Raw genomic sequence first — 71829 nt, forward strand, 5'->3', positions numbered from 1 at the left:
CGAAACGTTGCAGGAAACAAACCAGCGCCAGATAGGAAGTGGTTTCAGCACCAACTAAACAATCCCCTGCGAGAATCCCTGCTCAATGCAACAAGTGGCTTTAATAGCAACGTCCCTTCCTTCCCTGCTCAGGTTTTAAAAATATCACCAGTGGGACATCCTTGCCGAGCTGCCACGCGTGCTGCCCCGCGTCTCCCACATTTGAACAAAATGCAGGCAATTATTTGCAGATATCACTTCCACATTTTCATTCAGCAAGGTGTCAGCTGCAGCTCTGTGCAAAGCACTCGCTCCAACACAGCACTGCGTGACAAGGTCGTAAGTTCAAGTTGCTGAGGGAGTGCCGCGCTGTCGGAGGGGCAGTCCTGAGGGAGTGCCGCACTGTTGGAGGGGCGGTGCTGAGGGAGTGCCGCACTGTCGGAGGGGCAGTACTGAGGGAGTGTCGCACTGTCGGAGGGGGAGTACTGAGGGAGTGCCGCGCTGTCGGAGGGGCAGTACTGAGGGAGTGCCGCGCTGTCAGAGGGACAGTACTGAGGGAGCGCCGTACTGTTGGAGGGGCGGTACTGAGGGAGCGCCGCACTGCGCTGTCGGAGGGGCAGTACTGAGGGAGCGTCACACTGTCGAAGGGGCAATACTGAGGGAGCGCCGCACTGTCGGAGGAGCAGTACTGAGGGAGTGCTGCACTGTCGGAGGGGCGGTACTGAGGGAGTGCCGCACTGTCGGAGGGGCAGTACTGAGGGAGCGCCGCGCTGTCGGAGGGGCAGTACTGAGGGAGTGCCGCACTGTTGGAGGGGCAGTACTGAGGGAGCGCCGCACTGTCGGAGGGGCAGTACTGAGGGAGTGCCGCACTGCGCTGTCGGAGGGACAGTACTGAGGGAGTGCCGCACTGTCGGAGGGGCAGTACTGAGGGAGCGTCGCACTGTCGGAGGGGCAGTACTGAGGGAGCGCCGCACTGCGCTGTCGGAGGGGCAGTACTGAGGGAGCGTCACACTGTCGAAGGGGCAATACTGAGGGAGCGCCGCACTGTCGGAGGAGCAGTACTGAGGGAGTGCTGCACTGTCGGAGGGGCGGTACTGAGGGAGTGCCGCACTGTCGGAGGGGCAGTACTGAGGGAGCGCCGCGCTGTCGGAGGGGCAGTACTGAGGGAGTGCCGCACTGTTGGAGGGGCAGTACTGAGGGAGCGCCGCACTGTCGGAGGGGCAGTACTGAGGGAGTGCCGCACTGCGCTGTCGGAGGGACAGTACTGAGGGAGTGCCGCACTGTCGGAGGGGCAGTACTGAGGGAGCGCCGCACTGTCGGAGGGGCAGTACTGAGGGAGCGCCGCACTGCGCTGTCGGAGGGGCAGTACTGAGGGAGCGCCGCACTGTCGGAGGGGCAGTACTGAGGGAGCGCCGCACTGTCGGAGGGGCAGTACTGAGGGAGCGCCGCACTGTCGGAGGGGCAGTACTGAGGGAGCGCCGCACTGTCGGAGGGGCAGTACTGAGGGAGCGCCGCACTGTCGGAGGGGCAGTACTGAGGGAGCGCCGCACTGTCGGAGGGGCAGTACTGAGGGAGCGCCGCACTGTCGGAGGGGCAGTACTGAGGGAGCTCCGCACTGTCGGAGGGGCAGTACTGAGGGAGCGCTGCACTGTCGGAGGAGCAGTACTGAGAGAGTGCCTCACTGTCGGAGGTGCCGTCTTTCAGATTAAACGTAAAACCGAGACCCCGTCTGCCCTCTCAGGTGGGGCATAAAAGTACCCACGGCCATTATTGTAAGAAGAACAGGAGGGGTTCTGCCCCGGTGTCTTGGGACCAATTATCCTTCAACTGACTTTCCTAATGCAGATTATCTGGTCATGATCTCATTGTTGTTTGTGGGATCTTGCCATGCACAATGGGCTGCCGTGTTTCCTGCAGTCCAACGGGGCTTTGTGATGTCCTGAGGTGGGTAAATGTGCTGTATTAACGCAAGTATTTCACTGGGCAGTGCTGCCTGAATGTCGAGATGGGAAACAACTCGACTCCAAAACTGACCCGTCCTGCAGTTCCTGTTAGCGCCTCTGGAGGGCGCCACCGGCTGCCGTGAAATTGCACAGGGATTGGCGGAGGAGCAAAGACTGCGGACTCCGCCCCTCGCGGCCCTGGTGGCCCAGTGCAGGCAATTAAAGGGCCTGTAGAGTGCGCAGCCGCCAGATCCCCATGGACATGAATGTGCTCAAATTGTTGGGCCCTTTTATAAAGCTTCTGGGCAGATATCAAAAACAGGATTTCAGCTCCTTAATTGTGCAAGTGAGGGGCTTGGTGAAACAGCCCATCAAGAGAGAAACTGTTCCCCATTGGTGGAAGAGTGGAGAACCAGAGGGACACAGATTGAAGGCGATTGGCAGAAAGGCGACACGAGGATAAACCTTTTTACGCAGCGAGTGGTTAGGATCGGGGACGCGCTGCCCGAGAGGGCAATGGAGGCAGACTCAATCGTGGCTTTCAAAAGGGGAGTTGGGTAAGTCCCTGAAGGAGAGAGATTTGCCGGGCTCCGGGGAAAGGGCGGGGGGAGTGGGACTGGCTGAGGTGCTCCTGCCCCACCTTCACCATCCTGGGGGTCGGCATTGACTAGAAACTTAACTGGATATTCTGGGTATTCTGAGGCGAGTGTCCCACCTCCCGACTCCCCAAAGCCTTCCCACCATCGACAAGGCACAAGTCAGGAGTGTGAGGGAACACTCCCCACTTGCCTGGACAAGCTGCAGCTCCAACAAACACTCGAGAAGCTCGACACCATCCAGGACAAAGCCGGCCGCTCGATGGGCCCGCTCCCCACCACCTCCAACACTCACTCCCTCCACCACCTCCAACACTCACTCCTTCCACCACCTCCAACACTCACTCCCTCCACCACCTCCAACACTCACTCCCTCCACCACCTCCAACACTCACTCCCTCCACCACCTCCAACACTCACTCCCTCCACCACCTCCAACACTCACTCCCTCCACCACCTCCAACACTCACTCCCTCCACCACCTCCGACACTCACTCCCTCCACCACCTCCAACACTCACTCCCTCCACCACCTCCAACACTCACTCTCTCCACCACCTCCAACACTCACTCCCTCCACCACCTCCAACACTCACTCCCTCCACCACCTCCAACACTCACTCCCTCCACCACCTCCAACACTCACTCCCTCCACCACCTCCAACACTCACTCCCTCCACCACCTCCAACACTCACTCCCTCCACCACCTCCAACACTCACTCCCTCCACCGCCTCCAACACTCACTCCCTCCACCACCTCCAACACTCACTCCCTCCACCACCTCCAACACTCACTCCCTCCACCACCTCCAACACTCACTCCCTCCACCACCTCCAACACTCACTCCCTCCACCACCGGCGCACCGTGGCTGCGGTGTGCACCGTCCACAAGATGCACCACGGCAACTCGCCAAGGCTTCTTCGGCAGCACCTCCCAAACCCGCGACCTCTAACCCCTAGAAGGACAAGGGCAGCAGGGGCCTGGGTACACCACCCCCTCCACGTTCCCCTCCCAGTCACACACACACCATCCCTCGACTTGGGAATATATCGGCCGTTCCTTCACCGTCGCTGGGTCACAATCCTGGAACTCCCTCCCTAACAGCACTGTGGGAGCACCTTCACCACACGGACTGCAGCGGTTCAAGAAGGCGGCTCACCACCACCTTCACAAGTGGCGACGAGGGAATGGGCAATAAATGCCGGCCTTGCCAGCGACGCCCACATCCCAGGAACAAATACATGAAAAATATTCGAACTTTATTAATTACTTTGTTAAAAGCCACAACACAAAAACATTATGCAGTACCGCCCCTTGGTAGCAAAATACTAAATTATATGGGCAATATGTTTTTTTGTATTATACATTCGGAATGTGACACTGGCTGCTGCAAATGTTAATATAGGATTACACTGCTAGCATTGCTTTTAAATCCGCAAATTAAAACTGGCTTGTTTAAATAAAACAATGCCATTTCACCAACTGTCAGAACTGAAACAATCACAAAATGTTCTGTTTTCAATATGACAAAAGATACTAGCCCAGAAATGTGGTATCGCCCCTCCGACAGTGCGGTACTCCCTCAGTACCGCCCCTCCGACAGTGCGGCACTCCCTCAGTACTGCCCCTCCGACAGTGCGGCACTCCCTCAGTACTGCCCCTCCGACAGTGCGGCACTCCCTCAGTACTGCCCCTCCGACAGTGCGGTACTCCCTCAGTACTGCTCCTCCGACAGTGCGGCGCTCCCTCAGTACTGCCCCTCCGACAGTGCAGCACTCCCTCAGTATTGCCCCTCCGACAGTGCGGTACTCCCTCTGTACTGCCTCTCCAACAGTGCGGCGCACGCTCAGCACCGCCCCTCCGACAGTGCGGCACTCCCTCAGTATTGCCCCTCCCACAGTGCAGCACTCCCTCTGTACTGCCTCTCCAACAGTGCGGCGCACGCTCAGCACCGCCCCTCCGACAGTGCGGTGCTCCCTCAGTACTGCCCCTCCGACAGTGCGGCGCTCCCTCAGCACTGCACTGGAGTGGCAGCCTAGATTGTTGTGCTCAAATCGCTGGAGTGGGACGTGAACCCACACCCTCCTGACTGGGAGGCGAGAGTGCTGCCCACTGAGCCACGGCTGAAAGTCCTCGAGCAAGTGTGGGCTCCTTTATGCTCGCCTGATTTTCCTGTATTTTCCAGGCGGCTCATTAACAATGAGACAAGGCCCATGTGAGCTACAACAGTGTTGACAATTTGTTGATCTTCTCTTTCCGTATGGTAGCAGCAAAGCAAATCAAACGTCAATATCTAAGCCAGATATCCGGGCAAAGCTCTCGGTGTAACAGCGTGGGTATCTTGCAGGCTGCCTGTGAATTCCCTCTGTGGGCAGTGCCCAGTGATGTGCTCCAGGGTCTGATTAGGAGCTCCACAGTCGGATGAAGCGGATGCTTTAATTTTCCACCCATGGAGAAGGTGGCAGCATCGACCGTGACCGGTTCTGAGGCGGTCGATGGTTGTCCACTGTTTGCGAGGAAGGTTGGATCCTTCAGGTTGTACTGTGGGGTCCTCTATGAGGAATCCATTCCGTATGTTTGCAGTTCTTGCAAACATTTCACCGTCGGTCATCGAGGCTGAGGGGAGATCGCTGAAAGGTTTCAGTGACGGTCCAACATGGCCGTCTAGATTTGAGACTGGTTGGTGGTAGGTTATTCAAGTCGGCCTGGATTGGCATGTCTTTGCTGGGGTAGCGGTTTATAGTCATCGGGTTCCGGTTCAGTAGATACAGAACGACTCCACAAAATGCATACTTCAAATAGATGTAACAGGGGCTGGGATAATATTTCACTGCAGCAGGCAAACATAAATCAAGCAAGTGATCAGGAAGGCAAATGGAATGTTGGCCTTTATTGCAAAGGGGATGGAGTATAAAAGCAGGGAAGTCCTGCTACAGTTATACAGGGTATTGGTGAGGCCACACCTGGAGTACTGCGTGCAGTTTTGGTCTCCTTATTTAAGGGGGGATTCACTTGCATTGGAGGCAGTTCAGAGAAGGTTCACTCGGTTGATTCCTGGGATGAAAGGGTTGTCCCATGAGCGAAGGTTGAGCAGGTTGGGCCTGTACCCATTGGAGTTTAGAAGAATGAGAGGTGATCTTATTGAAATGTATAAGATTCTGAGGGGGCTGGACACGGTGGATGCAGAGAGGATGTTTCCCCCTCGTGGGGGAATCTAGAACTAGGGGGCACAGTCTCAGAATAAGGAGCTGCCCATTTAAAACTGAGATGAGGAGGAATTTCTTCTCTCAGAGGGTTGTAAATCTGTGGAATTCACTGCCCCAGAGAGCTGTGGAGGCTGGGTTTTTGAATATGCTCAAGGCTGAGATAGACAGATTCTTGAGCGACAGGGTTACGGGGAGCGGGCAGGAAAGTGGAGCTGAGCCCAAGATCAGATCAGCCATGATCGTATTGAATGGCGGAGCAGGCTCGAGAGGCCATACGGGCTACTCCTGCTCCTATTTCCTATGTTCTTATGAGTTGATTTCAGATTAGTAGCACGTTAACAATTCACATGTCAACAGGCGACAGCGTTGGAACTTACTGCACAGATGCTGTACAACTTTTTCAAGTATAACCCCATGTGGGCAAGTTCAACAAGTTAACTGGTTGTCTTTGACACCTGCGTACACAGTCATCTCCTCGTCATGAAAATGTCTCCGGTTTGCAGATGCCAGTACATTAAGATCGAGCGATGCATAGACGGTCCTCTGCTCGTCCTGTCGAGAAAAGGGATAGTTTCAAAATTCCATTTTGCACTCGTAAGGACATAGTCACAACACAACAACATCACAAATTGGCAGAAGTCCACAGGACATCTATCACGCTCATAATAAAGGATGAAACTGAGTACTGTATGTGATGAGTAAGTGTGACCTTAGCTCCTTCAATTGAACTCCAGAGTGTTGGTACAGCGTGGGAGGCCTGCTTATATACAGTGCTCCCAAGGGATGCTGGGGTCCCTTGGGACTCCAACAGGTAAACAGGTAGGCCCTCTGGTGGTGGTGTGATACAGGGTGCCAAGGGTTACATACATAACACCATGTGACAGAGACTGTGGCTCTCGTATTGGACTGTTCAGCCACCTAAGAACTCATGCTAAGAGTGGAAGCAAGTCTTCCTCGATTCCGAGGGACTGCCTATGATGATGACATAACAACATCAATCAAGCATTTGAAGGAACAGGAGGAGGCCATTCAGCCCCTCGAGCCTGCTCCGCCATTCAATGAGATCATGGCAGGTCTGTATCCTAACTCCATATACCCGCTATAATCCCTTCATACCTTTGGTTAACAGAAAGTTATCAATCGCCGATTTCAAATTAAGAATTGAGCTAGCGTCAATTGCCGTTAGTGAAAGAGAATTCCAAACCTCTCCCACCCTTTGTGTGTAGAAGTGTTTCCTAATTTCACTCCTGAACGGTCTAGCTCTAATTTTCAGACTATGCACCCCAGTCCTAGACTCCCCAACCAGCGGAGATAGTTTCTCTCTGTCTGTTGCCCCCTTAATATCTTGAAAACTTCAATCTGATCCCCCCTTAACCTTCTAAATTCCAGGGAATACAACCCTATTTTGTGTAATCTCTCTCATATCTCAGCCCTTGAAGCCCGGGCATCATTCTGGTAAATAAACGCTGTGCTCCCTCCAAGGCCAGTATATCCTTCCACTGGTGTTCTGTGCACCACACCGTAGCAAGGGTATATTGGCCTCGGATGTCAAAAGAGAGGGGTGACTGGCTGGAAATACATCTTAGGTCTGGCACAAAATGGTGGAATTGCACATTAAATGATCAGACACTGAGAAGTGTAGAGGAACAGAGGAACCTTGGAGAGCAGGTCCACAGATCCCTGAAGGTAGCAGGCCAAGTGGATAAGGTGGTTAAGAAGGCATACGGGATACTTATCTTTATTGGCCGAGGCTTGGAATACAAGAGCAGGGAGGTTATGCTTGAACTGTATAAAATACTAGTTAGGCCACAGCTGGAGTACTGCGTGCAGGTCTGGTCACCACATTACAGGAAAGATGTGACTGCACTGGAGAGGGTACAGAGGAGATTTACCAGGATGTTGCCGGGACTGGAGAATTTTAGCTACGAGGAAAGATTGGATAGGCTGGGGTTGTTTTCTTTGGAACAGAGGAGGCTGAGGGGAGACCTGATTGAGGTGTGTAAAATGATGAGGGGCCTGGATAGAGTGGATAGGGAGGACCTGTTTCCCTGGGCAGAGGGGTCAACAACCAGGGGGCATAGATTTAAAGTAATTGGGGGGAGGTTTAGAGGGGATTTGAGGGAAATGTCTTCACCCAGAGGGTGGTGGGGGTCTGGAACTCACGGCCTGAAAGGGTGGTAGAGGCAGAAACCCTCACCACGTTTAAACAGTACCTGGATGTACACTTGAAGTGTCGTAACCTGCAGGGCTACGGACCCAGAGCGGGAAAGTGGGATTAGGCTGGGTAGCTCTTGGTCGGCCGGCACGGACACGATGGGCCGAATGGCCTCCTCCCGTGCTGTAAATTTCATTGATTCTGTGATTCTATGCATGGGGCAACTGCAGCATAGTTTCTACCCCCTGGCTTATATTATGGGCTGGCTTTTCTGAACGTTGGGTGGTTTATGGGAGAATTGTCCCTCTCAGCCACTTCCCCCTTCGTTGACATAAATGGACTTAATTTTCTAATAAGCCTCTCGCTCCATAAACTCCGACCAAACTTGGTTTGCTTTCAGCGATCAAGGTGCAGAAACCTGGAAACACGCAAAGAGGCACAAGAGAAACAGGAGCAAATATTAATTTTCTTATCAGAATCAGTCCATTGACCTTCTCCCTTTAGTGCAAGCGACAGTTAACATGGGAAAACATTTCGCTCTTCATTCAAAATACGTAGGATTACATAGAATTCCATCGTATATTCAGCACAGAAACTGGCCGTTCGGCCCAACCAGTCCAGGCCGGAGTTTATGCCCCACTCGAGCCCCCTCCCGTCTTTCCTCATCTAAATCTATCACCATAACCCTCTATTCCCTTCTCCCCCATATGTTTGTCCAGCCTCCCCTTAAATGCTTCGATATTATTCGCCTCAACCCCTCCCTGTGGCAGCGAGTTCCACATTCTCACCCCTCTCTGGGTAAAGAAGTTTCTCCTGAATTCCCCATTGAGTTTCTTGCTGACGGTCTTATATTGATGGCCTCTAGTTATGCTCTTCCCCACAAGTGGGAACATTCTCTCTGTATCCACTCGATCAAAACCTTTCAGCATTTTAAAGACCTCTATTAGGTCACCCCTCAGCCTTCTGTTTTCAAGAGAAAAGAGACCCAGCCTGTTCATCCTTTCCTGATATGTATACCCTCGCATTTCTGGTATATCCTTGTAAATCTTCTCTGCACCCTCTCCAGTGCCTCCATATCCTTTTTATAACATGGCGACCAGAACTGTGCACAGTGCTCCAAGTATGGTCTAACCCAGGTATATGGAGACCAGAACTGTGCACAGTGCTCCAAGTGTGGTCTAACCCAGGTATATGGAAACCAGAACTGTACACAGTGCTCCAAGTGTGGTCTAACCCAGGTATATGGAAACCAGAACTGTGCACAGTGCTCCAAGTGTGGTCTAACCCAGGTATATGGAGACCAGAACTGTGCACGGTGCTCCAAGTGTGGTCTAACCCAGGTATATGGAGACCAGAACTGTACACAGTGCTCCAAGTGTGGTCTAACCGAGGTTCGATACAGGTTTAGCATAATTTCCCTACTTTTCAATTCTATCCCTCTGGAAATAAACCCGAGTGCTTGGTTTGCTTTTTTTATGACCTTGTTAACCTGTGTCACAACTTATAGTGATTTATGTATGTGTACTCCGAGATCCCTTTGTTCTTCGAGATTCAACACCGCCTCCAGTGTGCCAGTGCAGCCTTCGGCCGCCTGAGGAAAAGAGTGTTCGAAGACCAGTCCCTCAAAACTGTCACCAAGCTCATGGTCTACAGGGCTGTAGTAATACCCGCCCTCCTGTATGGCTCAGAGACATGGACCATGTACAGTAGGTATCTCACCCCCAGCTCATGGTCTACAGGGCTGTAGTGATACCCGCCCTCCTGTATGGCTCAGAGACATGGACCATGTACAGTAGACACCTCAAATTGCTGGAGAAATACCACCAACGATGTCTCCGCAAGATCCTACAAATCCCCTGGGAGGACACGCGCACCAGCATTAGCGTCCTCGACCAGGCCAACATCCCCAGCATCGAAGCACTGACCACACTCGACCAGCTCCGCTGGGCAGGCCACATCGTCCGCATGCCAGACACGAGACTCCCATTAAAAGCGCTCTACTCGGAACTCCTTCACGGCAAGCGAGCCAAAGGTGGGCAGCAAAATGCTACAAGGACACCCTCAAAGCATCCCTGATAAAGTGTCACATCCCCACTGACACCTGGGAATCCCTGGCCAAAGATCGCCCTAAGTGGAGGAAGTGCATCTGGGAGGGCCATGAGCACCTCGAGTCTCATCGCCGAGAGCATGCAGAAATCAAGCGCAGGCAGCGGAAGGAGCGTGCGGCAAACTAGTCCCACCCACCCCTTACCCTCAACGACTATCTGTCCCACTTGTGACAGGGACTGTGGTTCTCGTATTGGACTGTTCAGCCACCTAAGGACTCAAAATCAGTTTTCCTCGATTCCAAGGGACTGATGTACCCTATTGCATGGGAAAACAAGGAACGAGAACAGAATTTTGCAACTTCCTCGTGCATCGGATGTAGCGAATTCAGAGATGTCAGAGATGTTATCACATAAGGGGCGGCAAGTCATCTTGTGGGCTGATTCAACACGGGCCTTACTGTGTCGGCAGCCTGTTCTGGACCTCGTTTGATACTCTACTCCACTGCAATCATTGGAATTGTATACCAACAACCGCAACAACTACCTCTTGCATTTAAATAGCGCCTTTAACGTGGTGAAACGTCCCAAGGTGCCTCACAGCAGTGTTATGAGACAAAAAATTGACACCGAGCCGTATAAGAAGAAATTATGGCAGGTGACCAAAAGCTTGGTCAAAGAGGTCAGTTTTAAGGAGCATCTTAAAGGAGGAAAGCGAGGAGGAGAGGTTTAGGGAGGGAGTTCCAGAGCTTGGGGCCCAGGCAACAGAAGGCACGGCCACTGATGGTGGTGCATGAACAGAGAGACCTGGGGGTATGTGGACAAATCATTGAAGGTGGCAGGGCAGGTTGGGAAAGTGGTTAAAAAGGCTTCCAGGATCCTGGGCTTCATAAATAGAGGCACAGAGTGCAAAAACAAGGAAGTTATGGTGAACTTTTAGAAAACATTGGCTCGGCCTCAACTGGAGCATTGTGTCCAATTCTGGGCCCCGCACACTTTAGGAAGGATGTGAAGGCCTTGGAGAGGATACGGAGGGAGATTGACCAGAATGGTCCCGGGGGATGTGGGACTTCAGTGACGGGGAGAGACTGGAGAAGCTGGGGTTGTTCTCCTTGGAGCAGAGAAGTTTGAGAGGAGATTTGATCGAGGTGTTCAGAATCATGAGGGGTGTGGACAGAGCGGACAGAGAGAAACTGTTCCCATTGGTGGAAGGGTGGAGAACCAGAGGGACACAGATTGAAGGTGATTGGCAGAAAGGCGACACGAGGTGTAAAGTCCTGACCCTGCAGTACAGACTTACACGAGGCACATGCTGAAGTAAAGGTCACTCTGGACCTGCACCTTTATTTCACAGCTCTCGAGTCCCACACTTGCCTGAGACCTGCCTTTATATACCTGTGTGGACCAGGTATGCAGTGTCTCCTGCAAGTGCACCCCTAGTGGTAAAGTATGCTTGTGGTTACAGGTAATATCTAGTTACAGTCATGTATAGCATGGTAAGATACAGTTATATACAGTAGTGTGAGATACATGACATCACCCTCCCCCAAGGTCTTATTGTCTTTATAGATTCAATCTCTCAGGTGGTCTACGCTCTCGCGTGGAGCGTCTTAGTTGTGGTTCAGTTGTTTGCCTTGGTGCCTGTTTTTCTTTCGGTGTGATTGCTGGTATCTCGCCTGGGCTGTCTGTTTCGTTCAGTTTGATTGCTGGTCTCTCGCCTGGGCTGTCTGTTGAGACTGCCCTTTCCTCAGGTTGTTCCCTCTGTCTGTCCACCAGGTGTGGTGTGAGTTCCACATTGTAGTCTGCCTCTGGTTCTGCAGTGTTGTTGGTAAATCTACTTTTGACTTGGTCTACATGCCTCCGGCAGGTTTGGCTATTGTCCATTTGTACCACCAGTAGCCTGTTTCCTTCCTTGCCTGTTACTGTCCCTGCAAGCCATTTGGGACCCCTGCCATAGTTTAGCACAAACACTTTGTCCCCTATCTCATTCCACCTTCCCCTCGAATTTCGGTCATGGTACTCGGTTAGCTTTTGACGCTTTGCCTCAACGATCTCATGCATGTCTGGGAGGATTAACGAGAGCCTTGTCTTGAAGGTCCATTTCATCAATAGTTGCGCGGGGGGGAACTCCATTCAGTGAATGTGGACGAGATCTGTATGCCAGCAGCAGTCGCGACAGGCGGCTCTGCAGCGTGGGACCTTGGATTTTTAGCATGCCTTGTTTAATGATCTGCACTGCTCGCTTCAACTCGCCATTGGAGGCCGGCCTGAACGGTGCCGTCTTAACGTGATTTATGCTGTGGTCAACTATAAAATCTTGAAATCCTGCGCTGGTGAATCACGGACCATTATCACTGACCAATATGTCAGGGATTCCGTGCGTTGCAAACATGGTTCTAAGGCTCTCCACAGTGGTGGAGGTGGTGCTCGAGTTTAAAACGGTGCACTCGATCCACTTTGAAAATGCATCGACGACTACGAGGAACATTTTGCCCATGAATGGGCCCGCATAGTCTACATGCACCCGCGACCACGGTTTGGTGGGCCAGAGCCAGGGGCTTAGGGGGGCCTCCCTGGGGGCATTACTGAGTTGGGCACAAATGCTGCACCGTCGGACACAGAGCTTCAAGTCCGCGTCAATGCCAGGCCACCAGACATGGGATCTGGCTATGGCCTTCATAAGGACGATCCCCGGGTGCTCGCGGTGGAGTTCCCGGACAAACGCCTCTCTGCCTCGCAAGGGCATGACTACTCGGCTGCCCCACATCAGGCAGTCTGCCTGTAGTGATAGTTCATGCATGCGCCTATGGAAAGGTTTGATCTCCTCGGGGCAGGCATCGCGAGCCTCTGCCCAGTCACCAGTTAAGACACATCTTTTGACTAAGGATAACGTGGGGTCGCTGGTCGTCCAGGCTCTGATTTGGCGAGCTGTCACGGGCGAACCTGTGGACTCAAAGGCATTGATTGCCATGACCATCTCACATTCCTGTTCGTCAGACCCTTCCGTGGTCGCCAGGGGTAGCCTGCTGAGCGCGTCGGCACAGTTGTCTGTGCCTGGTCTGTGCCTTATTGTGTAGTCGTAGGACGCCAGCATGAGTGCCCACCGCTGAATGCGCGCCGAGGCGTTGGCGTTTATTGCCTTGTACTCGGATAGCAAGGACATGAGGGGCTTGTGGTCAGTTTCTAATGCGAACTTGGCTCCGAAAAGGTATTGGTGCATCTTTTTGACACCGTACACACACGCGAGCGCCTCCTTCTCAACCATACCGTACCCGCGCTCCGCCCACGAAAGTGACCTGGAGGCATAAGCAATGGGTTGTAATTTACCCGCATCATTGACATGTTGTAAAACGCATCCGACCCCGTACGCTGACGCATCACACGTAAGGACTAACTTTTTACTTGGGTTAAAAAAGGCTAAAACACTGTTGGAACACAGAAGGTTGCGTGCCTTATTGAAGGCGCGTTCTTGGGCATCCCCCCAAAACCAATCACACCCCTTCCTGAGTAGCATGTGGAGAGGCTCCAGCAGTGTGCTCAAGTTCTGCATAAAGTTCCCAAAGTAATTGAGTAGCCCGAGAAAGGCGCGCAGTTCTGAGACATTCCGGGGCCTGGGTGCCAGGCGAATTGCTTCGGTTTTGGACTCTGTTGGGCAGATTCCATCAGCGGCAATCCTTCCGCCCAAAAATTCAACCTCGGGTGCGAGAAACAGACACTTGGATTTCTTAACTCTTTGGCCTACCCGATCCAATCGACTTAGTACTTCCTCCAAATTGCGGAGATGGGAGTCGGTGTCCCTGCCTGTGATAAGTATGTCATCATGAAATACAACCGTCCCCGGATGGACTTGAGCAGACTCTCCATGTTGCGCTGGAATATAGCAGCTGCCGACCTGATGCCGAATGGGCATCGATTGTACATGAAAAGGTCTTGATGTGTGTTGATGGTGGTGAGTAGCTTAGACTCTTCGGTCAGTTCTTGCATCATGTGCGCAGATGTGAGATCTAGTTTCGAGAAAAGTTTTCCTCCAGCCAATGTGGCAAATAGGTCCTCCGCTCTGGGCAACGGGTATTGGTCCTGTAGGGAGACTCTGATTATGGTAGGCTTGTAATCCCCACAGATGCGTATGAATCCATCAGGCTTCATGACGGGGACGATGGGACTTGCCCAGTCACTAAATTCCACGGGTGAGATAATGCCTTCCCACAGAAGCCGGTCCAGTTCATGTTCAATCTTTTCCCTCATCACATAAGGCACAGCTCTCGCCTTGTGATGGACCGGTCTGGCATCCTGTGTGATGTAGATTTTAACTTTAGCCCCTTTGAAGGTGCCCACACCTGGCTGAAAGAGATGTTCAAAACGACTTAGAACTGTTGAGCAGGAGGTCCGTTCCTCTGACGACATGGCGTGAACATCATCCCATTTCCAATTTAGTTTTGCCAGCCAGCTTCTCCCCAACAGTGCTGGGAGATCTCCGGTGACAATCCACAGGGGAAGTCGGTTCACCGTCCCTTTGTGTGTGACTGAGAGCATGGCGCTGCCAAGGACTGGGATGATTTCTTTGGTATAGGTCCTTAGTTTGGTGTCGATCCTTGTGAGTTTTGGTCTGTTGCTTTTGTGCGGCCACAGCTGTTCAAATTGTTGGACGCTCATGAGAGATTGACTCGCTCCCGTATCCAGTTCCATGTTGACGGGTATCCCGTTGAGTAGGACCCTCATCATTATTGGAGGCGTCTTGTTGTAGGAGCAGTGGACATTGATCGTGTTGACCCGCAGTACATCGGTGTCCCGGGCACTGTCCCCACCGTCTTCTGGTACGCTTTCCGACTCTTCCGATTCGTATACCAGCCGAGCTGCTGTTTTTCTGCACATGTGGGCCAGATGCCCTGTATAGTCGCAGTTTCTGCAAACAGCATGCTGAAATTGACACTCCCTTGATGAGTGCCTTCCCCCACATCTCCAGCACAGACCGCTTCCATTGTTTCCGAAGGATGAGCTGCGTCTGGCTGATCTCTCTTGAGCTTCTCTCAGTTTGTAGTTGATTGCTCGCATTGTGGGTTGATGAGGTGTGAACGGCCGTTCATGTGGCCCTTGATGGCTTCTGGTGCCACTGCCTGCTGTTGAAGGCCTGCTCTCCTGCCTTTGTCTGTGTGTGGGGGTAGCGGCTTGTTTCATGCTGTGAACCCCTTGTTCCGATGTTTTGTTAGTTCTCGTACCCACAGTGTAGATCAACCTCGTTTCTTCTTCTCCTGCCAAGAATGTCTGTGCGACCAGTGCTACTGCCTCTAGGGTCAAGTTCTTGGTCTCTATAAACTTTCGGAATATGCCTGCGTGGCCTATTCCTTCAATAAAAAAGTCTCTCAGTACTTCTCTCCTTAGTTCATCGGGGAACTCACATAAACTAGCCAGCCTCCGAAGTTCTGCCACGAAGTCGGGTATGCTCTGGCCCACACAGCGTCTGTAGTTGTAGAACCTGTGTCTGGCCATGTGTAGGCTGCTCGCTGGCTTCAGGTGGTCTCTTACTAGTGTGCTCAATTCTTCAAACGACTTGCTGGCTGGTTTCTCTGGTGCCAGCAGGTTCTTCATTAAAACGTATGTTTTCGAGCCACAGCTGGTCAAGAGATGGGCTCTTCTCTTGTCTGCCTTATCGTCGCCCAACCAGTCTTTGGTCACAAAGCTTTGCTGGAACCTTTCTATAAAGTCCTCCCAATTGTCTCCAGCATTGTATTTTTCATCTGAGCCGTTGGTAGCCATTCTGTGGATTTTGTGAACCCGTAACTCGTCGCCACTGTAAAGTCCTGACCCTGCAGTACAGACTTACACGAGGCACATGTTGAAGTCAAGGTCACTCTGGACCTGCACCTTTATTTCACAGCTCTCGAGTTGCCTGAGACCTGCCTTTATATACCTGTGTGGAACAGGTATGCAGTGTCTCCTGCAAGTGTACCCCTGGTGGTAAAGTATGCTTGTGGTTGCAGGTCATCTCTGGTTACAGTCATGTATAGCATGGTAAGATACAGTTATATATAATAATGTCAGACATGACATAGATGGATAAACCTTTTTACGCAGTGAGTGGTTAGGATCGGGGACGCGCTGCCCGAGAGGGCGATGGAGGCAGACTCAATCGTGGCTTTCAAAAGGGAGTTGGGTAAGTCCCTGAAGGAGAGAGATTTGCAGGGCTCTGGGGAAAGGGCGGGGGGGAGTGGGACTGGCTGAGGTGCTCCTGCAGAGAGCCGGCACGGGCTGGAGGGGCCGAACGGCCACCGTCTGTGTTGTGACCGTTCTATGATGCTATGATTCTAATTTCATCTTTTACCCTCAAGTATTAAGCATCGCCTTTTTGGAGACAAAGAGGGAAATCTGGTTGGGTGGATGGTCGGTCTATAACACAGCCTTCCAATTTCCCTTCCCTCAATGGGCACAAATTTCCCCTGGAGTTGCTCCGTTTTTTTTGGAGCAACTTGATTTTTCTGGAGTATCTGAAAAATTCCCATCCTGCACATTTAATTTGCGCCAGTGTAAGTGAGTTAGTTAGGGTTTTTTTTAGTTATTTTTTTCAAAAGGTGGCGTTACCAGCCACCTACGCCTGTTTTGGCCATTTAAGCCACTTTGGACAGCTAAGAGTTGCTCCAAACTAACTTAGGCCAGCCTATGTGGCCACTTGTGGCCGCACAGAAAACCCTTGCGGAGAGTTAAGAAATTAGCGCAGGTAGCCAGAGATCGGGGCGGGAAGAGAAGCGGGGAGGACCTTGCAAAGCACTAAAGGCACTAAACACCTCCACAACAACATTAAAGAAGCATAAAAACCATCAATAATGCATAAAAACGAAATAAATAAACATTAAAACGTAAGTCACCTGGTGTATGCAACTGTGCACACTCTGCGAAGCGATTCGCTACGGCTGCTGGTGCTTCTAAACAACAGGATTCAATGAACTCCGTGAAAACCTGTCTGACAGACATGCCACTCCTGGAGACTTTTGGCTCTTTGCTTTTTACAGGCACCCCCTGCCCAATCGCCAATTATTCCCGTGTAAGTGAGTATCGGCAGGATGTTCAGCCGCGGTGCGGCATCACAGCTGTGCCTGATCCCATCCTCGCTTGATGGTCACACGTATGCGATTCCAACAGGTGTCACTGGGTTGTGATCGGGGGCAGGAACACAGTGACTCTGAGGCCACGGACACACACCCTTACCGCAGCCGTGCTGAGATCCCTTCGGCCAGGGATAGGGGCGACGACGCACTGGGAGGGTGAGGAGCTACTTGCGCATGCGCGCAGACTCCACTGCGCATGCGCGGAGCTGCCGGCGCTGTTTTCGGCGCAGGGCCGTAGCTCCACCCCCCCGCCCCCCCCCACTCCACGAGAAACGCCACCCCAGGACACGGGACACAGAGCAGAGCAGATAGTATTCTTGGCAAGCTTCTCGACAAAGTCGGCGCATCTCGGGAGACTGCGCCGGAAAAAGGGGTTGGGGAAATTTGGGCCCAAAGGAGCTGAAGCTCACAGCGGAAAGTTTGTGTGTAACTTGCCTGAGTTTCACAGCTGTTGGTATCCTGCTCAGCACCTGTTTCAGAGATTGGAAAAAAAACATAATATGCATTGATTAATTTAAGATTTACCGTGATTTATAGTCAAAATATTCAGCGATTCTGCTTTGTGTACGATCCCTCTTTTACCCATTTCCCCTTTAAAGAAAGAATGAAAGACTTTCATTTATATAGCTCCTTTCACGACCACCGGACGTCCCAAAGCGCTTTACAGTCAATGAAGTACTTTTGGAGTGCGGTCACTGTTGTAATGTGGGAAACGCGGCAGCCAATTTGTGCACAGCAAGCTCCCACACACAGCTCCCACACACAGCAATGTGATAATGACATTGTCTGATCAACAGATAATCTGTTTAAGTGATGTTGATTGAAGGATAGATATTAGCGAGGATACCGGGTATAACTCCCCCTGCTCGTCTTTGAAATAGTGCCATGGGATCTTTTACATCCACCCGAGAGTGCAGACGGGACCTGCGTTTAACGTATCATCGGAAAAACGGCACCTCCGACAGTGCGGCGCTCCCTCAGTACTGCCCCTCCGACAGTGCGGTGCTCCCTCAGTACTGCCCCCTCTGACAGTGCGGCGCTCCCTCAGTACTGCCCCTCCGACAGTGCGGTGCTCCCTCAGTACTGCCCCCTCTGACAGTGCGGCGCTCCCTCAGTACTGCCCCTCCGACAGTGCGGCGCTCCCTCAGTACTGCCCCTCCGACAGTGCGGTGCTCCCTCAGTACTGCCCCCTCTGACAGTGCGGCGCTCCCTCAGTACTGCCCCTCCGACAGTGCAGCGCTCTCTCAGTACTGCCCCTCCGACAGTGCAGTGCTCCCTCAGTACTGCCCCTCCGACAGTGCGGTGCTCCCTCAGTACTGCCCCCTCTGACAGTGCGGCGCTCCCTCAGTACTGCCCCTCCGACAGTGCAGCGCTCTCTCAGTACTGCCCCTCCAACAGTGCAGCGCTCCCTCAGTATTGCCCCTCCCACAGTACAGCACTCCATCAGTACTGCCCCTCCCACAGTGCAGCACTCCCTCAGTACTGCCCCTACGACAGTGCAGCACTCCATCAGTACTGCCCCTCCGACAGTGCAGCACTCCATCAGGACTGCCCCTCCGACAGTGCGGCGCTCCCTCAGTACTGCCCCTCCGACAGTGCAGCACTCCATCAGTACTGCCCCTCCAACAGTGCAGCACTCCATCAGTACTGCCCCTCCGACAGTGCGGTGCTCCCTCAGTACCGCCCCTCCGACAGTGCAGCGCTCCCTCAGTACTGCCCCTCCGACAGTGTGGCGCTCCCTCATTACTGCCCCTCCGACAGTGCAGCGCTCCCTCAGTACTGCCGCTCTGACAGTGCTGCACTCCCTCAGCACTGGCACTGGAGTGTCAGCCGAGGTTTTTGTGCTCAGATCCCAGGAGTGCGACTTGAACTACAACCTTCTGACTCAGAGGCAAGAGTGCTGCCCACTGAGCCACTGCAGACGCTTTAGTGCAATCAAGTTTCACGAACAACTGCTGTTGACGTGAATGAATAATTATTTATTCTCTGTCGAAGTCAGCAATGTTTTAGCATCCTGCAGATTTGTGGTGTAAAAATACGTCTTGGGCGACAATCGGATCGACCGTCCTTTATACACCTCGCCTTTGTTACCTCCAGACTTGACTATTCCAACTCACTCCTGGCCGGCCTCCCACATTCTACCCAACGTGAACTGGAGGTGATCCGAAACTCGGCTGTCCCCGTGTCCTAACTCGCACCCAGTCCCACTCACCCATCGCCCCCTGTGCTCACTGCCCCGTGTCCTAACTCACACCCAGTCCCACTCACCCATCACCCCCTGTGCTCACTGCCCCGTGTCCTAACTCGCACCGAGTCCCACTCACCCATCGCCCCCTGTGCTCACTGCCCCGTGTCCTAACTCGCACCGAGTCCCGCTCACCCATCACACCCTGTGCTCACTGCCCCATGTCCAAACTCACACCGAGTCCCACTCACCCATCACCCCCTGTGCTCACTGACCCGTGTCCTAACTCACACCGAGTCCCACTCACCCATCACCCCCTGTGCTCACTGCCCCGTGTCCTAACTCGCACCGAGTCCCGCTCACCCATCACACCCTGTGCTCACTGCCCCATGTCCTAACTCACACCGAGTCCCACTCACCCATCACCCCCTGTGCTCACTGCCCCGTGTCCTAACTCACACCAAGTCCCGCTCACCCATCACCCCCTGTGCTCACTGCCTCGTGTCCTAACTCACACCGAGTCCCACTCACCCATCACCCCCTGTGCTCACTGCCCCATGTCCTAACTCGCACCCAGTCCCACTCACCCATCACTCCCTGTGCTCACTGCCCCGTGTCCTAACTCACACCAAGTCCCGCTCACCCATCACACCCTGTGCTCACTGCCCCATGTCCTAACTCACACCGAGTCCCACTCACCCATCACCCCCTGTGCTCACTGCCCCGTGTCCTAACTCACACCAAGTCCCGCTCACCCATCACCCCCTGTGCTCACTGCCTCGTGTCCTAACTCACACCGAGTCCCACTCACCCATCACCCCCTGTGCTCACTGCCCCATGTCCTAACTCGCACCCAGTCCCACTCACCCATCACTCCCTGTGCTCACTGCCCCGTGTCCTAACTCACACCAAGTCCCACTCACCCATCACCCCCTGTGCTCACTGCCCCATGTCCTAACTCGCACCCAGTCCCACTCACCCATCACCCCCTGTGCTCACTGCCCCGTGTCCTAACTCGCACCCAGTCCCACTCACCCATCACCCCCTGTGCTCACTGCTCTGTGTCCTAACTCGCACCCAGTCCCACTCACCCATCACCCCCTGTGCTCACTGCCCTGTGTCCTAACTCGCACCGAGTCCCACTCACCCATCACCCCCTGTGCTCACTGCCCCGTGTCCTAACTCGCACCGAGTCCCGCTCACCCATCACACCCTGTGCTCACTGCCCCATGTCCAAACTCACACCGAGTCCCACTCACCCATCACCCCCTGTGCTCACTGACCCGTGTCCTAACTCACACCGAGTCCCACTCACCCATCACCCCCTGTGCTCACTGCCCCGTGTCCTAACTCGCACCGAGTCCCGCTCACCCATCACACCCTGTGCTCACTGCCCCATGTCCTAACTCACACCGAGTCCCACTCACCCATCACCCCCTGTGCTCACTGCCCCGTGTCCTAACTCACACCAAGTCCCGCTCACCCATCACCCCCTGTGCTCACTGCCTCGTGTCCTAACTCACACCGAGTCCCACTCACCCATCACCCCCTGTGCTCACTGCCCCATGTCCTAACTCGCACCCAGTCCCACTCACCCATCACTCCCTGTGCTCACTGCCCCGTGTCCTAACTCACACCAAGTCCCACTCACCCATCACCCCCTGTGCTCACTGCCCCATGTCCTAACTCGCACCCAGTCCCACTCACCCATCACCCCCTGTGCTCACTGCCCCGTGTCCTAACTCGCACCCAGTCCCACTCACCCATCACCCCCTGTGCTCACTGCTCTGTGTCCTAACTCGCACCCAGTCCCACTCACCCATCACCCCCTGTGCTCACTGCCCCGTGTCCTAACTCACACCGAGTCCCACTCACCCATCACCCCCTGTGCTCACTGCCCCGTGTCCCAACTCACACCGAGTCCCACTCACCCATCACCCCCTGTGCTCACTCTGCCCCATGTCCTAACTCGCACTGAGTCCCACTCACCCATCACCCCCTGTTCTCACTGCCCCATGTCCCTAACTCGCACCGAGTCCCACTCACCCATCACCCCCTGTGCTCACTGCCCTGTGTCCTAACTCGCACCGAGTCCCACTCACCCTTCACCCCCTGTGCTCACTGCCCCGTGTCCTAACTCACACCGAGTCCCGCTCACCCATCACCCCCTGTGCTCACTGCCCTGTGTCCTAACTCGCACCGAGTCCCACTCACCCTTCACCCTCTGTGCTCACTGCCCCGTGTCCTAACTCACACCGAGTCCCACTCACCCATCACCCTCTGTGCTCACTGCCCTGTGTCCTAACTCACACCGAGTCCCACTCACCCATCACCCTCTGTGCTCACTGCCCTGTGTCCTAACTCGCACCGAGTCCCACTCACCCTTCACCCCCTGTGCTCACTGCCCCGTGTCCTAACTCACAACGAGTCCCGCTCACCCATCATCCCCTGTGCTCACTGCCCTGTGTCCTAACTCGCACCGTGTCCCACTCACCCATCAACCCCTGTGCTCACTGCCCTGTGTCCTAACTCGCACCGAGTCCCACTCACCCATCACCCCCTGTGCTCACTGCCCCGTGCCCTAACTCGCACCGAGTCCCACTCACCCATCACCCCCTGTGCTCACTGCCCCATGCCCTAACTCACACCGAGTCCCACTCACCCATCACCTCTGTGCTCACTGCCCCGTGTCCTAACTCACACCGAGTCCCACTCACCCATCACCCCCTGTGCTCACTGCCCCGTGTCCTAACTCACACCGAGTCCCACTCACCCTTCACCCCCTGTGCTCACTGCCCCGTGTCCTAACTCGCACCGAGTCCCACTCACCCATCACCCCCTGTGCTCACTGCCCCATGCCCTAACTCACACCGAGTCCCACTCACCCATCACCCTCTGTGCTCACTGCCCCGTGTCCTAACTCGCACCGAGTCCCACTCACCCTTCACCCCCTGTGCTCAATGCCCCGTGTCCTAACTCACACCGAGTCCCGCTCACCCATCACTCCCTGTGCTCACTGCCCCGTGTCCTAACTCACACCGAGTCCCACTCACCCTTCACCCCCTGTGCTCACTGCCCCATGTCCTAACTCACACCGAGTCCCGCTCACCCATCACCCCCTGTGCTCACTACCCCGTGTCCTAACTCACACCGAGTCCCACTCACCCATCACGCTCTGTGCTCACTGCCCCGTGTCCTAACTCACACCGAGTCCCACTCACCCTTCACCCCCTGTGCTCACTGCCCCGTGTCCGAACTCACACCGAGTCCCACTCACCCATCACCCTCTGTGCTCACTGTCCCGTGTCCTAACTCACACCGAGTCCCACTCACCCATCACCCCCTGTGCTCACTGCCCCGTGTCCTAACTCACACCGAGTCCCACTCACCCTTCACCCCCTGTGCTCACTGCCCCGTGTCCTAACTCGCACCGAGTCCCACTCACCCATCACCCCCTGTGCTCACTGCCCCATGCCCTAACTCACACCGAGTCCCACTCACCCTTCACCCCCTGTGCTCACTGCCCCGTGTCCTAACTCACACCGAGTCCCACTCACCCATCACCCTCTGTGCTCACTGCCCCGTGTCCTAACTCGCACCGAGTCCCACTCACCCTTCACCCCCTGTGCTCACTGCCCCGTGTCCTAACTCACACCGAGTCCCACTCACCCATCACTCCCTGTGCTCACTGCCCCGTGTCCTAACTCGCACCGAGTCCCACTCACCCATCACCCCCTGTGTTCACTGCCCCCGTGTCCTAACTCGCACCGAGTCCCACTCACCCATCACCCTCTGTGCTCACTGCCCCGTGTCCTAACTCGCACCGAGTCCCGCTCACCCATCACCCCCTGTGCTCACTGCCCCGTGTCCTAACTCACACCGAGTCCCACTCACCCTTCACCCCCTGTGCTCACTGCCCCATGTCCTAACTCACACCGAGTCCCGCTCACCCATCACCCCCTGTGCTCACTACCCCGTGTCCTAACTCACACCGAGTCCCACTCACCCATCACGCTCTGTGCTCACTTCCCCGTGTCCTAACTCACACCGAGTCCCACTCACCCTTCACCCCCTGTGCTCACTGCCCCGTGTCCTAACTCACACCGAGTCCCACTCACCCATCACCCTCTGTGATCACTGCCCCGTGTCCTAACTCACACCGAGTCCCACTCACCCTTCACCCCCTGTGCTCACTGCCCCGTGTCCTAACTCACACCGAGTCCCGCTCACCCATCACCCCCTGTGCTCACTGCCCCGTGTCCTAACTCACACCCAGTCCCGCTCACCCATCACCCCCTGTGCTCACTGCCCCGTGTCCTAACTCACACACAGTCCCGCTCACCCATCACCCCCTGTGCTCGCTGACCTACATCGGCTCCCAGTTAAGCAACTCCTCGATTTCAAAATTCTTATCCGTGTTTACAAATCCCTCCATGGGCCTCACCCTCCCTATGTCTGTAACCTCCTCAAGCCCCTACACCCCTCCCTATCTCTGTAACGTCCTCCAGCCCCTACACCCCTCCCTATCTCTGTAACCTCCTCCAGCCCCTACACCCCTCCCTATCTCTGTAACCTCCTCCAGCCCCTACAACCCTCCCTATCTCTGTAACCTCCTCCAGCCCCACAACCCCCCGAGGTGTCTGCCCTCTAATCCTGCCCTCCTGACCATCCCTGATTATAATCGCTCCACCATCGGTGGCCGTGCCTTCTGTTGCCTGGGCCCCAATCTCTGGAACTCCCTCCCTAAACCTCTCCTCCTCTCTACCTCTCTCTCCTCCTTCAAGATGCTCCTTAAAACCCACCTCATTGACCACCTGCCCTAATTTCTTCTTATACGGCTGGTGTCAATTTTTTGTCTCATAACACTGCTGTGAGGCACCTTGGGACGTTTCACCACGTTAAAGGCGCTAGTTAAATGCAAGAGGTAGTTGTTGCGGTTGTTGGTATACAATTCCAATGATTGCAGTGGAGTAGAGTATCAAACGAGGCCCCGAACAGGCCGCCGGCACAGTAAGGCCCGTGTTGAATCAGCCCACAAGATGACTTGCCGCCCCTTATGTGATAACATCTCTGACTAACTGAGGAATTCGCTACATCTGATGCACGAGGAAGTTGCAAAATTCTGTTCTCGTTCCTTGTTTTCCCATGCAATAGGGTCACAGCACAGACCGAGCTCGTTCGGCCCCTCCAGCCCGTGCCCGCTCTCTGCAGGAGCACCTCAGCCAGTCCCACTCCCCCCACCCTTTCCCCGGAGCCCGGCAAATCTCTCTCCTTCAGGGACTTACCCAACTCCCCTTTTGAAAGCCACGATTGAGTCTGCCTCCATCGCCCTCTCGGGCAGCGCGTCCCCGATCCTAACCACTCGCTGCGTAAAAAGCTTTATCCTCGTGTCGCCTTTCTGCCAATCGCCTTCAATCTGTGTCCCTCTGGTTCTCCACCCTTCCACCAATGGGGAACAGTTTCTCTCGATCCGCTCTGTCCACACCCCCTCGTGATTCTGAACACCTCGATCAAATCTCCTCTCAACCTTCTCTGCTCCGAGGAGAACAACCCCAGCTTCTCCAGTCTCTCCCCGTCACTGAAGTCCCACATCCCCCGGGACCATTCTGGTCAATCTCCCTCCGTACCCTCTCTAAGGCCTTCACATCCTTCCTAAAGTGTGCGGGGCCCAGAATTGGACACAATGCTCCAGGTGGGGCCGAACCCGTGTTTTATAAAAGTTCATCATAACTCCCTTGTTTTTGTCCTCTGTGCCTGTATTTATGAAGCCCAGGATCCCGTGAGCTTGTTTAACCACTTTCTCAACCTGCCCTGTCACCTTCAGTGATTTGTCCACACACCCCCCCGCCCCAGGTCTCTCTGTTCATGCACCCCCTTTAGGGTTGTACCCTTTAGTTTATATTGCCTCTCCTCATTCCTTGCACCAAAATGTATCAGTTTGAGCTTTTCTGGGTTAAATTTCATCTGCCACGTGCCCGCCCATTCCACCGGCCTCTCTCTGTCCTTCTGAGTTCTCTCACTGTCCTTCTCACTGTTCACTGTACTTCCGAGATTTGTGTCATCGGCAAGTGTTGAAATTTTGCCCTGTACACCCAGGTCCCAGTCACTGATATATATCCAGAAACGCAGTGGTCCCAGAACCGGCCCCTGGGGAACATCACTGTATACCTTCCTCCTGTCCGAAAAACAGCCGTTGACCGCTACTCTCTGTTTCCTGTCATTCAGCCAATCCCGTACCCATGCTGCCACTGTCCCTGTTATTCCAGGGGCTGCAACTTTGCTGGCAAGCCGATTATGTAGCACTTTGTCAAACACCTTTTGGAAATCCACGAACATTGCATCAACCGCATTGCTCTCATCTACCCTCGCTGTTACCTCATCAAAAAACTCAATCAAGTTCGGTAAACACGTTTTGCCTTTAACAAATCCAATCCGGCTTTCCTTAATTAATCCACACTTTTCCAAGTGGCTGTTAATTTTGGCCCAGATTATCGTTTCCAAGCGCTTCCCCACTGGTCCATTTTCGACTATTCCATTCCAATTACCTCGAATTCTTTGTTTCCTCCACATTATCGCCAGCAACAACACAATGACAAGGCACACCATGGTGCCGATTATGATGTAATGGATGTTGCTTGGACCTCTGGCAGCATCTGGGGAAATACATTTGAAAGGAATAAGGACAGTGTAGTTCAAAACTAAGTGGACGAGATATGTGAGCGAACAAGTCCATTAACTGTATTGTGGTTAGCAATTATTGCAACAGGGCATTCTCATTCCTGGAGGGAGTTGTTATTTGGATTGTACAATGAGGCAAGTGAGGGAAAAATCCAAGTGAAAATACACGAGAAATGTCATAACAACCACAAAAATAACTTGTATTTATATAGTGCCTTTAAAGTAGTGACACCTCCCAAGGCGCTTCACAGGAGTGTTCTAGGACAGAGATTTGACACCGAGCCACATAAGGAGAAATTACAGCAGCTGACCGAAAGCTTGGTCAAAGAGGTAGGTTTTAAGGAGCGGAGTGGCAGAGAGGTTTAGGGAGGGAGTTCCAGAGCTTGGGGCCCAGGCAACAGAAGGCACGGCCACCGATGGTGGAGCGATTATAATCAGGGATGGTCAGGAGGGCAGGATTAGAGGGGCGCAGAGACCTCGGGGGTTTGTGGGGCTGGAGGAGATTACAGAGATAGGGAGGGGGCGAGGAGGCCATGGAAGGATTTGTGCACAAGAATGAGAATTTTGAAAGCGAGGCATTGCTTAACCAGGAGCCAATTTAGGTCTGCCAGCAACAGGAGTGATGGGTGATCGGGACTCGGTGCGAGTTAGGACACCGGGCAGCGAGCACAGGGGGTGATGGGTGAGTGGGACTCGGTGTGAGTTAGGACACGGGGCAGTGAGCACAGGGGGTGATGGGTGAGCGGGACTTGGTGCAAGTTGGGACACCGAGCAGTGAGCACAGAGAGTGATGGGTGAGCGGGACTTGGTGCAAGTTGGGACACCGGGCAGTGAGCACAGGGGGTGATGGGTGAGCGGGACTTAGTGCAAGTTGGGACACCGGGCAGTGAGCACAGGGGCTGATGTGTGAGCGGGACTTGGTGCGAGTTAGGACACGGGGCAGTGAGCACAGGGGGTGATGGGTGAGCGGGACTTGGTGCGAGTTAGGACACGGGGCAGTGAGCACAGGGGGTGATGGGTGAGCGGGACTTGGTGCAAGTTGGGACACCGGGCAGTGAGCACAGGGGATGATGGGTGAGCGGGACTTGGTGCGAGTTAGGACACGGGGGCAGCTGAGTTTTGGATCACCAAGTTTACGTAGGGTAGAATGTGGGAGGCCAGCCAGGAGTGCGTTGGAATAGTCAAGTCTAGAGGTAACAAAGGCACGGATGAGGGTTTCAGCAGCGGATGAGCTGAGGCAGGGGGTGGAGACAGGCGATGTTACGGAGGGGGAAATAGGCGGTCTTAGTTATGCTGCGGATACGGGGTTGAATTTTAATTCAAGTTTCAATTCACAATTAATTATATTAGGTCACTCCTCAGCCTTCTCTTTTGAACAGAAAAGAGACCCAGCCTGTTCATCCGTTCCTGATATGTAAACCCTCGCATTTCTGGTATCATCCTTGTAAATCTTCTCTGCACCCTCTCCAGTGCCTGTATATCCTTTTTATAATCTGGCGACCAGCACTGTACGCCGTGCTCTAAGTGTGGTCTAACCAACGTTCGATGCAGGTTTGGCATAACTTTCATGACCTCCATACATCGCAACCAATTTTTTGTATTTCTTTTATCAATTACCTGCACATATAGGCGGACAATACTTTAATAAACAGCCTGAAATGCATCGGGTGCTTTTGATTACCGTTGGTTAATATGTACCTGCATTTTCGGCTCTCATTTCCTTGATGATTATTTGCACTTTGCCTGTTCCTGTCCCTATTGAGTTAGTAGCTTCACAGGTCCAGGTGCCATTCATTGAACGATTCACTTTCTCTATAAACACGTCTGCATGTTCAGAATCTAGTCCGTCTGGTAACCTTAGAATCAGCAGACCGCAAACACACATACTGTTAGTAAATCCACGCTTTAGCAATCTCCTGGTGACAAAATCAAGGTGGGTAATTTGCCCTTCGGGCGATATGTAAACCGGGTTAGATTGAACTGGCCGCCCATTACATGCTTCTCCTGATTGGTCCTTCCACTGACTTCAATAGAAAGGAACACAGGAACATAAGAAATAGGAGCAGGAGTTGGCCATTCGGCCCCTCGAGCCTGCTCCGCCATTCAATGAGAACATGGCTGCTCTTCCAACTCAACTCTACTTTCCCGTCCAATCCCCATATCCCTCGACTCCCCTCGAGCCCAAAAATCTATTGTTCTCAGCCTTGAATATAATCTGGCTCAGCATCCACAGCCCTCTGGGGCAGAGAATTCCAAAGATTCACCCCCCTCTGAGTGATGGAATTCCTCCTCATCTCGGTCCTCAATGGCCGACCCCTTATCCTGAGCCTGTGACCCCTGGTTCTAGACTCCCCAGCCCGGGGGAAACATCCTCCCTGCATCTACCCTGTCAATCCCCCTCAGAATCGTATCTGTTTCAATGAGATCACCTCTCATTCTTCTAAACTCTAGAGAGTAAAGGCCCATTCTACTCAATCTCTCCTCATAGGACAATCCCCATCCCAAGAACCGAGATTAGGAATAACAGACGTGGTGTATCAATTCTATATCGCCTGTTTTAGGCTATTGGTCAAAGTTAAAATGATCCCAAAGGTTTATTCCACATTAATGGTGCAACAAACAAACCTTCTGATCGCTGTGTGTTCGAGGGTCCCCTGTGCTTGGGGCACTTTTGTTGGACTCAGTGCTGTATTTATATCAGTCAGCCCCATCCCAGCCTGCCTGCTATATAAATCCCTCTGCATTGGGGACAATATTAACTCTGTGCGCGATCTGTATATTCTTTATTTTGGAAGCCCCAATTTAAAAAAAAATAATTAATGGGATGTGGGCGTCGCTGGCTAAGACCAGCATTTATTGCCCATCCCAAATTGTCCTCGCTGAGCCACTTCAACGGACAGTTAAAAGTCAGCCACATTGGCTGTGGGGTCTGGAGTCACATGTTGGCCAGACCGGGTAAGGGCAGCAAATTTCCTTCCCTCAAGGACATTAGTGAACCAGGTGGGTTTTTATGATAATCCGATAGTTTCACAGTCACCATGACTGACATGAACTTTTTAATTCCAGATTTATTTAATTAACTGAATTTAAATTCCCCAGCTGCCATGGCGGGATTTGAACTTGTGTTTCCCAATCATTACTCGCAGCCTCTGGATTACTAATCCAGTGACATCACCACTACGCTACTGTTTCTGCAAATAACGCAGCATTAACTGGGAACCGTGTTAGTTTTATTTTCTAATTCAATCGGCATTTTGGTGCGTTAATATGCGAATATGCTACAATATTAATATAGTACATGAACGTTCTCTGATCTGTTAATCAATGTACGTACATACATCAGTCTATGTGATGTTATGTTATGCTAGGTGCTGCTCAACCCATATAAAACATTAGTTCGGCCTCAGCTGGAGTATTGTGTTCAACTCTGGACACTTTCGGAAGGTCACAGGGGCTTTGGGGAGACAACAGAAGAGATTTCAGGGTCCCGGGGGGTGTGGGACTTCAGTGACGTTGATAGACTGGAGAAGCTGGGGTTGTTCACCTTAGAGCAGAGAAGGTTAAGAGGAGATTTGATCGAGGTGTTCAAAATCGTTCCGGGATTTAGAGAGGGTAAATAACCATAACCATAACCATAACCAGAGGACACAGATTTAAGGCGATGGGCAAAAGAACCAAAGGCGACACGAGGATAAACCTTTTTTACGCAGCGAGGGTTTAGGATCTGGAACGCGCTGCCTGAGAGGGTGGTGGAGGCAGACTCAGTCGTGGCTTTCGAAAGGGGAGTTGGCGAAATACTTGACGGAGAACCTATTGCAGGGCGAGGGGGAACAGGCGGGGAAAGGGCGGGGGAGTGGGTCTAGTTGGGTTGCTCTTCGAATGAGCCGGCGCAGATTCGATGGGCCGAATGGCCTCCTTCTGAGCTGTACGAGTCAACGATTCTATCTGTTCGCAGTTTCTCAATTTGTGTTTCCATTGCAACATACACTCAGACTCAGTCAGTGATGACTGCTTAACTTCCGTGTGTTTCCAACACATTTTTGCAGACATTGCCTTTAAAAATAGTGATACCTAAACAGTGACAGTTTTGATAGTTCTTTTACAGTTTAATATCAGAACGTAAGAACGTAAGAAATAGGAGCAGGAGTCGGCCATTCGGCCCCTCGAGCCTGCTGCGCCGTTCCATGAGATCACGGGCTGATCTTCGACCTCAACTCCACTTTCCCGCCCGATCCCCATATCCCTCGATACCCTTCGTTTCCAAAAATCCACCGATCCCAGCCTTGACTATACTCAACGACTGAGCCTCCCCAGCCCTCTGGGGCAGAGAATTCCAAAGATTCACCCCCCTCTGAGTGAAGAAATTCCTCCTCATCTCAGTCCTCAATGGCCGACCCCTTATCCTGAGACTGTGTGACCCCTGGTTCCAGACTCCCCAGCCCGGGGGGGGAAACATCCTCTCAGCATTAATCCTCTCAACCCGAACAACGATGTCACAAACTGGATGGAAACATAAAACCATCTTATTTTTTTATTTGTTCCTGGGATGTGGGCCGTCGCTGGCAAGGCCGGCATTTATTGCCCATTCCCTCGTCGCCACTTGTGAAGGTGGTGGTGAGCCGCCTTCTTGAACCGCTGCAGTCCGTGTGGTGAAGGTGCTCCCACAGTGCTGTTAGGGAGGGAGTTCCAGGATTGTGACCCAGCCACGATGAAGGAACGGCCGATATATTCCCAAGTCGAGGGATGGTGTGTGTGTGACTGGGAGGGGAACGTGGAGGGGGTGGTGTTCCCAGGCCCCTGCTGCCCTTGTCCTTCTAGGGGTTAGAGGTCGCGGGTTTGGGAGGTGCTGCCGAAGAAGCCTTGGCGAGTTGCCGCGGTGCATCTTGTAGACGGTGCACACCGCAGCCACGGTGCGCCGGTGGTGGAGGGATCTGAGCCACCCATTAGCGGTGACGTTTTGGAAGTTTACATAGTGAAATCCTGAATATATTAAACCTTCACTTACCCTTGCCAAGAGTAATTAGTTGCTGGAGGATTGGCTTTGGCGATGCATTTGAGGGTAACTGCCTTTGTGTCTTCACTCCACTGGCCATCATACCCCGTTATGGTCACTTCCGGTGGATCTATGGAAAGAAACTCTTGCATTTATATAGCGCTGTTCACAACCACCGCACAGCAAGCTCCCACAAACAGCACTGTGATAATGACCAGCTAATCTGTTTTTTTGTTATGTTGGTTGAGAGATATGCTTTTTAACAATCACACTACACTTTACAAGTTCATCCACCAGGCTCACAACCACCTGCCCCATCGTGGATCCCCCTGAACCCATCTGGCTGGGGTTTTATTGAGTCTTGTGACCAACACGTGATGGGCTAAGCCCCTCCCAATTCAACAGCTCCACAACTATTTTAGTTGAACGTAAAATCAAGTGCCCCCCTTTGCAAAGTCACCAGAACCGATAAATTCCAAATTACATTTTTACAGTAACTTACATCAAATTTAAATTTGGTTGCCGGGGGTGATGATGCACCCCAGTCCCTCCGGCGCTCACCTCTCGCGGAAGGCCACGAGCGTATCGGTGGACACCGCGTGCTCCATCTCCAGGGACACCCCGGCTCGGATGTAACTGCGGAAGAGAGGCAGGCAGTCGGGGCTGAACGGCCCCCTCGACCGCCCGCTGCCTGGACCGGCTGATGGCCCCCCTTGGCCAGGCCCAGGAGCAGGCCTAGGAGGAGGCTTTCCGACCTGCCCGCTCCCCTCCGCACAGGGTGCCCAAAGATCATGAGTGTGGGACTGAAGCGCACCCAGAATTTGAGGAGCAGTCCCTTCAACTATTGAAAGAGGGGCTGCAACCTCACACACTGTACACAAACGTGGAACACGGACTCCTCCAGACCGCAGAAATTGCAGGCGGCCTGGGAGTACGTGAACCGACTTAAAAATCAATTGCACAGGATTGCCCCGTGCCGCACTTTGTGAGGGATATGTTGCCTGAAAGGGTGGTAGAGGCAGAAACCCTCACCACATTTGAAAAGTACCTGGATGTGCACTTGAAGTGCTGTAACCTACAGGGCTACGGACCAAGAGCTGGAAAGTGGGATTAGGCTGGGTAGCTCTTGGTCGGCCGGCACAGACACGATGGGCTGAAATGGCATCTTTTGTGCTGTAAATTTCTAAGATTCTATGTGTAAAGAATCACAGATGGTTATTGAGGCTGTGCCCCCAACAACGATTCTACATAGAAAACATAGAAAATAGGTGCAGGAGCAGGCCATTCGGCCCTTCGAGCCTGCACCGCCATTCAATGAGTTCATGGCTGAACATGCAACCTCAGTACCCCATTCCTGCTTTCTCGCCATACCCCTTGATCCCCCTAGTAGTAAGGACTACATCTAACTCCTTTTTGAATATATTTAGTGAATTGGCCTCAACAACTTTCTGTGGTAGAGAATTCCACAGGTTCACCACTCTCTGGGTGTAGAAGTTTCTCCTCATCTCGATGAAACACACTACACGACAATAACGTTTAATTTATGTAAGCATCTTTCACGTAGTAACAACTCCCAAAAGGGCATGCTCCTCCAAAGTTGAAAAGACCCCCAATTACTGTCGGCCAATCATTTAATCTACAAGCTGGAGGAATAATACCGGTTTCCTTCAGTCTATGGCCCGAAAAACGTGTTGGCTTATGACTTATTAAATCGATTTGGTTGGGATTTGTAAAATAGCAGCGAAGGGGTATTTAATCAGCTGGAACCAGCAAAAGTGATCTGTCCAGAAATCATGTAATCACGAATATCAGATTGCAGAGCTCTGGGGAAAAGGCGTGGGGGAGCGGGATTAGCTGAAGTGCCCTTGCAAGAGAGCCGGAATGGACTCGATGGGCCGAATGGCCTCCTTCTGTGCTGTAACCGTTCTGGGATTCTATCTGGGAAATGTCAACTCTCTCTGTGGGCCAGGTTCAGCGCTCCTCCGGTTTGTGGGGAGGCCGCTGCCTTGTTTCTCTCCGATGGCGGACTTAGAACTGCATTGTGTTACTTGTCTTTGTATTTTTAAACTTTATGTAGTAGTGCCGCACTTACAGAGAATTGATAATTGCACCGTGAGGTTATCCGTGCTGTTTGATGCTGAGTGGGAGATGATACACAACACCGATTGACCGTTATTGGAACTATTCGGTGCTATGTTGAATTGGCTGGTTACGGTTATCGTTCCGTTGTCGTTTGTCGTCTGGCTTGATGTGTAGTTTCCAGGGAGGGTCGAACTCCACGTGATGTCGGCGGCTGGCTTCCCATTGGCTGCTGTGCACGTTGCCACGGGCACCTGTGACACGCCGGCCTGTGCAAGAACCGCCGTGACTTTGTTGGTGGAGATTGCTTGTGGAGACAAAACAGGAGATTCATTCAATGTCTCTTTCAACTCGCGCTGGGGGCGAGGGTTTCCGCGGCGGGCGCTAACTTTCGAAAAGTCGGAGAAGCAGCGGCGGGCACTAATGGTTCTCTCCTGCCGGGAAATTCAGCTTCAGCGCTCCGAGAGGGGAGCAGGGGCGCTGAATCGTGCGCTGACCACTTCTCTCCGGGCGCTGAAGTCCGAGAGCGGGGCGATAGCGGCAGAGCGCTGAACAATGTGGAGCGCGTTGCTAACGGTATCAGAGGCTGTTTCCCTCGCTTACCGGGAAGGGCCAATGGCGGTGCACAACCTACTTGTCGGACGTTCTGCGTTGCCCGGCGACCAGCGCGATGGCCGTTACAGCCCCAAACACTCGCGCTTTGCCCCTTTAGATTTTTGCTGTAATGTGGCCCTTTTTGTTTTTTTGCCTTGGGCTTCTCTGCCCTCCACTTTTACTATTCTCCTTTCTATCTTTTGCTTCTGCCTCCATTTTATTTCCCTCTGTCTCCCTGCATAGGTTCCCATCCCCCTGCCATACTAGTTTAACTCCTCCCGCAGAGCGGAGGGCTGGGACAGCATTCAGCCATGAAACATCGAACCCTTTCAGCCGGCGCCAGACCAGCGCAAGTAACAAAGGTCGGCCGAGCTGAGGACCATTCCCGTTGATGAGCGCCCCCCCCCCCCGTGGCCAGACGAGGTGACAACACCTCCTCTTCCTGCCGCTGTTGCCGCCTGGCGATACAGCAGGCGGGGGACGGGAGGCAATTTCACATCTGGGGCGGAGAGGGGGCGCTGCGCACTTATGATGTCACAGTCTGCGAGGGGTTCGAGGCCCAGGCGATAAGTGTTAAATATTCACGATAATTCTCCATCTATTGGTCCATCGGATGGTCCAATAGAGGGAAGGTGGAAGGAAGGACAGGGTAGATACAGGGAGGGTGTTTCCCCCCCGGGGCTGGGGAGTCTAGAACCAGGGGTCACACAGTCTCAGGATAAGGGGGCGGCCATTGAGGACTGAGATGAGGAGGAATTTCTTCACTCAGAGGGGGAGTGAATCTTTGGGATTCTCTGCCTCAGAGGGCTGGGGAGACTCAGTCGTTGAGTATATTCAAGGCTGGGATCGAGAGATTTTTGGGAACGAAGGGAATGGAGGGATCGGGCGGGGAAGTGGAGTTGAGGTCGATGATCAGCCCATGATCTCATTGAATGGCGGAGCAGGCTCGAGGGGCCGAATGGCCGACGTGGGAAGGAAGGAAGGATAGGAGAGCAGGTGGGGAAAGGAAGCAAGGACCAGGAATACTCGATGTATTTTTTACAATTCAGGAACCTCCCTGCGATCAGTAAGATACAATTTGCACTCATGCGCTGCTGTTCATGTGGCACGAGGCCTTCACAAAATAGGCGATGGGAGTTCGGGGACAGCACCAAAGGGAAACGCCAAACAAGTGCATTGTGAGAAGGTTGTAAAGGTGGTCAGTAATATAGCAAAGCTCGGGAGGCTGAGTTGGCTGAAGACTCTGCCACAGAGGGCGGACCCTGGGGACAGGTGCAGCACAATAAGCAATGGACCGGCGATATTTCAGAGCTGGGACGGAGAAGTCCTGATAACTGAAAGTACGTCGGGTTTGAGCCTCAGCTCAACCAGAACCGTGAGGATCGGCACCGTTGGTGCTGGCCCGACACAACGGGCAGGGAGGTGTAATCCAGAGCAAGGGTCTGGCTGAAGAAGGGGCTTTGGGGCATGCTGGAGGTGAGAGAAAGTAATACTTGCATTTATATAGCGCCTTTCATGACAGTGAAACACTCCCTCAGTACTGCCCCTCCGACAGCGCGGTGCTCCCTCAGTACTGCCCCTCCGACAGTGCAGCGCTCCCTCAGTACTGGCCCTCCGACAGTGCGGCGCTCCCTCAGTACTGCCCCTCCGACAGTGCGGCGCTCCCCCAGTACTGCCCCTCCGACAGTGCGGTGCTCCCTCAGTACTGCCCCTCCGACAGTGCGGTGCTCCCTCAGTACGATATTGGAGTGTCAGCCTAAATCTTGTGCTCATGTTTCTGGATTGGGAATAAAAGATTGACCCATGTCCAGAGAGCAAACTCTAAACAATTAACTGATTAATACATATGTACCATGTGCTAACAATAAACATGAGTGATGGCGATGTTGCAATTTATCAGGGAGGCTTTGAGGCCTTGAAACGTTTCCTCTGCCCACCTGGGGCTTGCTTGCCGTGAAGGAGTTCCGAGTAGAGCGCTTGCTTTGGGAGTCTCGTGTCTGGGGACATGCGGACAATGTGGCCCGCCCAGCAGAGCTGGTCGAGTGTGGTCAGTGCTTCGATGCTGGGGATGTTGGCCTGGTCGAGGACGCTAACGTTGGTGCATCTGTCCTCCCAGGGGATTTGTAGGATCTTACGGAGACATCGTTGGTGATATTTCTCCGGCGACTTGAGGTGTCTACTGTACATGGTCCATGTCTCTGAGCCAGACAGGTGGGCTATACATCGACACCTGGGAGTCCCTGGCCAAAGACCAGTCTGCCCTAAGTGGAAGAAGTGCATCCGGGAGGGCGCTGAGCACCTCGAGTCTCGTCGCCGAGAGCATGCAGAAACCAAGCGCAGGCAGCGGAAGGAGCGTGCGGCAAACCGGTCCCACCCTCCCCTTCCCTCTACCACTGTCTGTCCCACCTGTGACAGGGACTGTGGTTCTCGTATTGGACTGTTCAGTCACCCGAGAACTCACTTTTAGAGTGGAAGCAAGTCTTCCTCGACTCCGAGGGACTGCCCATGATGATGATGAAACAGAAGCGGCAGAAACAATCAAAGAGCAAGTTATTGGGGTCCTTGTGCATGAAACACAAAAGGATAGTATGCAGGTACAGCAAGTGATCAGGAAGGCCAATGGTATCTTGGCCTTTATTGCAAAGGGGATGGAGTATAAAAGCAGGGAAGTCTTGCTACAGTTATACAGGGTATTGGTGAGGCCACACCTGGAATACTGCGTGCAGTTTTGGTTTCCATATTTACGAAAGGGTATACTTGCTTTGGAGGCAGTTCAGTGAAGGTTCACTCGGTTGATTCCGGGGATGAGGGGGTTGACTTATGGGGAAAGGTTGAGTAGGTTGGGCCTCTACTCATTGGAATTCAGAAGAATGAGAGGTGATCTAATCGAAACGTATCAGATTATGAGGGGGCTCGACAAGGTGGATGCAGAGAGGATGTTTCCACTGATGGGGGAGACTAGAACTAGGGGGCATGATCTTAGAATAAGGGGCCACCCATTTAAAACTGAGATGAGGAGGAATTTCTTCTCTCAGAGGGTTGTAAATCTGTGGAATTCTCTGCCTCAGAGAGCTGTGGAAGCCGGGACATTGAATATATCTGAGACAGAAATCGACAGTTTCTTTAACGCGAAGGGAATAAGGGCTAATGGGGAGCGGGCGGGGAAGTGGAGCTGAGTCCATGATTGGATCTTATTGAATGGCGGAGCAGGTTCGAGGGGCCGAATGGCCGACACCTGCTCCCATTTCTTATGTTCTTATGAATATGACTAGAGTGAATAATTGCAATGATATTTGCAGGGGGACTCATGTGTGTCTCCACCCACCCCAAGCCACACTCCGCATATTTGTGACATCTCCCCACAGATATATCTTCACATGGACAATGCTCCACGAATAATACGTACCTAGAATCGTTAACCTTATTGTTTTTTCTTTGCTTCCTGCAGGGAAGTACGTGAAATGGCATGAGTAAGCTCCATCATCTTGCAGTTCTGAAGAGTTGATTAGGATGGAACCGTCCTGCAGAGAATGGTTTCTGAAAGCTATCCGGCCGGAGTCCCCAATATTTGAGTAACTGATCCCATATAGAGGGTTGTATATTATGAATGCATTCGTCCCATTATCCTTTTTCCAGGAAGTCTGCACTAGTGTGCTGTTGTTCTTCTCTGACTGACAGGGGAGCAGAACCTCAGCCCCAACAAGGGCAGTAATGGTCTCTCCAACTGTGACGTGATTGCTGGCCACAACTGCAAGAACAGCAATAGTAGGAAACGGTTAGGGAACAACAACAATAAATTGTATTTATATAGCGCCTTTAACATCCCAAGGTGCTTCGCAGGAGTATTATAAGAAAAAAAAAAGAGGTGGAGAGGTTTAGGGAGGGTGTTCCAGAGCTTGGGACCCAGGTAGCAGAAGGCACGGCCACCGATGGTTGAGCGATTGTGATCAGGGATAATAAGAACATAAGAAATAGGAGCAGGAGTCGACCATACGGCCCCTCGAGCCTGCTCTGCCATTCAATAAGATCATGGCTGATCCGATCATGGACTCAGCTCCACTTCTCCGCCCGCTCCCCATAACCCCTTATTCCCTTATCGGTTAAGAAACTGTCTATCTCTGTCTCAAATTTATTCAATGTCCCAGCTTCCACAGCTCTCTGAGGCAGCGAATTTCACAGATTTACAACCCTCAGAGAGAAGAAATTTCTCCTCATCTCAGTTCTAAATGGGCGGCCCCTTATTCTAAGATTATGCCCTCTAGTTCTAGTCAGGAGGGCAGAATTAGAGGAGTGCAGACATCTCGGGAGGTTGTGGGGCTGGAGGAGGTTACAGAGATAGGGAGGGGCGAGGGTCATGGAGGGAATTGAAGACAAGGATGAGAATTTTTAAATTGAGGCGTTGCTTAACCGGGAGCCAATGTAGGTCAGCGAGCACAGAGGGTGATGGGTGAGCGGGACTCGGTGCGAGTTAAGACACGGGGCAGTGAGCACAGTGGGTGATGGGTGAGCGGGATTTGGAGTGAGTTAAGACACGGGGCAGTGAGCACAGGGGGTGATGGGTAAGTGGGACTTGGAGTGAGCTAGGACACAGAGCAGTGAGCACAGGGGGTGCTGGGTGAGTGGGACTCGGTGCGAGTTAGGACACAGGGCAGTGAGCACAGGGAGTGATGGGTAAGCGGGACTTGGTGCAAGTTAGGACACGGGGCAGTGAGCACAGGGGGTGATGGGTGAGCGGGACTCGGTGTGAGTTAGGACATGGGGACAGTGAGCACAGGGGGTGATGGGTGAGCGGGACTCGGTGCAAGTTAGGACACGGGGGCAGTGAGCACAGGGGGTGATGGGTGAGCGGGACTCGGTGCGAGTTAGGGCATGGGGGCAGCAGAGTTTTGGATCACCTCTAGTTTACGTCGGGTAGAATGTGGGAGGCCGGCCAGGAGTGCATTGGAATAGTCAAGTCTGGAGGTAACACAGGCAGGGATGAGGGTTTCAACAGCGGATGAGCTGAGACCAAGGGCGGAGACGGGCGATGTTACGGAGAAGGAAAGAAAGACTTGCATTTATATAGCGCCTTTCATGACCACCAGATGTCTGAAAGCGCTTTAGGGCAGGACCGGAACCAATGTCCTAGGGGGAGTGTTTGCTAGTGCTGTTGGGGAGGAGTTAAACTAATATGGCAGGGGGATGGGAACCTATGCAGGGAGACAGAGGGAAACAAAAAGGAGACAAAAACAAAAGACAGAAAGGAGATGAGTAAAAGTGGAGGGCAGTGAAACCAAAGGCAAGAAACAAAAAGGGCTACTGAATATAAAAATCATGGTTTAAAAACTAGTATTAAAACACTCTACCTAAATGCACGCAGCATTCGAAATAAAGTAAATGAGTTGACGGCACAAATCATTACAAATGGGTATGATTTGGTGGCCATTACAGAAACATGGTTGCAGGGTGGCCAAGACTGGGAATTAAACATTCAGGGGTATCTGACGATTCAGAAAGATAGACAAGAAGGGAAAGGAGGTGGGGTAGCTCTGTTAATAAAAGATGATATCAGGGCAGTTGTGAGAGATGATATTGGCTCCAATGAACAAAATGTTGAATCATTGTGGGTGGAGATTAGAGATAGTAAGGGGAAAAAGTCACTGGTGGGCGTAGTTTATAGGCCCCCAAATAATAACTTCATGGTGGGGCGGGCAATAATCAAGAGAATAATGGAGGCATGTGAAAAAGGAACGCAGTAGTCATGGGGGATTTTAACCTAGATATCGATTGGTCAAATCAAATCGCACGGGGTAGCCTGGAGGAGGAATTAATAGAATGCATACGGGATTGTTTCTTAGAACAGTATGTAACAGAACCTTCAAGGGAGCAAGCCATCTTAGATCTGGTCCTGTGTAATGAGACAGGAAAAATAAACGATCTCCTAGTCAAAGATCCTCTCGGAATGAGTGATCACAGTATGGTTGAATTTGCAATACAGATTGAGGGTGAGGAAGTCGTGTCAGAAACGAGCGTACTATGCTTAAACAAAGGGGACTACAGTGGGATGAGGGCAGAGTTGGCTAAAGTAGACTGGAAACAAGGACTAAACGGTGGCACAATTGAGGAACAGTGGAGGACTTTTAAGGAGCTCTTTCATAGTGCGCAACAAAAATATATTCCAGTGAAAAAGAAGGGTGGTAAGAGAAGGGATAACCAGCCGTGGATAACCAAGGAAATAAAGGAGAGTATCAAATCAAAGACCAATGCGTATAAGGTGGCCAAGGTTAGTGGGAAACTAGAGGATTGGGAAAATTTTAAGCAACAGCAAAGAATGACTAAAAAAGCAATAAAGAAAGGGAAGATAGATTACGAAGGTAAACTTACGCAAAACATAAAAACAGATAGATAGTAAAAGCTTTTACCGATATATAAAATGGAAAAGAGTGACTGAAGTAAATGTTGGTCCCTTAGAAGATGAGAAGGGGGATTTAATAATGGGAAATGTGGATATGGCTGAGACCTTAAACAATTATTTTGCTTCGGTCTTCACAGTGGAAGACACAATAACCATGCCAAAATTTGCTGGTCACGGGAATGTGGGAAGGGAGGACCTTGAGACAATCACTATCACTAGGGGGTAGTGCTGGACAGGCTAATGGGACTCAAGGTAGACAAGTCCCCTGGTCCTGATGAAATGCATCCCAGGGTATTAAAAGAGATGGCGGAAGTTATAGCAGATGCATTTGTTATAATCCACCAAAATTCTCTGGACTCTGGGGAGGTACTAGCGGATTGGAAAGCAGCTAATGTAACGCCTCTGTTTAAAAAAGGGGGCAGACAAAAGGCAGGTAACTATAGGCCGGTTAGTTTAACATCTGTAGTGGGAAAAATGCTTGAAACTATCATTAAGGAAGAAATAGCGGGACATCTAGATAGGAATAGTGCAATCAAGCAGACGCAACATGGATTCATGAAAGGCAAATCATGTTTAACTAATTTACTGGAATTCTTTGAGGATATAACGAGCATGGTGGATAGAAGTGTACTGATGGATGTGGTGTATTTAGATTTCCAAAAGGCATCACATAAGGTGCCACACAAAAGGTTACTGCAGAAGATAAAGGTACGCGGAGTCAGAGGAAATGTATTCGCATGGATAGAGAATTGGCTGGCGAACAGAAAGCAGAGAGTCGGGATAAATGGATCCTTTTCCGGTTGGAAATCAGTGGTTAGTGGTGTGCCACAGGGATCAGTGCTGGGACCACAACTGTTTACAATATACATAGATGACCTGGAAGAGGGGACAGAGTGTAGTGTAACAAAATTTGCAGATGACACGAAGATTAGTGGGAAAGCGGGTTGTGTAGAGGACTCAGAGAGGCTGCAAGGAGATTTGGATAGGTTAAGCAAATGGGCTAAGGTTTGGCAGATGGAATACAATGTCGGAAAGTGTGAGGTCATCCACCTTGGGAAAAAAAACAGTAAAAGGGAATATTATTTGAATGGGGAGAAATTACAACATGCTGCGGTGCAGAGGGACCTGGGGGCCTTGTTCATGAATCCCAAAAGGTTAGTTTGCAGGTGCAGCAGGTAATCAGGAAGGCGAATGGAATGTTGGCCTTCATTGCGAGAGGGATGGAGTACAAAAGCAGGGAGGTCCTGCTGCAACTGTACAGGGTATTGGTGAGGCCGCACCTGGAGTACTGTGTGTAGTTTTGGTCACCTTACTTAAGGAAGGATATACTAGCTTTGGAAGGGGTACAGAGACGATTCACTAGGCTGATTCCAGAAATGAGGGGGTTACCTTATGATGATAGATTGAGTAGACTGGGTCTTTACTCGTTGGAGTTCAGAAGGATGAGGGGTGATCTTATAGAAACATTTAAAATCATGAAAGGGATAGACAAGATAGAGGCAGAGAGGTTGTTTCCACTGGTCGGGGAGACTAGAACTAGGGGGCACAGCCTCAAAATACGGAGGAGCCAATTTAAAACCGAGTTGAGAAGGAATTTCTTCTCCCAGAGGGTTATGAATCTGTGGAATTCTCTGCCCAAGGAAGCAGTTAAGGCTAGCTCATTGAATGTTTTCAAGTCAAAGATAGATAGATTTTTAACCAATAAGGGAATTAAGAGTTACGGGGAGAGGGCGGGTAAGTGGAGCTGAGTCCACGGCCAGATCAGCCATGATCTTGTTGAATGGCGGAGCAGGCTCGAGGGGCTAGATGGCCTACTCCTGTTCCTAATTCTTATGTTCTTATGTTCTTTACAGCCAATGAAGTACTTTTGAGATTAGTCACTGTTGTATTGTGGGAAACGGGGCAGCCAACCTGCGCACAGCAAACTCCCACAAACAGCAATGTGATAATGTCCCAGATCATCTGTTTTTGTTTTGTTGAGGGATAAATATTGACCACGACACCACGGATAACCCTACTGCTCTTCTTCGAAGTAGTGCCATGGGATCTTTTACGTCCACCTGAGAGGGCAGATGGGGTGTCGGTTCAACGTCTCATCCGAAAGACGGCCCTTCTGAAAGTGCGGACATTGCACTGGAGTGCCAGCCTAGCTTTGCAGAGGTGGAAATAGGCGGATTTCATTATGCTGCGGGTATGTGGTCTGAAGCCCATTTTGAGGGTCAATTATGACACCGAGGTTGCGAACAGTCTGGTTCAGCCTCAGACAGGAGTTGGGGAGAGGGATGGAGTCGGGGGCCTGGGGAACGGAGTTTGTGGCGGGGGACCGAAAACAATGGCTTCAGTCTTCCCAATATTCAATTGAGGAAAATTTCCAGAGCTCCTCCGAAACTGGATGTCGGACAAGCAGTCTGACAATTTAGAGACGGAGGAGGGGTTGAGGTAAGTGGTGGTGAGGTAGAACTGGGTGTCCTCAGCGTACATAAGAACATAAGAAATAGGAGCAGGAGTCGGCCATTCGGCCCCTCGAGCCTGCTTCGCCATTTAATAGGATCATGGCTGATCCGATCATGGACTCAGCTCCACTTCCCCGCCTGCTCCCCATAACCTCGTCTCCCCTTATCGTTTAAGAAACTGTCGATCTCTGTCTTAAATATATTCAATGACCCAGCCTCCACAGCTCTCTGAGGCAGCGAATTCCACAGATTTACAACCCTCTGAGAGAAGAAATTCCTCCTCATCTCAGTTTTAAATGGGAGGCCCCTTATTCTAAGACCATGCCCCCTAGTTCTAGTCTCCACCATCAATGGAAACATCCTCTCTGCATCCACCTTGTCGAGCCCCCTCATAATCTGATACGTTTCAATAAGATCACCTCTCATTCTTCTGAACTCCAATGAGTAGAGGTGTAGAAGTATGCAGGCTAAGGCAGCATAAAATGGAAAGACCCCGAGAGTAAGGTTAAGGTGCCTTGAACATAAAATGAATTACCAATTGAAGTTTGATTAGTCCTGCTACCTGAGCATCGCCAGTAACTAGAATATACTAATCAGCAGGGCGCAGGCAAAATGTAATTAATGGGACAGATTGTAACGAGAACAACCCAATCAACAGGGCACCGACAAATGTGTAGGCAAAGGAGATGGGACAGATTATAGAATAGTATAAACCAGGAGGGGAAACCCCACCTAGGCAGCGAGAACCTAGGACCAACACTCGGCAGAAGCAGAGACCAGGGGAGAGACCCTTGAAGGAACAGTATCAGAACCGGATTGATCACCCGGGAACGTATTGGGTAACTGTGAGAGTTAGTATTTTGAGCGGAAAGGGACACCCTTTGAAACGCCTTTCTGCAGAGTTAAACAGAGTTAAATAGAGTATAAATAGTACTTTTCCTGTATTAAACGAACATTAATGGTACTGCCATTTGTCTAGTGTGTAATTTGGTATTTAACTCAGGAACCGTCGCAGGTAACCACCAGTCACACAACTAGCGAAATTGCCGTTTATGCAACAAGAGGCCCAACCTTCTCAACCTGTCCTCACAAGTCAACCCCCTCATCCCCGGAATCAACCGAGTGAACCTTCTCTGAACTGCCTCCAATGCAAGTGTATCCTTTCGTAAATATGGAAACCAAAACTGCACGCAGTACTCCAGGTGTGGCCTCACCAATACCCTGTATAGCTGTCGCAGGATTTCCCTGCTTTTATACTCCATCCCCTTTGCAATAAAGGCCAAGATACCATTGGCCTTCCTGATCACTTGCTGTAACTGCATACTATCCTTGTAGCCCCCAGGTCCCGCTGTACTGCAGCACTGTGCAAACTTTATACATGTGGGAACGGACGATGTCACCAAGGGGCAGCACATGGATGCGAAATAGGAGGGGGCCGAGGGAAGATACAGGAAGCTGAAATGTTTGCTGTTAAATTTACGTTCTCCCCTGCAAAGTTTATCAATCGGAATCAGAGGAAAACAGTGGGCCGGAATTTGTAGTCGGAGTCATGCGTCCAGCGTACAACTCCGAACCGAAAACGTTCTATCGCACAAGGTGGCACCCAAGTTTGGGACTGTGCCACCTTGTGCCTGGGTCTGGGGAGTGCACTCCTGCGTAATGGCCCACGGATCCCAGGGGCACAAGGCAGTCCGCGAGCGTCCCTGGGGTCACGTGGGCCCGCCCAACCAATCACAAGGTGGGGGGGGGGGGGGGAGTTCCCAGGGTGCTTCTAGAGAGATAGTCATTGCCAGCAAGCAATCTGCTTGGGAACTGGGAAAAAGTGAGCGATATAACGGGTTTTAAGCAAAGTGCAGGGGGCAGGGAAAGGAGGAGGGGGGAAGGTTTGTGATCGGGTGCAAGGGAGCGCAGATTAAATGACAAAACTAATAATGGCGCAAGGGAAAAGGGGATGGTAACGGGGCAAGGGAAGAAACAAACGATGGATCTCGAGGAGGTGTAAATGGGAATGGCAGAATCAGCAGTTGCCGTGTGCAAAAATGGGAGCAGGGGTAATGGTCTGAAATTGTTGAACTCGATATTGAGTCCTGCAGGTTGTAAAGTGCTGACCCGAAAGATGCGGGGCTGTTCCTCGAGCTTGCGTTGAGCTTTCCGTACCTGTACAGCTCTAGGTTATATTCTTATTACCATTAAGATATATTTATAGTAACGTTCTATTTCTCATTATCTTTGGTCGGTGTCCACAAGCTAAAATAAAACGTGCACAGATGCAAAACAAGGAGGTATCCAGCAGACTGGGACAACGGTCCAATAAATCACAACCTGTGCAAAGAGAGGTACAAGAAGGCTGTATGGACCAACATTTGGAAGAAATATCAAAACTAACAGCTAAAGTTTTAGTAAATACAGTGAGAGACACAGCGAGTGGCAGGGGGGATATGGGTCCATTAACGACATTTACAGGGTTGACGATAATGGATCATAAGTGCACGGCAGGCTTGTTAAATGAGTACTTGGTGTGCGTTTTCACAGAAGAACGGGAAAAAAAAGAAAGAAAGAACGGGAGAAAGGAAGGAAGGAAGGAAGACTTGACGTTCACAACCACCGGAGGTCACAAAGCGCTTTTCAGCCAATGAAGTACTTTTGGAGTGTGGTCACTGTTGTAATGTAGGAAACGCGGCAGCGAATTTGCGCACAGCAAGCTCCCACACACAGCAATGTGATAATGACCCAGATCATCTGTTTTTTTGTTATGTTGGTTGAGGGATAAATATTGGCCCCAAGACACCTGGGAGAACTCCCCCTGCTCTTCTACGAAATAGTGCCATGGGATATTTTACATCCACCTGAGAGAGCAGACGGGGCCTCGGTTTAACGTCTCATCTGAAAGACACACCTCCGACAGTGCGGCACTCCCTCAGTACTGCCCCTGCGATAGTATGGCACTCCCTCAGTACTGCCCCTGCGATAGTATGGCACTCCCTCAGTACTGCCCCTCCGACAGTGCGGCACTCCCTCAGTACTGCCCCTCCGACAGTGCAGCGCTCCCTCAGTACTGCCCCTCCGACAGTGCGGCGCTCCCTCAGTACTGCTCCTCCGACAGTGCGACGCTCCCTCAGTACTGCCCCTGCGATAGTATGGCTCTCCCTCAGTACTGCCCCTCCGACAGTGCGGCGCTCCCTCAGTACTGCCCCTCCGACAGTGCGGCACTCCCTCAGTACTGCCCCTCCGACAGTGCGGCGTTCCCTCAGTACTGCCCCTCCGACAGTGCGACGCTCCCTCAGTACTGCCCCTCCGACAGTGCGGCGCTCCCTCAGTACTGCCCCTCCAACAGTGCGGCACTCCCTCAGTACTGCCCCTCCGACAGTGCGGCGCTCCCTCAGTACTGCCCCTCCGACAGTACGACGCTCCCTCAGTACTGCCCCTCCGACAGTGCGGTGCTCCCTCAGTACTGCCCCTCCGACAGTGAGGCGCTCCCTCAGTACTGCCCCTCCGACAGTGTAGCGCTCCCTCAGTACTGCCCCTCCGACAGTGCGGTGCTCCCTCAGTACTGCCCCTCCGACAGTGAGGCACTCCCTCAGTACTGCCCCTCCGACAGTGCGGTGCTCCCTCAGTACTGCCCCTCCAACAGTGAGGCACTCCCTCAGTACTGCCCCTCCGACAGTACGACGCTCCCTCAGTACTGCCCCTCCGACAGTGCGACGCTCCCTCAGTACTGCCCCTCCGACAGTGCAGTGCTCCCTCAGTACTGCCCCTCCGACAGTACGACGCTCCCTCAGTACTGCCCCTCCGACAGTGCGGTGCTCCCTCAGTACTGCCCCTCCGACAGTGCGGCGCTCAGTCAGTACTGCCCCCGAGACAGTGTAGCGCTCCTTCAGTACTGCACTGGAGTGTCAGCCTAGAGTTATATGCTCAGGGCTCAGGTCCCTGGAGTGGGACTTGAACCCACAACCTTCTAATTCAGAGGGGAGTGTTCTACCCACTGAGCCACAGATGACACTGAGAAACAGAACACGACTCTTGCACTAAAAAAAAGTTGAGGGGTTGAACTTAGTGGATCTAATATGTGTTTACAAAGTGGCAATGGAGGTAATAATGGATTTTAAGGTAAAAACCTTTCCAGCACCTGATGGGCTTCACCGTAATACATGAAAAGAAAGTGAGTTGATGCATTCGTAATAATTTCACAAGGTTCTCCAGCTCGATAGATAGATGGACAGACGGACGGATAGACGAACTGATAGAAGGACTGATTGACTTACTGACTGATTGACAGACAGACAGACAGATAGATAGACTGACAGATAGATAGATAGATAGATAGATAGATAGATAGATAGATAGATAGATAGATAGATAGATAGAGAGATAGATAGAGAGATAGATAGATAGATAGATAGATAGATAGATAGATAGATAGATAGATAGATAGATAGATAGATAGATAGATAGATAGATAGATAGATAGATAGATAGATAGATAGATAAACAGACAGCTATAGAGATACACAGACAGATGTACAGAGGTATTGAATGAAACACCTTAAGCAAAGAAAATTAATTTGTGCTGAAAACATTGTTAGCAGTTGTGAACGGTTAAATGCCTGTCAATCGCACATCTCCATTTGGTTATTGGACACTTTAGCTGTCGGTCAACGATTCTCCCTCATCTTCAGCGACATCTGTCTGTCACAAATAAGCCTTGACAGTACAGAATGAGATTGAGGACCACCACCAATTTAAAATACCTACAATCCAACCAGTTTGCGAGGAACACAACTCCAGATTGCTCAATACAGGAAACACAGCTGTGTAAAACACGGGTTCGGCCCCACCTGGAGCACTGTGTCCAATTCTGGGCCCCACACTTTAGGAAGGATGTGAAGGCCTTAGAGAGGGTATGGAGGGAGATTGACCAGAATGGTCCCAGGGGATGTGGGACTTCAGTGACGGGGAGAGACTGGAGAAGCTGGGGTTGTTCTCCTCGGAGCAGAGAAGGTTGAGAGGAGATTCGATCGAGGGGTTCAGAATCACGAGGGGTGTGGACAGAGTGGATCGAGAGAAACTGTTCCCCATTGGTGGAAGGGTGGAGAACCAGAGGGACACAGATTGAAGGCGATTGACAGAAAGGCGACACGAGGATAAACCTTTTTACGCAGCGAGTGGTTAGGATCGGGGACGCGCTGCCCGAGAGGGCGATGGAGGCAGATTCAATCGTGGCTTTCAAAAGGGGAGTTGGGTAAGTCCCTGAAGGAGAGAGATTTGCCGGGCTCCGGGGAAAGGGTGGGGGGATTGGGACTGGCTGAGGTGCTCCTGCAGAGAGCCGGCACGGGCTGGAGGGGCCGAACGGCCTCCGTCTGTGCTGTGACTGTCCTGTGATATTGACTTATAGGAAGTTGGAAGTGACTTAAAAAAAAAAAATACCTCAAATACAAGATCATGTGAGACGCTTGTGAACTTACCCCAGAGGAGAGAAATACACGCAGTTGAGATCCACACAACGAAAGCCATACCAACGTCACAAAAAGGGTCTTTGTCTCGCAATGAAACTGGAACAAGTGACACTTCGGAGCAAAGGGTTCCGTGTGAAGATCGTCAGGTTGTGCTCCACTTGAAAAGGAGCTCTGTTTGGATGTTCAGGGAGGAAACACAACCCTCCCACATGTGGCAATATCAGCAAAGAGCTATTTATGTTGCTGTTTCCCTCAGAGTGCTGCTGCTGTAACATTGGCAGCGTGAAGGCCTGCGTCCACATACACTGGTGGCCCGTGCACATCAGATGCTGGGAACACTCGGTGGGTCAAGCAACATCTGTTTCAGGCCATCGACCTTTCGTTAGCACGGGGAAAACGCTGCAGAGGCAAAGCGCTTTTAAGCAAGCCGAGAGACAGGAAAAGAGGGGAGGAGAGATTAAATGACAAAAGTGAAGTTCTGTGATAGAGTGGGAGGGCAGGAGAGATTAAATGACAAAAGGGAAGTTCTGTGATAGGGTGGGAGGGCAGGAGAGATTAAATGACAAAAGGGAAGTTCTGTGATAGGGTGGGAGGGCAGGAGAGATTAAATGACAAAGGGGATGAAGGCGTGAGGCGAAACGGGATGGAAATGGGACAGGTCAGTCATAGACAGTCCCTCGAATCGAGCATGACTTGCTTCCACACGAGTTCACAGGTGTTTCAACGATGGAGCGAATATTCCAGATCCCGAACGACATCCTGAAGGGTGGAAGATGCCCTGTGGGTGGATTTTTTTAACGTGGGGTGACCGTTGCACACCAGCCACCACACGGGGCTTGACCGAGCTCGGTCTTGGTCCAGTGGCAAGGGTTAACCAGGACGACTGGAGACCAGCTCTGCTGCACGGACCCAGTGCGCACACACATATCGCACACAGTGTGGGCTGGGCCCGTGCTGCCCCTGGGCCCTCGCCTCTCCTGGGCCCCGATCACGTCCCTCTACAATCTCTCGCCGCTCCTTCGCCCCGACCTCGCCGCTCCTGCTGTACCTGCCCACGCTCCAATCACCGACCTGGACCTTGGTGACGTCACTTCTCACTGCCGTCGCCCTCCTACTCCAGCACGTGCTGCTCCCTGGAGTGGTTAGGCCTCCTCGCTGCTCCTTCCACTCCCCGGCCTGCTCCGGTGGTGCTCAGAGGCTGGGGTCATAGAAACATAGAAAATAGGTGCAGGAGTAGGCCATTCAGCCCTTCTAGCCTGCACCGCCATTCAATGAGTTCATGGCTGAACATGCAACTTCAGTACCCCCTTCCATTGACTCTGGATCAGTTCCCATCGAGTGGAGGGTAGCCAATGTAACCCCACTTTTTAAAAAAGGAGGGAGAGAGAAAACAGGGAATTATAGACCGGTCAGCCTGACATCGGTAGTGGGTAAAATGCTGGAATCAATTATTAAGGATGTCATAGCAGCGCATTTGGAAAAAGGTAACATGATAGGTCCAAGTCAGCATGGATTTGTGAAAGGGAAATCATGCTTGACAAATCTTCTGGAATTTTTTGAGGATGTTTCCAGTAAAGTGGACAAGGGAGAACCAGTTGATGTGGTATATTTGGACTTTCAGAAGGCTTTCGACAAGGTCCCACACAAGAGATTAATGTGCAAAGTTAAAGCACATGGGATAGGGGGTAGTGTGCTGACGTGGATTGAGAACTGGTTGTCAGACAGGAAGCAAAGAGTAGGAGTAAATGGGGACTTTTCAGAATGGCAGGCAGTGACTAGTGGGGTACCGCAAGGTTCTGTGCTGGGGCCCCAGCTGTTTACATTGTACATTAATGATTTAGACGAGGGGATTAAATGTAGTATCTCCAAATTTGCAGATGACACTAAGTTGGGTGGCAGTGTGAGCTGCGAGGAGGATGCTATGAGGCTGCAGAGTGACTTGGATAGGTTAGGTGAGTGGGCAAATGCATGGCAGATGAAGTATAATGTGGATAAATGTGAGGTTATCCACTTTGGTGGTAAAAACAGAGAGACAGACTATTATCTGACTGGTGACAGATTAGGAAAAGGGGAGGTGCAACGAGACCTGGGTGTCATGATACATCAGTCATTGAAGGTTGGCATGCAGGTACAGCAGGCGGTTAAGAAAGCAAATGGCATGTTGACCTTCATAGCGAGGGGATTTGAGTACAGGGGCAGGGAGGTGTTGCTACAGTTGTACAGGGCCTTGGTGAGGCCACACCTGGAGTATTGTGTACAGTTTTGGTCTTCTAACTTGAGGAAGGACATTCTTGCTATTGAGGGAGTGCAGCGAAGGTTCACCAGACTGATTCCCGGGATGGTGGGACTGACCTATCAAGAAAGACTGGATCAACTGGGCTTGTATTCACTGGAGTTCAGAAGAATGAGAGGGGATCTCATAGAAACATTGAAAATTCTGACGGGTTTAGACAGGTTAGATGCAGGAAAAATGTTCCCAATGTTGGGGAAGTCCAGAACCAGGGGTCACAGTCTAAGGATAAGGGGTAAGCCATTTAGGACCGAGATGAGGAGAAACTTCTTCACCCAGAGAGTGGTGAACCTGTGGAATTCTCTACCACAGGAAGTTGTTGAGGCCAATTCACTAAATATATTCAAAAGGAAGTTAGATGAAGTCCTTACTACTAGGGGGATCAAGGGGTATGGCAAGAAAGCAGGAAGTGGGTACTGAAGTTGCATGTTCAGCCATGAACTCATTGAATGGCGGTGCAGGCTAGAAGGGCTGAATGGCCTACTCCTGCACCTATTTTCTATGTTTCTATGTTTCCTGCTTTCTCGCCATACCCCAAGGGATAAATATTAGCCCCAGGGCACGGCTCCCTCAGTACTGCACCTCCAACAGTGCGGCACTCCCTCAGTACTGCCCCTCCGACAGTGCGGCGCTCCCTCAGTACTGCCTCTCCGACAGTGCGGCGCTCCCTCAGTACGGCCCTCCAACAGTGCGGCGCTCCCTCAATACTGCCTCTCCGACAGTGCGGTGCTCCCTCAGTACTGCACCTCCGACAATGCGGCGCTCCCTCTGTACTGCCCCTCCAACAGTGCGGCGCTCCCTCAGTACTGCCCCTCCGACAGTGCGGCGTTCCCTCAGTACTGTCCCTCCGACAGTGCGGCGTTCCCTCAGTACTGCACCTCCGACAGTGCGGCACTCCCTCAGTACTGCCCCTCCCACAGTGCGGCGCTCCCTCAGTACTGCCCCTCCCACAGTGCAGCGTTCCCTCAGTACTGTCCCTCCGACAGTGCGGCGTTCCCTCAGTACTGCACCTCCGACAATGCGGCGCTCCCTCAGTACTGCCCCTCCGACAATGCAGCGCTCCCTCTGTACTGCCCCTCCGACAGTACTGCCCCTCCGACAGTGCGGCGCTCCCTCAGTACTGCCCCTCCGACAGTGCGGCGCTCCCTCAGTACTGCCCCTCCGACAGTGCGGCAGTCCCTCAGAACTGCCCCTCCGACAGTGTGGCTCTCCCTCAGTACGGCCCTCCGACAGTGCACCACTCCCTCAGTACGGCCCTCCGACAGTGTGGCACTCCCTTCGTACTGCCCCTCCGACAGTGCGGCTCTCCCTCAGTACTGCCTCTCCGACAGTGCGGCACTCCCTCAGTACTGCCCCTCCGACAGTGCGGCGCTCCCTCAGTACTGCCCCTCCGACAGTGTGGCTCTCCCTCAGTACGGCCCTCCGACAGTGCACCACTCCCTCAGTACGGCCCTCCGACAGTGCGGCTCTCCCTCAGTACTGCCCCTCCGACAGTGCGGCTCTCCCTCAGTACTGCACTGGAGTGTGCTCAAGACCCTGGAGTGGGACTTGAACCCACGACGTTCTGAGTCAGAGACGAGGACGCTGCTCACTGAGCCACAGCTGACACATACGAACAGAGAATGTTGGGAATAGTCAGCCGGCTACAGATGCTGTGTGACCGACTGATTATTTGCAGCATTTCCTGTCATGACCCCAGCTTACCAACGTCTGCAGTATTTAGCTTTTGCATTGGGCGAATTATTCTGGTCGTTAGTGCTTGGTGAGAAAGAGGAAATCTCTTCGAATACATCTTGTTCCTTTTATTTTCATGCTGGCTGTCCTCCAATTGCCTGGAGAGGGGCAATCTGGCCAACCAAATTCACAAATCTGAGCAAAGACTGTAACAAACAGGAATTATGGCCCGGAAATTGCAGTCAGAGGCTTCCTACTGGCGGACACCTCCGACCGAAATTTGTTTGCGAAAATACCTGGTGGTGCCAAAGGAACTTAGAGGGACAAAGTTCGGTGCGGCCGTTTGTGAGGTGGTGTCACCGCCCGCGCGCTGGTTTAACTGCCGGGTGTTCCCCGCGGGCCCCAGCCGCCAAATTCAGGGTTTACGGCCAAAGATGAGAGAGCAGCGCTGAAACGTCGACTGAATTTTGCACCGGGGAGGCTGGCTGGAAAACAGGAAGAAGAAAAAACGTCCTCGAACTTCTCTGACCCACGCACTCGAACTCCCCCCCCCGCTGTCACAAAGCAGGAAAACGTGAAGAAATAAATGAAGAGAAAACACGTAGCTCGCTCTCTCGGGGCTGTTCCGCCCAGAGTCCCGCCGTTTACTCAGCACTTTTTCCAGGCTGTGAGAAGGCCTGCTGGGGAAGGCCGACGCTCAAACTAAATATGGCGACAGAAGGGCCGAGGGGTTGGGAGGGGGGGGGCTGTTGCACGCTTGATGATGTCATCACGCGGGTGGCGTTAGCAGGCCGGGGCCATTGGAGGGAGCAGCATGCGGCGCCCGGCCCAGAAATCAGTGCGGTGTCGGCCTGCAAGACCATCACCAGGCCAGGTCACTGATTGCAGTGCGGGCAGGCACAGCACAAGGGGCAAAGGAGCGGCGAGAGTCCATCGAGGGAAATGACCGGGGCCCAGGGGAGGCGTGAGTCTGGGGCCCAGAAGAGGCGAGGGCCCAGGGGCAGCACGGTCCAGCCCACACTGTGCGATATGTGCGCGCACCGGGTCCGTGCAGCAGAGCTGGTCCCCAGTCGTCCTGGTTAACCCTTGCCACTGGACCAAGGCCTAGCTCTGTCAAGCCCCGTGTGCTGGCTGGTGTGCAACGGTCACCCCACGTTAAAACAATCCACCCACGGGCATCTTCCACCCTTCAACGTGTCGTCCGGGATCTGGAATATTAGGTCCCTCATTGAAACACCTGGGAACTCATCCCTTTTTGGTGTGGAAGCAAGTCATCCTCGCTTCGAGGGACTGCCTATGATGATGATGGCATCTTGGCACCTCTGCCAAAGTGCCGAATGATTTCCAGCCGGGGGTATGGACGCCGCTTACCGTCGAAGGTAGGCCCTTGCCTCCCGTTTACCGTCTCCCGCGCGCCTGTAACGGGCTGTGTCCACAACCCATTTTCAAGGCCCTTAGACTTTTGCTCCGAGGCCGAGCTGCGCAGGCCAGCGTACGGGAACATGTCTTCCAAGAGCAGGCGTGCATCCTGGGATCACCTGGGCCTGGTCCACCAATCACAGTGTGGTATTCTCACTCTTGGTAATGGGCGCACCTCTCTCACGTTACTGTCAATGAGAATACCCTCAAAATCCAATACAACACAAACTTAAATTTAAAAAACAGCACGTTTTAAAAAAATTAATAGAAATTGCATTAGATTAAATTAAATGTTTTAGAGAAAAATAAATTTTTTTTGAAATTTACAAAAAAATGTTTTAATTGCATTAAAAATAAACATACCTTTATAGACAGGGTATTCAATATAAAAATAAGTAATAGCGTTTATTTTATCGACCTGTTAAAACTCTTACTCAGGTGAAAGCAGGCCTAACGCATGCTTTTACCAGGCGTTTGAGTTTGAAGGATGTGTGAGCACAGTTCCGCATTTCTAAACTCGCTGCTTCAGCACGCGGTCTGAAGTTTGGATTAAAAAACAGGAAGATTGGAAGTTTTGGATCGAAATAGACTGTTAGACAATTAGACAATGTGAGATTTCAGCCATTGAAATTAGTAACTGGTCATTATCTGGATGTTAAATATTTGAGTACCTTGGAACTAAACGATGTTAAGAATAATGGACATTCAGGACTCAACGATTTGATGATGTCTGTATGTTAAGTATTTGAGTGTAACTTTATTACTATGCGAGGAAACAATTCTGTATGTTAAATATTTCTATTTAATGACATCTGTAGGTTAAACAAGCAATGTTAAGTATTTCAGTACCTTGTTACGGTGGGAATAATAGTCTGTATGTTAAATGAATTCAGAAAGCAGTTAGCCATGATTGTCTAAATGCAAGGAATAAGAGTTCAAAGGCTTTTTAGATATAAAAGATGGAACTGGTTTTTGTCACACAGACTCTCACATGGACTGTAGAGACTCCCAGGGAAACATAGAAACATAGAAACATAGAAAATAGGTGCAGGAGTAGGCCATTCGGCCCTTCGAGCCTGCACCACCATTCAATAAGTTCATGGCTGATCATTCCCTCAGTACCCCATTCCTGCTTTCTCTCCATACCTCTTGATCCCTTTAGCCGTAAGGGCCATATCCAACTCCCTCTTGAATATATCTAACGAACTGGCCTCAACAACTCTCTGCGGTAGGGAATTCCACAGGTTAACAACTCTCTGAGTGAAGAAGTTTCTCCTCATCTCGGTCCTAAATGGCTTACCCCTTATCCTTAGACTGTGACCCCTGGTTCTGGACTTCCCCAACATCGGGAACATTCTTCCTGCATCTAACCTGTCCAGTCCCGTCAGAATTTTATATGATTCTATGAGATCCCCTCTCATCCTTCTAAACTCCAGTGAATACAGGCCCAGTAGATCCAGTCTCTCCTCATATGTCAGTCCTGCCATCCCGGGAATCAATCTGGTGAACCTTCGCTGAACTCCCTCAATAGCAAGAATGTCCTTTCTCAGATTAGGAGACCAAAACTGAACACAATATTCAAGGTGTGGCCTGACCAGGGTCCTGTACAACTGCAGTAAGACCTTCCTGTTCCTAGACTCAAATCCCCTAGCTCTGAAGGCCAACATACCATTTACCTTCTTCACCGCCTGCTGTACCTGCATGCCAACTTTCAATGACTGATGAACCATGACACCCAGGTCTCGTTGCACCTCCCCTTTTCCTAATCTGCCGCCATTCAGATAATATTCTGCCTTCATGTTTTTGCCACCAAAGTGGATAACCTAACATTTATCCAGAGACACAGGACATTCGGAAGGTGTGTGTCTCAAGCAGCCATGGAAATCGAAGCAAGCTGCCTTTGTGAAGTGTTCTCAGTAACTTTCATACTTGGTTTGTTTACTATGAATGTTTAAATAAAAGACCCGATCCTGCCTTTACTACAACTGAGTGTGTGCGGGTAATTCCACGTTAAAAGCAACGAAGCGAAACGAGCAGACAGCCGTTTACAACAAAGGCCATTGGCTGGGCAGGAGGTGGGTAAATAGGTCCAAATCTCTCTGCCTCCCGGGCATGCGTGCGGTTTGAGATCGCAAATGTGCGTTCTCAGCACATTGTACGCACCCAGAGAGGCCGTAATTTACAGCCCGTTATATCTTGTGCAGATACAAAGGGCATTTTTTTTTTTAATTGAGAAGCGATACATTAGGCGGTGTCTTAGTCCTTTTAATCAAAGATTGAGGAAGTTAGTGATTTTGCAAAAAGCAAATGACAACATCTTCATGATTCAACACTTTATGAACGACAGTGTAATCGTGTTATCTGGGGTGCGGTAACACAGTGATTGTGTTCTTGGACTAATGATCCAGAGACACAAGTTCAAATCCCACCACGGCAGCTGGGGAATTTAAATTCAATTCAATAAATCGGCAATAAAGAAGCTGGTGTTAGTAATGGTGACCGTGAAACTGCCGGATTGTCGTAAAAACCCAACTGCTTCACTAATGTCCTTTTGTCCTTACCCAGTCTGGCCTATGTGTGACCCACAGCAATGTGATTGGCTCTTAACTACCCTCTGAAGTGGCCTAGCGAGCCAATCCTTCGTACCAAATCGCTGGGCCGCATCTCGTGGACTGCAGCGGTTCAAGAAGGCGGCTCACCACCACCTTCTCAAGGGGCATCAGGGATGGCCAATGAATGCTGGCCTTGCCTGCGACGCCCACATCCTGTGAATGAATAAAACCAGTCTCTGGCCCATTATGGTCTCACACTTTAGTTTGTGGGGCCCAGTTCTGTGTCTTTCCGGCCCCAGTATAGAAACGTACATCTCCTCAGTCTCCCTGATCATCCTATATGCCATTGGTATGCAAGTCATACCACATAATAGGCTGGCCAGCAAAGTAGCAGCCCCTGGAATGAAAGGCACAGTGGCAGCATGGATAAGGGATTGGCTCAGTGACAGGAAACAGAGAGCAGTGGTGAACGGCTGTTTTTCGGACTGGAGGACTACAGTGATGTTCCCCAGGGGTCGGTTCTGGGACCACTGCGTTTCTGGATATATATCAGTGACTGGGACCTGGATGTACAGGGCACAATTTCAACACTTGCAGATGATACAAATCTCGGAAGCGCAGTGAACAGTGAGGAGGATAGTGAGAGAACTCAGGAGGGCATCGACAGGCTGGTGACATGGGCGGGCACATGGCAGATGAAGTTTAACCCGGAAAAGTGTAAGGTGATACATTTTTGTGGGTAGAATGAGGAGAGGCAACATAAACTAAAGGGTACAATCCTAGAGGGGGTGCATGAACAGAGAGACCTGGGGGTATGTGGACAAATCGCTGAAGGTGGCAGGGCAGGTTGGGAAAGCGGTTAAACAAGCTCACGGGATCCTGGGCTTCATAAATAGAGGCACAGAGGACAAAAACAAGGGAGTTATGATGAACCTTCGTAAAACACGGATTCGGCCTCAACTGGAGCACTGTGTCCAATTCTGGGCCCCGCACTTTAGGAAGGATGTAAAGGCCTTGGAGAGGGTACGGGGGGAGATTGACCAGAATGGTCCCGGGTATTGTGTTCCTAACACAGATGAGGCTGCACACAGGGAGGTTAAAGTAACAGTGACCTCAGTCTTTAATAAGACACTCCAGAGTGAGGAACAGGCCTTAGGGGCCGGCTAATATACAGTGCTCCCAAGGGATGCTGGGATCCCTTGGGACTTCAGGGGATGAGCTCCCTGGTGGTGGAACATGGGAGTGCATGTTTTACAGATACACAACATCACGCCTCCACCAAAGTCAAAGTGAAAACTATTTACAAGGTGAGGCGCTCGGGAGCCTTTCTTTCCCTGGTGGATCGCCTCGGTACAAATGTCTGTTCTGGAGTGTTGGCTGTGCCCTCGCTGGGCTGGCGTGTTGTTGGCCCTGCAGGGCTGCTGGGTGAGCCTGGCCTTGCTGGGCTGTTGGGCGTGATGGGTTCGATTTCCTGGTCCGGCGTGGTGTCGTTGATCCTTTGGGTGCGTGTTGTGAGCTCGAAAAATGTGGTGTCTGCTGTGGGTTGTTCAGGGCAGTCTGTGAACCACAGCCTCATTTGGTCCAGGTGCTTTCTGCAAATTTGTCCATAGTCTAGTTTGACTACAAACACCCTATTCCCTTCTTTAGCTATCACCGTGCCCGCGATCCACTTGGGACCATGTCCATAGTTTAGCACAGACACAGGGTCATTCAGATCAATTTCCCGTGACACAGTGGCGCGACCATCGCTTACATTTTGTTGCTGCCGCCTGCTCTCTACCTGATCATGCAGGTTGGGGTGAACCAGCGAGAGTCTGGTTTTAAGTGTCCTTTTCATGAGTAGCTCAGCCGGGGGCATCCCCGTGAGCGAGTGGGGTCTCGTGCGGTAGCTGAACAGTACTCGGGACAGGCGGGTTTGGAGTGATCCTTCTGTGACTCATTTAAGGCTCTGTTTGATGGTTTGTACTGCCCGCTCTGCCTGCCCATTGGAGGCTGGTTTAAACGGGGCCGAGGTGACATGTTTGATCCCATTGCGGGTCATGAATTCTTTAAATTCGGCACTGGTGAAACATGGCCCGTTGTCACTGACCAGTATGCCAGGCAGGCCGTGGGTGGCAAACATGACCCTCAGGCTTTCAATGGTGGCGGTGGCGGTGCTTCCCGACATTATTTCACATTCAATCAACTTTGAAAAAGCATCCACCACCACCAGGAACATTTTACCAAGAAACGGGCCCACATAGTCGACATGGATCCTCGACCATGGTCTGGAGGGCCAGGACCACAAACTTAGTGGTGCCTCTCTGGGCCCATTGCTCAACTGAGCACACACACTGCATTGCCGTACACAGGATTCTAAGTCAGAGTCGATACCGGGCCACCACACGTGGGATCTGGCTATCGCTTTCATCATTACTATACCCGGGTGTGTGCTGTGGAGATCCGAGATGAACGTCTCCCTGCCCTTTTTTGGTAGCACTACGCGGTTACCCCGCAACAGGCAGCCTGCCTGAATGGACAGCTCGTCCTTTCGCCGCTGGAACGGCTTGATTGGCTCTTGCATTTCAACGGGGATGCTGGCCCAGCTCCCATGCAGTACACAGTGTTTTACTAGGGACAGCAGAGGATCTTGGCTGGTCCAAGTCCTAATCTGGCGGGCCATGACAGGTGATTTATCATTTTCAAACGCTTCCATGACCATCAACAAGTCTGCGGGCTGCGCCACCATCAACAAGTCTGCAGGCTGCGCCATTTCCACCCCCGTGGTGGGCAATGGTAGCCGACTGAGAGCATCCGCACAGTTCTCGCTGCCTGGCCAGTGGCGGATGGTAGTTATACTCTGATAGTGCGAGTGCTCACCTTTGTATGCAGGCTGAGGCATTAGTATTTATCCCCTTGTTTTCAGCGAACAGGGATATGAGGGGCTTGTGATCAGTTTCCAGCTCAAATTTGAGGCCAAACAGGCACTGATGCATTTTGTTTACCCCGAACACACATGCTAATGCCTCTTTCTCAATCATGCTGTAGGCCCTCTCAGCCTTAGACAAGCTCCTGGAAGCATAGGCGACAGGTTGCAACTTCCCCGCAATGTTAGCTTGTTGTAATACACACCCGACTCCGTACGACGACGCATCACATGCTAGCACAAGTCTTTTACACGGGTTATACAATACAAGCAGCTTGCTGGAACATAAAATGTTTCTGGCTTTCTCAAAAGCAATTACTTGTTTTTTTTCCCCATTCCCAGTTCTCACCTTTGCGCAATAATACATGTAGGGGCTCTAAGAGGGTGCTTAACCCCGGTAGGAAGTTACCAAAATAGTTGAGGAGTCCCAGGAACGACCGCAGCTCCGTGATGTTCTGTGGCCTGGGCGCGTTCCTGATAGCCTCTGTCTTGGCGTCTGTGGGCCGAATGCCGTCCGCCGCGATCTTTCTCCCCAAAAAACTCCACTTCTGTTGCCATGAAGACGCATTTCTACCTCTTCAGCCGCAGCCCTACGCGATCCAGTCGCTGGAGGACCTCCTCCAGGTTTTGTAGGTGCTCGGTGGTGTCCCGACCCATGACCAATATGTTGTCCTGAAAGACCACCATGCGTGGTATCGACTTGAGTAGGCTCTCCATGTTTCTCTGGAAGATCGCTGCAGCTGACTGAATTCCAAACGGGCATCTGTTGTAGATGAACAGTTCCTTGTGCGTGTTGATGCAGGTGAGGCCCTTCGAAGACTCCTCCAGCTCCTGCGTCATGTAGGCTGAAGTCAGGTCGAGCTTGGTGAACATCTTGCCTCCTGCCAGCGTCGCAAATAGGTCGTCTGCCTTAGGTAGCGGGTATTGGTCCTGTAGCGAGAAATTATTAATAGTTACTTTATAATCGCCGCAAATCCTGACCGTGCCATCACTTTTGAGTAGTGGAACAATCGGGCTGGCCCACTCGCTGAATTCCACTGGGGAGATGATGCCCTCGCATTGCAGCCTGTCCAGCTCGATTTCCACTCATCCTAGTTCCAGCGGATTTTGCCCAGCCAGCTCCTTCCAAGCAGTGTGGTGCCATCGCCCGAGAGTGGCAGTTCGTGCACCGTGCCCTCGTAGGTGACCTTGACCATGGCGCTGCCCAGGACAGTGATAAGCTCTTTGGTGTACATTCTCAGTTTCCTGTGGATGGGGCTCAGGGTTGGTCTGAATGCCTTGTCTCTCAAACATCTGTTTGCTCATGATGGATTGGCTAGCACCAGTGTCCAGTTGCATGGCTATGGGTAAGCCATTCAATTTTACGTTTAGCATTATAGGTGAATATTTCGTCGAAAATGTGTGCACCCCGTGTACTTCAGCATCTGCCTCCTCTCTCTCAGGCTCGAAATTGCTTTGATCCACCATGGACCGATCTTCCTCTGTCACGTGGATCTTCCTCTGTCATTTGCAAGCTCGTTGGAGGTGCCCCATTGTTCCACAGCTCTTGCAAACATACTCTTTAAAGCGGCATGAATAGGCTGAATGGAAGCCTCCACAACGCCAACAAGGTGTGAATTGCCTTGCATTCATCCTTTGTTGGGGAATCTGAGTCATCTGGCTCACCTGAGGCCTGCTGGCAGTTGCAGACTCATGGGTTCTGCCCTGTACATTTCTGCTCGCAAACACAGTTCCAGTTAATTTATGAACATTGCTAGCACTTGTGTGCTGAGAGATTTGTTTGGTGTTATCACTGGTGGACATAAACGCCTGTGCTATCGCAATGGCCTGACTGAGGGTCGGTGTCTCTACAGTCAAAAGTTTTCGTAAGATGCCCAGTACAAAAAAGTCTCTGAGCATTTGCTCCAGGTAGCCATCAAACTCACATTGACCTGCAAGTCGCCTTAGCTCGGCGACGTAGCTCACCACTTCCTGACCTTCAGATCGCTGGCACGTGTAGAACCGATACCTCACCATCAGCATGCTCTCCCTCGGGTTAAGATGCTCCCGAACCAGTGTACACAGCTCCTCATACAACTTATCTGTGGGTTTCACTGGAGCCAGAAGATTCTTCATGAGGCTGTAGGTCGGTGCCCCGCAGACTGTGAGGAGGACCGCTCTCCTTTTGCAGTGCTTCCTTCTCCGTCCAGCTCGTTGGCTACAAAGTACTGGTCGAGCCATTCGACATAGGCTTCCCAGTCCTCACCCTCCGAGAACTTCTCCAGGATGCCCACAGTTTGCTGCATCTTTGCGTTGGATTCGTATCCTCGTCGCCAGTTATTGTGTTCCAGATGAGCTGTACACAGGGAGGTTAAAGTAACAGTGACCTCAGTCTTTATTGAGACACTCCAGAGTGAGGAACAGGCCTTAGGGGCCGGCTTATATAGAGCGCTCCCCGGAGACTCAGTACATTGGAGGGAGCAATCAGTACCCCTTGGGGTCTCAGTAAATGGGAGGGGGCTGTCCGTGCCCCCTGCGGTCTCAGTACATGGGAGCTGGCAATATGTTTTACAGTTACACAACACCGGGGATGTGGGACTTCAGTGACGGGGAGAGACTGGAGAAGCTGGGGTTGTTCTCCTCGGAGCAGAGAAGGTTGAGAGGAGATTCGATCGAGGTGTTCAGAATCACGAGGGGTGTGGACAGAGTGGATCGAGAGAAACCGTTCCCCATTGGTGGAAGGGTGGAGAACCGGAGGGACACAGATTGAAGGCGATTGGCAGAAAGGCGACACGAGGATAAACCTTTTTACGCAGCGAGTGGTTAGGATCGGGGACGCGCTGCCCGAGAGGGCGATGGAGGCAGACTCAATCGTGGCTTTCAAAAGGGAGTTGGGTAAGTCCCTGAAGGAGAGAGATTTGCCGGGCTCCGGGGAAAGGGCGGGGGGAGTGGGACTGGCTGAGGTGCTCCTGCAGAGAGCTGGCACGGGCTGGAGGGGCCGAACGGCCTCCGTCTGTGCTGTGACCGTTGTGTGGTTCTATGAGCTGATATCTCTCACCGTGATTGGTGTATCGGTTGCACCAACCCTCTTCCCACCCCAGCTTTTTTTCCTCTCCCTATTTTTCCGAACAAGATGCGTTCTTCCGTTCTGATGACCACTGCACGCAGGAAAGGTCACCTCCAGCCTCTGCCCCGGACAGAGGCTGAGTGGCCCTGGTAGCCAGCATATCTGCCCTTGCGTGCTTTCGAGCATTTCTTGTTCTTTACGGGCTGTAAGTTTGTTGGCTCAGCGGCCTGTTAGCGCTGGAGAGTGGGCGGCGGAGCGGGGGTTGCTAACGGGCCCACTAAGCAGCTCACGCCCAAGCGCCGCACCGTGACAGTCTGCCGCGGACTTTACTGTTGATTCAGTGGCCCCGCCCACTTGGTGACATCACCGAGTGAGCTACGGCCCCCTTTGCTGTTCCGAAACTGACTGTTATGGCCTGCCGTGGCCCCGGGCACTGCTCCTGGTGGGGGTGTTGGGGGGTGGGGGAGCAGACAGTGCGCGGAGGTTCGCCCGGCGATATCGCAGGGAATGGAAGGGTTAACGTCGAGAGTCGCACTACTAACAATTTACTGACCTCTCTCACCTGCGGCAAGGACGGTGGCAGCCTCCCGTCCATTTGTTTTTGGCATGGTCGACCTCAGCTCCTCTTTCGCCTCAGCTTGAGTCGCGCTCTCGCTCTCCCGCCCTCCCGCCCCGCGATGGGCCTTTAGGGCCCGGAGCTGATCGTGACACGCTTCCCTTCACGCTCCCCTCCCCTCTTGGGGCGCGATGAATGAATATCCCGGTTGCAGGCAGTAAACGTCGCCCAGCTCTAAAGTTAGCACCTCAAACCAGGCTATAACGAATTCTCAGCCCGTGTTCACAACTTTTAAATATTTCGAGGGACTGGCTTGTCGCAGTTGGCCAAATCACCTCTGGTGGGTGATGGTCTCACACAGGTCGAGGCCAGAAATGCATAGAGTTGAAAAAAGCAAGCTGAAACTCTCCATTTTATAGCCCCGAATGGGTCTCAGGGAACGGACTAACATATTGAACATACTGCAACGTGCAGTGACATGTACATACATTGCACAGAAATACAGGATTTTCGTTTGCATCTTCAACAAGAATGACTTATATTTATATAGCGCCTTTAACATAGTAAGATATCCCAAGGCTCTTCACAGGAGTGTTATAAGTCCAAAGATTTGACACTGAGCCACATAAGGAGACATTACGGCACATGACGAAAAGCTTGGTCACAGAGGTCGGTTTTAAGGAGCATCTTGAAGGAGGAGACAGAGGTAGAGAGGTGGAGAGATTTAGGGAGGAAGTTCCAGAGCTTGGGGCCCAGGCAACAGAAGGCACGGCCACCGATGGTGGAGCGATTATAATCAGGGATGCTCAAGAGGGCAGAATTAGAGGGGCGCATAGATCGCGGGGGGTTGTGGGGCTGGAGGAGGTTACAGAGATAGGGAGAGGGCGAGGGCCATGAAGGGACTTGTAAATAAGGATGAGAATTTTGAAATCTTGGCGTTGCTTAACCGGGAGCCAATTTAGGTCAGCGAGCACAGGGGGTGATGGGTGAGCGGGACTCTGTGCGAGTTAGGACATGGGGCAGTGAGCACAGAGGGTGATGGGTGAGCAGGATTCGGTGCGAGTTAGGACACAGGGCAGTGAGCACAGAGGGTGATGGGTGAGCAGGACTCGGTGCGAATTAGGACACGGGGCAGTGAGCACAGGGGGTGATGGGTGAGTGGGACTCGGTGCAAGTTAGGACACGGTGCAGCGAGCACAGGGGGTGATGGGTGAGCGGGACTCGGTGCGAATTAGGACACGGGGCAGGGAGCAGAGGGAGTGATGGGTGAGCGGGACTCGGTGTGAGTTAAGACACGGGGGCAGTGAGCACAGGGGGTGATGGGTGAGCGGGACTCGGTGCGAATTACAACACAGGGCAGGGAGCAGAGGGAGTGATGGGTGAGTGGGACTCGGTGCGAGTTAGGACACGGGGGCAGTGAGCACAGGGGGTGATGGGTGAGCAGGACTCGGTGTGTTAGGACATGGGACAGCTGAGTTTTGGATCACCTCTAGTTTACGTCGGGTAGAATGTGGGAGGCTGGCCAGGAGTGCATTGGAATAGTCAAGTCTGGAGGTAAAGGAAGCATGGATGAGGGCTTCAGCAGCGGATGAGCTGAGGCAGGGGCGGAGATGGGCGATGTTACGTAGGTGGAAATAGGCGGTCTTAGTTATGCCGTGGATATGTGGTCGGATGCTCATTTCAGGGTCAAGTGTGACACCGAGGCTGCGAACAGTCTGGTTCAGCCTCAGACAGGAGTTGGGGAGAGGGATGGAGTCGGGGGCCTGGGGAACGGAGTTTGTGGCGGGGACCGAAAACGATGGCTTCGGTCTTCCCAATATTCAATTGGACAACATTTTTGCTCACCCAGAACTGCATGTCGGACAAGCAGTCTGACAATGTAGAGACCGGGGAGGGGTCGAGAGAGGTGGTGGTGAGGTAGAGCTGGGTGTCGGCCGCGTACATGTGGAAACTGACGCTGTGTATTTGGATGATGTCACCAAGGGGCAGCATGGCGATGATAAATAGGAGGGGACCAAGGATAGATCCTTGGGGGACACCAGGGGTAATGATGCGGGAGCGGGAAGGTGATTCTCTTTGGAATTCTCTTCCCCAGAGAGCTGTGGAGGCTCAGTCGTTGAGTATATTTAAGACAGAGATCTGTAGACATTTGGATACCAAGGGAATCAAGGGATATGGGGATCAGGCGAGAAAGTGGAGTTGAGGTAGAAGATCAGCCATGATCTTATTAAATGGCGGAGCAGGCTCGAGGGGCCGAATGGCCGACCCCTGCTCCTATTTCTTATGTTCCACAACAGTTGATATTTTCCCGATGCTTCTCCAACTGTGCAACTTTTATTTCAATTTTAAAAAAGCAGAATTATTCATGGTTGCTTCATCCTATGGCTGTCCTACTGACCTTCCTCAATTTGTTCTGCTAAATCTGATGTGTATGTTGCGTTGCGCATGTCAGTAACATCTTAGTGTGTCATTTCAATACAGCATCTCCTTCCTACTTGACCACGGACCGGGAACTTTCAGTGCCTTTGATCTCGGAGATTACCCAGCCAGCAGAATATTCCGTCCCGGGAGGGTCGCCAAAAAGCAAATAGGGCGAATAGAACGAAAGACTTGAGTCTCCTTCTTGAACGGCTGCAGTCCCGTGTGGTGAAGGTGCTCCCACAGTGCTGGCGTTTTCGTAGCGTTTGTTACAACTGTGAGGCTTGTTGGGCCAGGGTGTAAAAGTGTTTTTGGTATAGCGCAACCTCTTTGAGTAGTTTTGTGAGGTGCTCGGGCAGAGGTGGAATCTTGTAACCAAACTGAGTTACATACCGGTACAAATCGCGGGTGGTGTCGTTTACCGTGATGTGAACAGTACTGGGTTCCGCGATGGGAATAATGCGCTCTTGGGCTATCTGGACCTCGGTGTGGGATTTGAAGCAGAAAGTCTGACCTGTAACAGGGCACCAAGTGTCGTTACGCACTCGGTACTGAGTCACACTGGTCGTGATACAGCACGTCCGCCCGCCCGGGGGTGGAACGTGGCTCTGAGCCATCGCCTCCATGGTGCAATTAATGGACTCCGCACCCTCTGATTTAAACCCACACACCGGTTGATCAAAAGCATACAAACGCTGAGGACATAGGACCATGTGCGCTCCCCTGCTCTGGCACCCGTTATGGTCTGTGCCGGTCATGGAGGATCCCCACTTTACAACAAACGGTGGGGGCCCCACGATGTCGCATGTGTACCCAGTCCCTCAGAACGCCGATGTTCTGTTCTCGGTATACCGGTGCCGGTCGTGGTGACCCGCTCGTCACCGGCATCCACAGTACCAACCCCCCATTACCGTAGCGTTGGACCGGACACCATCTCCCGGGACTGGGTAAGCCTCTGAGGCCAGTCAGAGTAGGCATGGGGTCATGGAACATTTGTACGGGCTGGGCACGGTGAGGTGTCGGTTTCTGATCCGTGAAGCAACGCGGCCTCGCTGAAGGTCCTCCAAACGACTGCGTCCTTCATTCAGCAGCCAAGCGCCGTTCAACACACACGCGTCATTCCTTGCCGCCTGAGCTGAGGCATTCCGAGCTTCTCGGATCAAACTGTGAATCGTTTGAGTGTGTGCCTCCAACTCGGCTAAGATCTCCTTCAAATTGGTGGTCTTCGCCTGATCCTCCCGCAACTGCAACCCCTCTATCGCGTTACCTTCTCGCAGTATCTTGCCCAACCAATCCCTCAAGCTACTTACCTGCATTTACATAACAACATAAGAAATAGGAGCAGGAGTAGGCCATTCGGCCCCTCGAATCTGCTCCGCCATTTAATACGATCATGGCTGATCCGATCATGGACTCAGCTCCACTTCCCCGCCCGCTCCCCATGACCCCTTATTCCCTTATCGTTCAAGAAACTGTCTATCTCTGTCTTAAATTTATTCACTCTCCCAGCTTCCACAGCTCTCAGAGGCAGCGAATTCCACAGATTTTCTCTGAGAGAAGAAATTTCTCCTCATCTCAGTTTTAAATGGGCGGCCCCTTATTCTAAGACCATGCCCCCTAGTTCTAGTCTTCCCCATCAGTGGAAACATCCTCTCTGCATCCACCTTGTCGAGCCCCCCTCAGAATCTGATACGTTTCGATAAGATCACCTCTCATTCTTCTGAATTCCAATGAGTAGAGGCCCAATCTACTCAACCTTTCCTCGTAAGTCAACCCCCTCATCCCCGGAATCAACCCAATCATCATTATCATCATCATAGGCAGTCCCTCGGAATCGAGGAAGACTTGCTTGTACTCCTGAAGTGAGCCCTTAGGTGGCTGAACAGTCAAATACGAGAGCCACAGACTCTTGTCACTGGTGGGACAGACAGTGGTTGAGGGAAAGGGTGGGTGGGACTGGTTTGCCGCACGCTCCTTCCACTACATGCGCTTGGTTTCTGCACGCTCTCGTCGACGAGACTCGAGGTGCTCAGCGCCCTCCTGGATGCACTTTCTCCACTTAGGGCTGACTTTGGCCAGGGGACTCCCAGGTGTCGGTGGGGATGTTGCACTTTATCAGGGAGGCTTTGAGGGTGTCCCTGTAAAATTTCTTCTGCCCACCTGGGGCTCGCTTGCCGTGTCGGAGTTCCGAGTGGAGCGCTTGCTTTGGGAGTCTCGTGTCTGGGGGCCATGCGGACAATGTGGCCCTGCCCAACGGAGCTGATCGAGTGTGGTCAGTGCTTCGATGCTGGGGATGTTGGCCTGGTCGAGGACGCTCACGTTGGTGCGTCTGTCTTCCCGGGAGATTTGTAGGATCTTGCGGAGACATCGTTGGTGGTATTTCTCCAGCGACTTGTGGTGTCTACTGTACATGGTCCACATTTCTGAACCATACAGGAGGGCGGGTATCACTACAGCCCTGTAGACCATGAGCTTGGTGGCAGTTTTGAGGGACTGGCCATCTTCCCGCATAGAAGCAGGCTGCCACACCGTCGGTGTCCCCAGTCCTACCCCCCCTGTACCATGGTGGGTCCTTTCCCCCCGGTACAGCCGTAGAGGATGGTCTGTCCTCCCCAAGCTGCCGGAACCAAACCAGCTCAGGAACAGGACCACAGCCAACGTTCCTGGCATCCTCTTGGTGTTTTCGGACTTCCTTACTTTCCTACAACATAAAACACGAGCAAAAGTAAGAGGGTTTTCTTCTCCACAGTTCCACCAGGTTACACACAAGCAGCAGGACAGACACAGACCGACAAACAAACTCTGTACACTGTGGGCCCGGTGACCTCAGGACTCGAGAGCCCCGTGACTCTACACTCAGGGCCTCTTGCGGCTCGCGGTGGGCGAGTAGGGAGGTGACCACGGCACCCTCGGCCGTGGGATTCGACTGTTCCTCCTTACCGTCCCGTCCATCGAGTCGCCGTTGTCCTGCACCAGGGGAGGGAGACCCACCTCCACCAGGCTCATGATGGTGCCCTGGTGCCTTTTCGAAACATAGAAACATAGAAAATAGGTGCAGGAGCAGCCCATTCGGCCCTTCGAGCCTGCACCGCCATTCAATGAGTTCATGGCTGAACATGCAACTTCAGTACCCCATTCCTGCTTTCTCACCATAACCCTTGATTCCCCTAGTAGTAAGGACCTCATCTAACTCCTTTTTGAATATATTTAGTGAATTGGCCTCAACTACTTTCTGTGGTAGAGAATTCCACAGGTTCACCACTCTCTGGGTGAAGAAGTTCCTCCTCATCTCGGTCCTAAATGGCTTACCCCTTATCCTTAGACTGTGACCCCTGGTTCTGGACTTCCCCAACATCGGGAACATTCTTCCTGCATCTAACCTGTCTAAACCCATCAGAATTTTAAACGTTTCTATGAGAATCCCTCTCATTCTTCTGAACTCCAGTGAATACAAGCCCAGTTGATCCAGTCTTTCTTGATAGGTCAGTCCCGCCATCCCGGGAATCAGTCTGGTGAACCTTTGCTGCACTCCCTCAATAGCAAGAATGTCCTTCCTCAAGTTAGGAGACCAAAACTGTACACAATACTCCAGGTGTGGCCTCACCAAGGCCCTGTACAACTGTAGCAACACCTCCCTGCCCCATTTGCTTTCTTAACCGCCTGCTGTACCTGCATGCCAACCTTCAATGACTGATGTACCATGACACCCAGGTCTCGATGCACCTCCCCTTTTCCTAATCTGTCACCATTCAGATAATAGTCTGTCTCTCTGTTTTTACCACCAAAGTGGATAACCTCACATTTATCCACATTATACTTCATCTGCCATGCATTTGCCCACTCACCTAACCTCTCCAAGTCACATCAGTAGTGGGTAAACTGTCAATGCATCCGCTATTTTTAGCCCTGGTCCTTCCATCACCCAGCGTGAGCAGCTTGCATTGGTTAATGTGGAACCATTTTGTGCATCTGGGGGGCCTTCCCTGCATAAATCACGGGACTCGCCTTGTCAACGACGTTGTCCGGCCCCCCAGTTGATATTTTCCCTCTGCTTCTCCGACTGTGCAACTTTTATTTCAATTTTAAAAATGCAGAATTGTTTACGGTTGCTTCATCCTGTGGCTGTATCCATTTTCAAAGGAGCTTCCTCATTTCGTTCTGCTAAATCTGATGTGTATGTTGCGTTGCGCAGGTCAGTAACATCTTCATGTGTTATTTCAATACAACATCTGTTTCCTACTTGGCCGCGGACCGGGAACTTTCAGTGCCATTTGATCGAGGGGGTTAGCCAGCCAGCAGAATGTTCCTGTCCCGGGGGCATCTCCTAAAAGCAAATAGGCGAATAGAAAGAAAGACTTGAGTCTCCTTCTTGAACGGCTGCAGTCCTGTGCGGCGAAGGTGCTCCCACAGTGCTGATGGTTCCGTAGCGGTTTGTTACAACTGAGTCATTTAGGAGGGCGGTAAAGAGTCGACCACATTGCTGTGGGTCTGGAGTCACCTATAGGCCCAGACGGGGTAAGGACGGCAGATTAACTTCCCTAAAGGACATCAGTGAACCAGTTGGGCTTTTACGACAACCCTGACTGACACTAGCTTTTTACAAAAAAGTTTCCCGGTTTATTTACTTAACTAAACAGACGAGGCTGAGGGGTGACCTAATTGAGGTATATAATTATAAGGGGCCGAGATAGAGTGGATAGGAAGGACCTGTTTCCCTTGGCAGAGGGGTCAACAACCAGGGGGGCATCAATTTAAATTAGTTGGTAGAAGGGTTAGAGGGGAGATGAGGAAATAAATTTTGCCCCAGAGGGTGGTGGGGATCTGGAACTCACTGCCAGATCGGGTGGTAGGGGCAGAAACACTCATCGCAACATCCCCACCGACACCTGGGAATCCCTGGCCCAAAGACCGTTCAAAATAGAGGAGCAGCATCCGGGAAGGTGCTGAGCACCTCGAGTCTCGTCACCGGGAGCACGCGGGAAGGAGCGCACGGCAAACCAGGCACCCCACCCACCCGTCCCTCCAGCGCCTGTCCCACCTGTGACAGAGACTGTAGGTCCCACATTGGACTCAGCAGTCACCTGAGAACTCGTGTCAGTGTGGACGCAAGTCTTCCTCCACTCCAAGAGACTGCCCATGAAAAAGAAGAATTTGAAAAGTACTTGGATGTGCACTTGAAGTGCCGTGACCTACAGGGCTATGGACTGAGAGCTGGAAGGTGGGATTAGGCTGGGCAGCTCTTGGTCAGCCGGCGCGGACACAATGGGCCAAAATGGCCTCCTTCTGTGCCATAATGTTCAATGGCTTTATGGGTGCCGTGGTAGGATTGGAACTCACGTCTCAACCAAATTATTAGTCCAGGCTTCTGGATTACCACTCCAGTGCCATAACCACTTTGCCACTGTACCCCCATCTGTTCCCTACTTCCTGCAAACTGTAAGAATACACCTTTGTTTGTTTTTAAGATGACCGAACCTACAAATTGATTAAAGCCTTATAACCCAGTATACCTTGCAGGCCAAGAGACCTTTTTGTTGAATGTTAGGAAATGCAGACAAATGAAATAACTGTCGCACGGATCGATAAGACTGTCAGTGAACAATCCCTGTCTCGGTAGTTGTCCCACGGATCGATAAGACTGTCAGAGAACAATTCCTGTCTTAGTAACTATCCCACAGATCGATAAGACTGTCAGAGAACAATCTATGTCTTAGTAACTATCCCACAGATCGATAAGACTGTCAGAGAACAATTCCTGTCTCAGTAACTGTCCTGCAAATTGATAAGACTATCAGAGAACAATCTATGTCTCAGTAACTGTCCCGCAGATCGATAAGACTGTCAGAGAACAATCTATGTCTCAGTAACTGTCCCACAAATTGATAAGACTGTTAGAGAACAATTCCTGTCTCAGTAACTGTCCCACAAATTGATAAGACTGTTAGAGAACAATTCCTGTCTCAGTTACTGTCCCACAGATCGATAAGTGAACCAACCAAGCTCACAGAAGTTACATTGGACTAGAACATAACATTAAAGAATAACAAACTGCAGACATTTTTGATAGTCAGGATAATTTGGTACACGCCAATTTTTTAAGTATAATTACAATACAAAGTCTCTCGGCAGTCATGAGCTTGGTAGCCGGGTCAGCTACTAAGGGAATCAGGGAGTTAATTTCCGATCACTGGCCATGGCTGGAATTAACCCTGTGTGAGTGTCTTTGCTTCGTATTAATCACTGAGGTAATAGGCATTTTTAACATTTTCGATGATTTTTACCGCAGCTGGGTTCAGGTTATCTGCAGAGCGACATTCAGCTCTTTGTCAGTTTTTTTCCCTTGTTCTCAAGTTGCTCTTAATGGGGACAGTGACAACACTTGAGGGGCAGAAGTTGGGGGCCTTGTGGATGGACCGCCGTGATTACGTCATCACGGCACCGTGTCACCACGGCCCTCCCCTTCACTTAAAGGGGAGGGGCTGCGCGATGTTTAAACTTCGAACCACTGGGCCAAGAGGAGGGGTTTTGGCCAGGCCAGCAGCCTGGCACCCAAGAGTGGGGGGTGTGTACACCACTGCCCGGCCAAATATGTGGGCAAAATCGTCGGGCCAACATGGCAGTCGGCCAACAAAAAAAACCATGGCGGCAGGGGCAGTGTGCCCCTCCCCTTTAAGGGAAGCCACACCACCGCTGCAGAAGGCCATCATTATCATCATCATGGGCAGTCCCTCGGAGTCGAGGAAGACTTGCTTCCACTCTAAAAGTGAGTTCTCAGGTGACTGAACAGTCTAATACGAGAACCACAGTCCCTGTCACAGGTGGGACAGACAGTGGTTGAGGGAAGGGGAGGGTGGGACTGGTTTGCCGCACGCTCCTTCCGCTGCCTGCGCTTGCTTTCTGCACGCTCTCGGCGACGAGACTCGAGGTGCTCAGCGCCCTCCCGGATGCACTTCCTCCACTTAGGGCGGGACTGGTCTTTGGCCAGGGACTCCCAGGTGTCGGTGGGGATGTTGCACTTTATCAGGGAGGCTTTGAGGGTGGTCCCTTGAAACGTTTCCTCTGCCCACCTGGGGCTCGCTTGCCATGTAGGAGTTCCGAGTAGAGCGCTTGCTTT

The 71829-nt window shown here is 51.9% G+C and overlaps 1 protein-coding gene across 1 annotated transcript; it reads right to left on the bottom strand.

The window, feature by feature from the left end:
* Positions 1–4505: 4505 nt before the first annotated feature.
* LOC139240427 (nectin-1-like) lies at positions 4506–48142 on the bottom strand. The gene is made up of 8 exons (XM_070868943.1): positions 47865–48142; positions 36962–37303; positions 32975–33268; positions 30895–31012; positions 27588–27745; positions 25757–25864; positions 17462–17496; positions 4506–6278 (listed from the first exon to the last, which is right to left on the bottom strand). Exons 1-8 carry the CDS (start codon positions 47911–47913, stop codon positions 6153–6155), a joined length of 1230 nt encoding a protein of 409 aa, XP_070725044.1. The 5' UTR covers positions 47914–48142; the 3' UTR covers positions 4506–6152.
* Between the last annotated feature and the right edge of the window lie 23687 nt (positions 48143–71829).

This window comes from Pristiophorus japonicus, chromosome 31 (assembly GCF_044704955.1).
Source record: "Pristiophorus japonicus isolate sPriJap1 chromosome 31, sPriJap1.hap1, whole genome shotgun sequence".
Taxonomy (NCBI): Eukaryota; Metazoa; Chordata; class Chondrichthyes; family Pristiophoridae; genus Pristiophorus; species Pristiophorus japonicus.

Bases quoted from the DNA above. Each gene is read 5' to 3' on its own strand.
- LOC139240427 (XM_070868943.1), bottom strand. From the start codon at position 47,913: ATGGCTTTCGTTGTGTGGATCTCAACTGCGTGTATTTCTCTCCTCTGG. The intron at 37,304-47,864 runs GTAAGTTCACAA...CTGTTCTTGCAG, and splicing joins GTGTATTTCTCTCCTCTGGG to TTGTGGCCAGCAATCACGTC. The intron at 25,865-27,587 runs GTACATATTAAC...GTATTTCCCCAG, and splicing joins AATGAGAGCCGAAAATGCAG to ATGCTGCCAGAGGTCCAAGC.